Below are 72,089 nucleotides of genomic sequence, written 5' to 3' on the forward strand. Positions count from 1 at the left end.
GTTTCATAATTTGAAAAGTCCAAATGCAGATTACAGTTTGAAAAGGGTCAAAACACTTAAATACAGAAAAAAAGTTAGGCTTTAAATAATAATAATAATAATAATAATAAAAAGATTTTCTTTAGAAATCGTAATTAACGTCAACACTTACACAATGCTTTTAGCGTTTTAAAATCCCAAACTATTTTATAACTATTTTACTTAATAGCGAAAAACAGTATAGTAATATTATTTAACACAGTTAGGCCCCAAAATACTCTACACAAACATGTGAACACAAGCTTTTGATACCCAAGTTTGATTTCCGACAAAGAAATGTTTAACATAAAAAAAGTATCAACACCAGTATGTGTGTTAATATAATTCTCATCACTGCCACAAGGGGTGCTATAACAGGCAAAGGCATAAACCGCTATCGCTATCAACGATCCTCTATAGATTGTCTATGGTGAACTATTTACGATCCGTTGCAGAGAGGCTAACTATAGAAAGCTAGTTTTCAAAGCATAAGATCCCACCCTCCTTGCAAATCACTCTGCAGAGCCAAGCCTCCTGCAAACATGAATGCGCACTGGCAGACCAGACGCTAAGCAGTGACACAAAGAGAAACAGCATTGGAGGAGGACTGAATGCAACGCTGACAGATTACCTTATGTCTCATTCAGTGGTGAGATAACATTACAGTACAAAGTGCAGAGGTATGCAAATACATATGTTGACAGGCAGGTAGGACAGCCTATGGTAGCCCTCGGAAATTTTATGGTCCAACGCCTTCCACAGATGATACAAATAATATAGAAACAGATATAGATATTTAGACCACTTAACTTAGTGATTGTTCAGTAATGTGAAGAGATTTTCAACCAACATAAAACATTTTTGAACCAAACTACCTACCCTGCCTTAAACTGCCAATACGCTCATAGCTAGCTAGCTAGAAAAATAATACAACATGGTTAATGGCACAAACATTTGAAGGCAATTATATCACTGCCTTGAGTACTGAGGTTTGTTTCCACCAAAGTACAACAAGAACAAAGTAAAGAGGTTACATACAACAACTGCAATTTGTTGAACAAGCCTTTGCGTCTATGTACTTGTGTAGAGTAGTTTTCTGACCCAAGGCTGCAATTTTTACTGTTTTCTACCTAAATTGTAAAAAACAAATCAACAACAATAACAATAAAAATAATATATAAAAGCCAAAGAAAAAGGATTATGCTAAAATTTTTGTACAAAACACCTGTTTCAACAAATGTTCTATGATAATTTCTCGAAGAGCGATTGTGATGATCACAATAAGATTGTAAGGAGTACTGTCATCTCTGGCTTGAAGTACTAAAAAGCTTTTTAGAGTTTTTATAAATAGTTATGTACGTTTTTCTTCTCCCAAACAGCATACACCTAATTTCCTCTCTTTTTGAGTAGTAGAAGCCAGTTAAACAGTACGAGAGCTTGAAACAAAACATTGCAGCTTAAAATCTAGATCAGTGATCCTCAAATCTGGCTCACGAGATCCACTTTCCTGCAGAGTTTAGCTCTAACCTTAATCAAACACACCTGAGGTTGCTAATAAGTGTCTTCAGGGTCAATAGAAAAATCACAGGTAGGTTTGTTTGATTATGGTTGGAGCTATACTCTGCAGGAAAGTGGATCTCATGAGCCAGATTTAAGGATCACTGATCTAGATCCTCATATTTGGGAAAGTTCCTGAGAGTCCACACTTGTCTTACCACAATTCTGCTGCAAGCAAAGCACTTGCTTGCTCTAGGTCATGGGCGCCCAAACTTGTTCCTGAAGATCTACCTGCAAAGTTCAGATCAACACACCAGGCTGTAATTACTAAATGCTCAAGATCTTAATTAGCTGGCTCTGTTGTATTTGATCAGGGTTGGAGCTAAACTTTGCAAGATCTCCAGGAACAGGATTGGCACCTCTGCTCTTGGTGGACTCGATTAACGCAAGTTGCTTTGGATAAAAAGTCAAAAAAGCAAAAAACCTTATCTTTCAATACTTATCCAGATGTTAGAACGCCTCTGTAGTGCCTCAAGAAAGAAAACATTTGTGACGGTGACAAATCATTTCAATAAAACACTACCATAACTGGAGGATGCTTTAACAGCTGTAGCTAAAGTGCTCATTTCATTTGGAGATTCTTCCTGATCTGCGTGTACTGTGTCCTACCATCCCATCTTTTGTAGCCCAGGACCGGAGTTCGTAATTGTTACGACTTGTTTTGTGCCTGTCTACTTTTTTTAATTCTCTGTCAAACTTTCTTTGTAGCTTTAGTGCCAGTTCTCTGTCCTCCTTTTCCTGATTTATTTGCTGGACAATCAGATCATCAAACCTGTCACAGACATCTGTCCGGGATATTTTTGTCTGTAGGGTCTCTTCCAAATGTTTGGTTTTGTGGCTTCTCTTTTTGCTCCTTCTTGAGGTAGGTCTGTTAACACAGCTCCTTGTGGTAGGCTCATTTATGAAGTTCTCTGGGTCTACAGTACCCTGATTACAGTGTCCAACGTGTTTATCAAGCAACGGTTCACAAATTTCTGTGGGTTTACAGAGTGCTTCACATTTGCTTCGCCCTTTTGCGGATGAAGTATCTGCAACGGACTGAGTTATCGACCTGATGGGAGCGCTAGCTGGCTGTGTACCTTCCTCTTTGTTAACCTGATCAAATACAAGCCGTCGTTTATTACAGACTATAGGTTTATCCTTCCGATCCTTAGCACTTGATACAGAAATGCACTGATGATCTTGCAAGCCGTCCTTGGCTACATCACAGCTGCAGAGTTGGCTGTCCCATTCTTCAACCGGACTCAGTTTAAGGCTAAGATCCTCTGCGATCGGACTTGTGACTGTACCTTTTGAGTTCACCTTGATGAACTGACGATCAACTTCAATCTGCTTCCACTTCTGCAAGATGGTTGGGCTGGCCTCGTAGCTTGTGGACTTCTGCAGAGTGCGTGTCAAGTTCCTAGGGGTTGACTTCACAATCGTTGGTTCCAAAATTCTCCCATCGGGCATCCTTTTGGGTGGAGTGCACGGTGAGCAGACAATAGGCTTGAAATGGTTGAGTTCTTCCGATATGCTGTCATTGCTCTCGGGGCTAATAGACCTCTCTGGTTTGGTATGAAGCGTGAGCGAAGCGGATGAGGTGTGGATGCCCCGCCAGTGGTGTCTCTTATCTAAGGTCAGTACTGGTGCTGAGAAAGAGCGACTGTTCTCCGAGGACAGAAGGATTCCAGCATTGTAACTATGTGCGATGCTAGCCTAGAGCAGGGAAAGAGATGCAGAGTTGTATCACTAACAATAAAAATTCACTGGACAATTTGTCTATTGTCAAGCTTGCCACAACACATGCTCTTTCTTACTATAGGGGTGTCCAGTCATGCTCCTGAAGGGCCAACATCCTGCAGAGTAGGGCTCTGCAGAATGCATGCTTCTAGAGGACACATAAGTCTGAAATAATTAAAGTAAAGGGTTGCAGAGCATGTGCTGGTTTTGTAGGCAAACATTAATGCCTTGATCATAACAAAAAGTTTAACATCTGTAAAAATTGTAGCAAACTCATTTTTATATGGTAAAATGTAGGGGTGTAACGGTTCACAAAATTCACGGTTCGGTTCGATACGATACACTGATGTCACGGTTCGGTTCGGTTCGGTTCGATACGTTTTAGATACAGCAAAATGTAAAAACATCTCAACTTTTCAGAATGCCGCAAGCGCACCGCGGGTCATGTGACAAGAACCAACCAATCAGCTTCATCCTTTCCCGTAACAACGTTGAGAGCTCAGCCAAGATGAAGGAACAGCTGATCATAGTTGTATATGGATTGCAATTTTGGAAATAAATTCAGTAGCAGAGCTACTGCAAGCGATTTTTAGAGCTGCAAATCCATTTATCCTTCGCTGAAATTTCCGCGTCTCATGGAGAGAGCACGTCATTGTTGCTTAGCAAAGACAGACGCCTCAGGAGAAAGACGCGCTTAGCGTTTTCCATGCGTTTTTAGGCACGATATGTGAACGGCCCCTAAGGCGCTCGCTCACTCAGCACGCGCTGAAGGCTCGTTGCAAAATGTCGAATGCCTTTAACAGACCAGAAATATAAGATCCTAAAATAACCAACAGGTCTGGTGTTTGGGTTGGATTCCCTGTAAGCTATAGTTTCTAAATGCTGCAGGGATAGTTTGCTGCGTGCATGTTTCTCCTTTTTTTCGTCTTTTCCCAGATAGTACTGACGCATATATCCCAGATATTCCCGCTGGTTTTTTTTTTTTTTTTTTGTAATCCCGCTGGTGTACCCTGTCATGTTGCAGATGCGACATACCGTTGTTTTTTTATCCACCACTCTCTTGCCATCACCATTATAGCTTAAAGGGAATCTAAAGTGCACCCAAACACCAGACCTGTTGGTTATTGGAGGATCTTCTCATTTCTAGTCTGTTAAACGCATTGGCTATTTTGCAACGAGCCTTCAGCGCGTACTGAGTGAGCGAGCGCCTGCTGAGTAGCCTAACATAAACATATAAGATGGTGTTTTTTTCTTCTTCGGGAGTGTCAGGGGCGTTGCCTGTTACGTTGTTTGGGTTATTGGGCTACCTTGTTGAACGCATATCATTATATTTCTTTCTCTATCTTTTTTTTTTTTTTTCAAATATAATGAATTACTCCAACGAACCGTTCGGTATACATAATGCGTACCGCGTACCGAACCGAAAGCGTCGTACCGAACGGTTCAATACGAATACGCGTATCGTTACACCCCTAGTAAAATGTAATCATTCTGATTGTTTCGAGTTTTTGCACAGACCATCTCAAAGAATCTGAGTTGCTTATAACATTCGTCTAGGAACAATATTCAATCCAAGTTTTTTTGTGTAGCGCTTTTTACGATACAAATCACTGCAGAGCAACTTTACAGAAAATTAAGTTTCTACAATATTTAGTATTAGCTTATCAGTGGTGACTGTCAGTTTATGTACAAATAACAGAAATTAACACAAAAATCAATTAAAGATGTAATCAAACAGAGGATAAACAATTTATAACAATTATTATGAGCATGTGCATCATTCTATCAGATTTATAAGGTAAATAATTGATGAACCCACCCCAACACAGGAGAATACATAATCTTTTCAATTATGCAAACTGTTCATAATAAATAAAAATTATAAACCTTGCGCTGAGTTTGCATGTTTCGATGTCCACATGTTCTTGTTCAAGAAATGACAGTGGCTGTAGTATTTATATCATAAAGAAGTCTAGTTTTCTATCATTTTGTGAACTAGTCCTAGGTTTTTTGCTCAATTTTGAAAACAAAACTACTGCAGTACAATTCTTTGGACTCCCTAGGTCAATAAAAAAATAACTTTACCCTTTGCGTGGCTATAACAAGGTCCTTTAAAAAAAAAAGGGGAGGGGGGGGCCTATCCACCCGGAGATGCATTTAGGTCCCACAGTGGATAAATCTGAAAACGACACCCTTTCGTTTTCATGTGTACAGCCAATCTGTATATTTTGTGAAATGATGATGTCGTCACCCCACTTCTCGACTTGAATCAAACACTGCTATGTCACGTAACAGCAACAACAACAACAACAACAACAACAACAATGGTGGACTACACACAAGGTTTATGCACATGCTCTAGTCTATGAATTCTTCCCCATTTTTAGTGTATCTCTGTGGCAGAATTACAGCACCACAGACTGGTCTGGCATGTATACGTCATCGTTCTGAGTCAGCTTCAGTGGTTTCATGTGTATGCAGATATTTCTTGAGATTATGCCGTGTTTATGGAATTTTTCTTTACAACGAGGTAAAAAAAGATTGGATAGGGAAAGCTCTAGCTTTGTGTGGATGTGGCCCAATTTACCCATAAGCCTTTAAAGTCTAAACGGAAATTCAAAACTTCACAAAACTACGTGAGCACATGCGATATATTATTTTATTCAAATTACTAATCACTCGTCTAGACTATACAGTGTTGATTCTTCATTTTGGGAGACAGTAACTTTATTTATTGTGTACTTTCAGCTTTACAGCTTTTGCAGATCATTTCATTCACATACAGCACAATACACAGTGCATGAAAGGCAATATTGGAAATGGCATAATAGGGGCCCTTTAAAAATATGGTCTCGATCTAGTGTACCCAAAAGCCTGTAAATCCTAAAATACAACTCAAAACTTAACAAAACCAAGTCAGTTCCTGTGCATTTTATGATTCTAAACAAGTATGCAAAAAAAGTAAAGCAAATTTAACGGATATTGAATAACAATTGGCACAATAAAGTGATAAAGCTTAAATAGACACTATATTTATTTGGGAAGTTCCCTAAAATTGCAATTATAACCAAGAGATGGCAGCAGATGGCCAATAATGGGCTCATTCAACTCGCTAATACAGTACTTTTGGATTTGCATTTAGACATTATAAAAACAATATTATAACATTTAAAATCACATTTACTCAAAGTTTACCACTTTATTTATACAGACATAATCAATTTTACAATTATGCCAGATTATGATTTCAGTGAAATCTGATAAATAAGGTATTTTTCGGACTATAAGTCGCACCTAAGTATAAGTCGCATCAGTCCAAAAATACATCATGACAAGTAAAAAAACATATATAAGTCGCATTTATTTAGAACCAAGTACCAAGAGAAAACATTACCGTCTCCAACCACGAGAGGGCGCTCTGTGCTGCTCAGTGTAGGCTACAGGAGCACTCAGCAGCATAGAGCGCCCTCTCGCGGCTGGAGACGGTAATGTTTTCTCTTAGTTCACATCTCTTGGTTCATTTCTCTCGGTTCATGTCAAATTAATTTTGATAAATAAGTCGCACCTGACTGTAAGTCGCAGGACCAGGCAAACTATGAAAAAAAGTGCGACTTATAGTCCGGAAAATACGGTATGTCTTCTAAATAATTTGACTTACAACAACATACTCAGCAATTAAAGTTGAGAGCCAGTTACATTTCTCGGAACAACAGGACTGGTGTTTTATCCAACAACTCACCCTAAACAACCAATTAGTCTGAAGATTATTTCACATACTCATTCAGCCAAGAAGTGAAATCTTATACCTTGTCAGGACCGGCATGATGTGCGTGAACTCTATTTTTTCCTCTTCCATCCTCAGAATCTGTACAGCTCCTGCTCCTCTGGACAGCACTGCTATTAAGACAACTGTAATACAGCACAATGATAGAATGGATTTATATCTTTTTTTAACATCTAACAATCAGAAAACAATTTATTGAGGAAAGAATAAAAATTAAACAGTGACGTACAAAATTACTAATCTTCTAATAGCGACTAATCATCTGACATTTGGCATCAGCTAATATTAATTAGCTGATTAATTATATTAATTAGGGGTATTAATAGTTTTGCTCGTTGGCAGATACAGATCAATAAATGTATTACATTTTAAAATACATTTTTGGTCTGAATATTATTTAGGGTTGCATGATACATAGCATGCAATATTTAATGCGCAACTTGTCAGTAAAGCCGGTTCTGTAATCAGCGGTAAATCTCCATCACCTGCACGCTTTCACATAGAGCAATAGAACTACTCAGAGCCTTTGTTCACTGACAAGCTGCGCAAAAACACGATCATATTTTGCGCATGTTTTGTGCAGCTTATCAGTGAACAACGGCTCCGTGTAGTTAATGCTGCTCCATATGAAAGCGCGCAGGTGATGAGGATTAACCACTGATTACAGAACCGGCTTTACTGACAAGATGCACATTAAATATCGCATGCGATTTATCATGCAACCCTAATATTGTTACATATTTGTTTAAAAAGTGTGTGGCTGCAATCTAGACAAAAGGAATCTCTGAATAACTTCCAACAAAGTATAATATTTATTTGCTTGACACATAATTTATATACCTCTATTTGCGATTTCATAGTTTTTATGAATGTTGTCCTAAAATGTCATAATAAAGAATGAAGAGGTGTGTTTTTTGCATAAGTGCAATACCTTCTATTGAAAGCAGTTTTTCGCACAAATGCTGAAACATGTCGGGTCCTCTTTCCCACCGGCTCTTCATTCTCAGAGTCTGACACTCCACAGAACTGAAACATGGAAAGATCATACGTAATTGAGCAGGAACTAAACAGTTAATGAAATAAATATCCCAAATTATGAATGAACTGTTCATGTTTAGACCCAAGTAGGTAAAAACAATATTTAAAAAAATAAAAGTTTTAAACATACAGGATATTGACAGTGTTTTAGCATCCCACAGTCTTCTTTTCTGTGGATTTTTTTCTTTCGCTCTTCAGTTTCTTCACTGCCTCCACCCTGAAGAAATAACACAGTGATTAATATATGTACAGTATAAGGTGAACATATATATAAAAAAAAAAACAAGCTTATTAGAAACCAGAAGTGCTTTGCATTTTACCAAAATACCAAATTAAGTGCAGGCTATTCTTTACTGGCCATACAAAAGACATTTGTGGATGTTTCCACTTTGTTGGAACAATAGTTCAGTCGTTTTATTAATAGTTAACACCACAGTATCCTAGATATCCAAAAACACTGTAAAACTATGCAACTTATATGTTTGAGATATATAATGTGATAAAACCGCAATCAAGAGCATACTCAATTTAGTGTGTCATACCCCTCTGACTTACCTTCATCTTTTGTTTCTCGTACTCTTGACGCATTTCTCCAGACTTATGAATTTGTACAGGTGCACGGAAAATTTCTAAAAGATGAAAACATAAATATATTAGCAGAAAATGGCTAACTTGCTCACTAAAGTGACCAGACCATAATAAACATGAATCTCAGTTGTGTCACTGGCTCCACCCACTGGACACACACATGCCTGGACAAATACCAATGGAGTTTACAAACAACCAGGATAAGTTACTATACTACTAGAGAAATAATACTGACTGTCTTGTAAGACTTCAAAAATAGCAAGTCAGAGATGGATAAGAAACATACATAAAATAATAGTCAAATAAGCTATATATAAACACATGATATTATGAAATATAAATACATGACATAAAATATCAACAAAGTAAGCCATTCAAATTGTACTCGGTACAACAGTATTCAAGACGTGTTTTGTTGAAGTCGTAAACTGGGCGTTTATACACAGACCAAACCAAAGTAAATTATATATATATATATATATATATATATATATATATATATATATATATATATATATATATATATTGGTAAAAGGGTCGACTGAACTGAATTCACTGAAGCTGGGAAACTGTCATACTGCGATTTCTCGAAGCGTAAATGATTATTTCAAACTCATGATTATGTAATATTTGAAGTCCTCCGCACCTCCGTCCGCGGTCTCTCGGTCTCTCTGCTCCAGCCTGCGCCTGCATCTCTCCGGGTGACTGAGCCGGACCAGCTCCCAGAGCTCGGTGTTGATCAGGCTCTTCTCCCGGGACTGTTTACGGGCCCAGCTGGACACTCGCAGCCGGCACAGAGGACAGCACAGACTGATTAACTTCACCGTCCGCTGGAAGCAATGCAGGCACACCGAGTGTCCGCATGGCATCGTTACCGGCTCCAGGAGAATCTCGGAGCACACCGGACACCGGGACTCCTCCAAACTCAGTGGAGCAGCGAGAGTGCCAGGCCTGCTTTTACCTCTTTGCCCCAGTCCAGCGGATTTGGCGGACCCCACCGCCGCCATCTTCATTGGTATGTGCCTGCGTCTGGGTTTGAAAACAAGCCCCGCCCAGCCATGGCGTCACATACAGCGGTGGTAGAACGACCAGTTCTCACACAAATTTTGCAATACCTAAATACAATATTGGGGCTGAAAAATAAGAAAGCTGCAAAATGCGTTTCAATCTGTAAAAATGTTCACATCTTTGTTTAACTTTTCAATTTGTCACTAACTATGTATATGTATGTTTATGTCTGTTTATTTGCTTTACTTTTTGTACCGCTGACAGTCAAGCGGCTGACTGCAGTTTTAATTCCTAAAAGTAAAAAAAAAAAAAAAAAAAAAAGTTCTCATTTACAGAAAACACTTAATGCTCTGAAGGCATTGGAATGTATATAATTTTATTATTTTGTCCCTTTCTTTCCTAATATATATATATATATATATATATATATATATATATATATATATATATATATATATATATATACACACACACAATATTATGTAGTTTTAATTTTCCCTCTGGTAGATAATGTTAATATGATAATGTTATACCTCGTGTTCTTGTAGCATTGATTAATAAAGTACTTAAAAAAAATCTAAATTACAATAACTGCTTCCTTTATTATTATTATTAATTTATTTTATACAGTGGTCATAAATGATTAACTATTACAATATTTTGGTGGTGTTGTTTTTGTTTTTTCTTTTAATACTAAGAAAGTCAGTGGGGTTCATCAACCGTTTGGTTAAAAACATTCTTCAAAATGTTTTCTTTTGGGTTGAACAGAAGAAAGAAACTCATAACCTTGATGAGTAAATTATGACATGTTTGTAAAGTACAAAAGTATGGGTTATCTCCCCAAACCAGCAGATGGCAGTAATGCAGCACGCGCTCCGCCTTCAGTCACAGTAGAGGAAGATCTGCACTGGCAGTATGGCGGCGTCCAGTAAGAGATGACTCCATGATTTTAACAGAAGGATCAAGCTTTCTGGGCTTCTAACATCAGTTTATGTTTGTACTTGTTGTGGATCTGGTGTTAAAGCTGGTTTAAAATGTGGACATTACAGATTTTCCTTGCCAACTTTCTAGATCATTTGCACCAGGTATCAGTGAACTTTACAATTTCTATTTTATATATTGTAATTTTTTATAACATATGGATAGTTTTTTTTTCTTAAATAACACGCGATTTAATATATATATATATATATATATATATATATATATATATATATATATATAATTTTACTGTACATAATATTATTCTATAAAACATATCCCTATTTATGATCTAATAAAAAAGTAATAGGCCTAACATTTTCTTTAACTTGGAAGTTTCCTATGTGCTTTTATCATTTTTATTCATTATTTATTTTTTATTTTTTTAAAAGGTATTAGAAAAAATATTCCACAATGGCTTTCCAATGTGTTTTATATCCACTGAATGATGTTTTATGGATTAATACAAATGAAATACAGGAAGTAGTTGTGACCTTGTTTTCTGTCTCTTTAGTTGATGCTTCAAAAACCCACCTGAAAACAATGTCAGTCGGTAAGGCAGCTGTGAAAGTGGTGCGTTTAGGGAGAATATCTTACCGCAGTGCCTTGGAGGTCCAGCAGCAGCACATAAAGCAGCATATGGATTCATGCAGCACTAGCCCAAACACTTTATTACTGTGTGAACACGAGCCTGTGTACACCATCGGCATCAGACAGGCTCCTTACCCTCCTGAGGAGGAGCAGAGGCTCAAAGCTCTGGGCGCAGACTTCTTCCGTACCAACCGAGGAGGTCTAATAACGTTTCATGGTCCTGGTCAGCTGGTGTGTTATCCCATCCTCAACCTGGCCTGCTTTAAGAAGAGTGTGAGATGGTATGTGTGTGAACTGGAAAGGACGGTGATCAAGATGTGCAGTACATTTGGGATCGAAGCCTCCACGTCTCCAGATACAGGTGTCTGGGTGGGCAACCACAAAATCTGTGCAATTGGTAAGTAACCGTTTAGGTTTACTTTGTGTATTGTGTTGATTACTGGTCAAACATTTGGACACCAATGTATTTAATTTATTATTATAAATTCGCCCATTTTAGAACAAAAGCATCAAAACTAAAAAAAAAAAATCTTACTTGATCCTAAACTTGTGAATGGTGGTGATCCCATGAGCATTTCATTTTCACAGTTTATTTTCATTTAACTGGTCTCCTAGTGCAGAATATACATAATATAATTTCATTTTGGTATATAATTTATTTATTTAAAATTATAAAACCGGTTTCTACTATTTCCAGGTTTAAAAAAGTACCCTTTCACAGCAAAATAAAGGTAATAGTTGTGTTTTGCAGGTATCCATTGTGGAAGATACATCACCTCCCATGGACTGGCTCTTAACTGCAACACAGACATGAGTTGGTTTGACAACATTGTGCCATGTGGGATTGTGGGTAAAGGTGTGACGTCACTGAGCCGAGAGCTGGGGCGGGACGTCCCACCTGAGGAAGCCATACCAAAACTGCTGGAAGCCTTTACTGAACAATTCAACTGCACTTTAACATATAATTAATAAATGTATGAATGCTTTTAAGTGTTTGAATATGTGCTTGTATTGTCATAAAAATTATTTTATTTCTATTTGCTATTATTTTACCTTCCTGAAAAAAAATACTGTTTTGGTACCATGGTACAGAGCTGCTGTCAGATGGGAATGGTATGGTATGCTTGCAGTATTCATGAAAGAAAGTTGCTTCAAAGAATGGCATGGACTAGAATTGTTGTTCATGGATGACCAAACAGATTTTCTTCAGGGGTTTTGTTGAGAAATGTAGCTTGAGTGAGTGAAACATATAAACAGTGAAGAACAGGAGTTAATGTTCTTCATATGTTCAAAGGCAGAAGTGATACAATCAAAGAGGTAACCTCCAACTAACATAAAATGTGAAAACACTAATAATAAATGGGTATGTGCTAAATTAATTGAGGTCACAATACTACGATCCTGATTAGCAAACACACGAGTTAGCAAACACACGAGTCTTGAGAAAGAAAAGATAGATTTAATGAGATTACCAATTAATATGATATAATTATACAACGTAACAGTATAGTTATACTGTTTTACTGCTATTTTACTGTTCAGAGGTTTTGGTAAGTAATTTTTCTGTATACTTGTATTTTTATTATGAAATTAATACATTAATTTAGCAATAATTCATTACATTTATCAAGAGTAATATTAAAATCTCTTTTGTGTTACAGTATATTTCTATTTCAAATGAATGACTTTCCTGTAAAAATGTATATTCATTGAAGAATCCTGCAATAATAATAATTCGGTTTCACCAATAAATAAATAAACAGAGTAGCACAACTTTTTTAACAGATAATCAGAAGTGTTTCTTGAGCAGTAAATCATGTTATATTGACATCTAAATGGTCCAAAGCGACTTACAGTATTGTTCAAAATAATAGCAGTACAATGTGACTAACCAGAATAATCAAGGTTTTTCGTATATTTTTTATTGCTACGTGGCAAACAAGTTACCAGTAGGTTCAGTAGATTGTCAGAAAACAAACAAGACCCAGCATTCATGATATGCACGCTCTTAAGGCTGTGCAATTGGGCAATTAGTTGAAAGGGGTGTGTTCAAAAAAATAGCAGTGTCTACCTTTGACTGTACAAACTCAAAACTATTTTGTACAAACATTTTTTTTTTTCTGGGATTTAGCAATCCTGTGAATCACTAAACTAATATTTAGTTGTATGACCACAGTTTTTTAAAACTGCTTGACATCTGTGTGGCATGGAGTCAACCAACTTGTGGCACCTCTCAGCTGTTATTCCACTCCATGATTCTTTAACAACATTCCACAATTCATTCACATTTCTTGGTTTTGCTTCAGAAACAGCATTTTTGATATCACCCCACAAGTTCTCAATTGGATTAAGGTCTAGAGATTGGGCTGGCCACTCCATAACATTAATTTTGTTGGTTTGGAACCAAGACTTTGCCCGTTTACTAGTGTGTTTTGGGTCATTGTCTTGTTGAAACAACCATTTCAAGGGCATGTCCTCTTCAGCATAGGGCAACATGACCTCTTCTAGTATTTTAACATATGCAAACTGATCCATGATCCCTGGTATGCGATAAATAGGCCCAACACCATAGTAGGAGAAACATGCCCATATCATGATGCTTGCACCTCCATGCTTCACTGTCTTCACTGTGTACTGTGGCTTGAATTCAGAGTTTGGGGGTCGTCTCACAAACTGCCTGTGGCCCTTTGACCCAAAAAGAACAATTTTACTCTCATCAGTCCACAAAATGTTCCTCCATTTCTCTTTAGGCCAGTTGATGTGTTCTTTGGCAAATTGTAACCTCTTCTGCACATGCCTTTTTTTTAACAGAGGGACTTTGCGGGGGATTCTTGAAAATAGATTAGCTTCACACAGACGTCTTCTAACTGTCACAGTACTTACAGGTAACTCCAGACTGTCTTTGATCATCCTGGAGGTGATCATTGGCTGAGCCTTTGCCATTCTGGTTATTCTTCTATCCATTTTGATGGTTGTCTTCCGTTTTCTTCCAAGTCTCTCTGGTTTTGCTCTCCATTTTAAGGCATTGGAGATCATTTTAGCTGAACAGCCTATCATTTTTTGCACCTCTTTATAGGTTTTCCCCTCTCTAATCAACTTTTTAATCAAAGTACGCTGTTCTTCTGAACAATGTCCTGAACGACCCATTTTCCTCAGCTTTCAAATGCATGTTCAACAAGTGTTGGCTTCATCCTTAAATAGGGGCCACCTGATTCACACCTGTTTCTTCACAAAATTGATGACCTCAGTGATTGAATGCCACACTGCTATTTTTTTTAACACACCCCTTTCAACTAATTCAACTAATTGCCCAATTGCACAGCCTTAAGAGCGTGCATATCATGAATGCTGGGTCTCATTTGTTTTCTGAGAATCTACTGAACCTACTGGTAACTTGTTTGCCACGTAGCAATAAAAAATATACGAAAAACCTTGATTATTCTGGTTAATCACATTGTACTGCTATTATTTTGAACAATACTGTACAAATGAGGACAATGGAAGCAATCATAGAAGTCATATGATCATAGAATGATATAGAAGTGCTATAACAAGTCTCAGTTAGCTTAAATGCAGTACATGTAGCAAGGGCTTTTAAATAATACAATAAATACAAATAAAACATAGAATAGAAAAAAACAGAGCAAGCTAGTGTTAGTGGTCTTTATATATATATATATATATATATATATATATATATATATATATATATATATATATATAATTTGTGAAGTGTCAGCTGCCTCCCCCCTGATTATCATTGGCACCCCGTCCTAAGGCTCCCGACAGGAGTGGGTGTGTCAGAGAGGAGGGTGTGTGGATGAGCCAGGGCTGACGGCTGTGATGGGGCACACAACTGATGGAAATGGAGCCTCATTACCGCCGCTGTTTAACCCTCTATGGTACGCATTATGTTCTAACCATGAAATATTTTTTTAAATATTTATATTAAAACATTTCATTAAAATAGCTTCAATTATACAAATCCCAAAAATTTTTTTTGAAATTTTTCCTTTTTGGGGGGGGGGGGGGGGGGTGGGTTGGGGGTATTTAGGAAAACGTTGCCATATGGCAACAGTGTACCACAATGGAAAATGGCCAAAAACGTAGTTTTTTTATTAAATTATGATTATCTTTTCTGTTTAAACTGACATTTCTTTTAAATATTTATAGATTGTTATCCTTGGAACTCGTGCAAACCAAAAGTAGGTAGGTTCCTATCATTTAACCTTCAAAATGGTACTTTAAAGTATTATTATAATGCTTGCAAACGGACAAAAAAAATTGCTTTTGTACCATATATGGATATCAAATTCATCAACTTTTTATTTGTTTTACATCCACAAAGTTTCCAACAACAAAAACAAATATTTTTGAAAGGATTTTATACAAGTTAAGTAAATGTATGGTAGCTTGGAACATGCACTAATACCATGTAGAACATGAAAACGTAAAATACAGGTATTACGATAGGCGGCTTCCTGAAGTAAAGTGAAAACTGAAAGTTTAGACATTTGCCAAGTTTGGTAACCCATACTTGGAATTGGTGCTCTGCATTTAACCCATCCAAGTGCACACACACAGCAGTGAGAAGTGAACACACCGTGAACACACACCCAGAGCATTGGGCAGCTATATACTGTATATAGCGGCCGGGGAGCAAATGGGGGTCCAGTGCCTTGCTCAAGGGCACTTCAGCCATGGGTACTGAGGGTGGAAGAGAGTGCTGTTCATTCACAACCTCCCACCTACAACTCCTGCTAGCACAGAGACTCAAACTGGTGACCTTTGGGTAATTAGTCCAACAGTCTGACCATTAGGCCACAGCTGTTCCTCAGTGTGGGTTTTCCCAGTCCATCCATGTGCACCCGTCTCAATCCAACTCATGTCAAATTTCATGACATCCCATGAAACTGCAAAAAGCAGTTACTTTCAGCTGTGATGCAAAGGTGCAAGTCACATTTGCTGCACTTCATGTGGACGATCCCCCTGCAGCCAGGGTATTTGCACTCTTCCTATTGCCCTTTCCATAAAATATAGCTGTATTCATTTTCTGAAAAGAAGACATCATTTTGTTATTTATACATAAATACAACTATACTAAAATAAACACTTCAAATCATTAAATAAATGTGATAATTGTATTGATGCTACTATCTATAAAAAATCCAATTGGGGAAATACATTACTGCAATTCCACTGTGGTACAGTGTTGCCATATGGCAACCTTGATATTTTCTTAATTTACAGTAAAACTATGTTAGACAAAATTGATTTATGAATTAAAATATCTAATACCAAAGATGTTGCAAAAAAATCCCCCTTGAGAAAAGATGTTTAGAAATTAGGTTAATAGAGCAATTTCTGGAGCACTTCAACAGGTGTCTTCTGTGTAGGTTGACCATGGGAAAAGGAGTTTTGGGAGGACATTCAGTTGTCATGTGACTTAAAAACAGCACATCATTGGCAACCTTAAGGCCTACCCTTTTGATTCCCATGATGCTATATATCGTAGTTTTTTTCAGAATAACAAGGAAATGAGTATAAATGAAATGTCATATGTCAACTCCGTACCATAGAGAGTTAAAAGTCCAACGCGCCTCTCCCCGGGAGACCGGTCTCTTCCCCGTGCATGCACACTGGTGTCCTCGTGGGTCCAGGAAGCAGGGGCGCTCCAGCAGTCCTTGTTTTAAAGCCTTATTGTTACATGAGTTAAAGATAGTCCCAAAATAATGCTGCAATTCAGCAATCAAATCATAAATTATTTTATAACCTAAAAAATTACATTTATGTATATAAAATGTCGTCCAAATTCAAAATATTGGAGAGGATTTTTTCACCCGGCCCCTCCTCAGAAAAGATGACGCAGGTTTCCAGATGACAACACAAACAGGAACGAGCTCAATTAACAATGAATGAAATTAAATATGCTGTGTTTTCCGCCAACTGGCAACCCGACAATGCCGAAATACAATTGGGAAAAGTGGCGATTGGCGGGTTTCACAAACCAAAAAAAGTGAGTGGCTCAGGTGTCTCGTATGCACCTGTCTCACTCCGTTCCCTCGGCTCTTGGCCCCGTCCCTCTCGTCACAGTGGTGTTGACATGGAATAATTGTCATATCAGTTTAGCTAGAGTTTCTGCTGTGTTCCATCGGTAGGAAAGCATAAACAGGCATCTTCCATCCAAAGACTTGTGGTTGCATTTCGGGACAAAGCAAAAAAAACAGTGAATAATTAATTTCAGTCTGTTCCTCACACAAAGCTTTAGTGTGAATTCATGAGACTTGCATATATTGATTTTATGGTGCTTTTTGGAGGTTGGCAGATAGTTGGAATAGTTTAAGTTGTTGACAGTTGTTGAAATTATTATTATTATTTTTTTTTCTTCACAAAGATGCATTAAACTGTGAAGTGACAAAAAAGACATTTATAATTTTACAAAAGATTTCTGTTTCAAATAAATGATATTGCTTCTATTCTGTTCTCCAAACTTTTGATTGGTAGTGTACATTTGTATAGCAAAGAGCTTAAAGAGATAGTGACCCAAAAATGAAAATTCTGTCATTAATAACTCACTATTTTACTGATGTTCTCACTATGTTTCTGGACCATAACATGTTTCAGTTGTGTTGCTGTTTATGAAGGTTCAGAAATCTCTCAGATTTCATAAAAATATCTTAATTTATGTTCTGGAGGTAAACAGGTCTTATGGGTTTGAAGTACCATGAGAGTGAGTAATTAATGACAGAATTTAGGGGAACTAACCTTTTGAAAACTTTTGCTACAACATTTTTTGAGGGTTCTATTCCTTTAAATAAGAGGTATTTTCAAACTTCAACCAACAGATGGCAGTGCATCGATGCGTATATATTTTTGAAAAAGGACTGATAGATTTGCAGATTATATTCTGTGGCATTTGTAATGTGAAACCAAGGCCATGAACTGTATATCTAAATGCTTTGTGACAAGGTTCAGTGATTTTCATGTTTATGTATCAAGTGAGCTTCAACTGGACCCATAACATACAGTGAAACGATGACATCTTGTTTGTAAGGTAAGGTAATGGTGTCTATGTCTGGAGTATGATTTGTGTGCATGTGTGTGTGTGTGTGTTTGTATTGCATATGCAATGACATGGAAAGGAAATAATGGTTCAGTAGGCGAGAGAAAGTCATTAACTCCTCTTCCCCCTTCCTGAGCTTCGTTGTCCTGTTAACTGATTGTAGTAATTGATCATTAATCATCTAAGCAAGCCAGAACAGTTACATAATTGAAGTGGAATCAGATTGAGCAATAAATTGATTGTAACCAGGATTGTGTATAAAAAGAAACAAGCCATTGATTGACTCCACCACAACAATATGGATTGAATATGTATAGTATTTAAAAGCCAAATTGAGATTAAAAAAAATATACAAAACATAACCTTATACAGACTAAGTTCATAAGAGCTGTACTTAAATACAACCCTAATGCAGCCTGTCCTCATGTTTTTAATGATTTTCTAGAGGATTCTGACACAGCTGTCAACAGACAAAAACACTGCTATCCTTTGCAATGTGCAATGGTCACCGTATTCCCTCTGCTCACACACTCTTACTGATGGCCATAATGAGGTTATAATGATGGCTACAAGATGGTTATAATGAGGCAAGCACTGTGATTGGATCAAACAGCAGCATCTAAAGTATGCCCTTTTTCTCCTGGTGAGAAGGCTATAGGAGTTCTGCGACCCCAGCTCTTAGACCCCATCTGGATGACAGTTTTTCATTGACTTTCCATAATTAAAGAAACACTTGATATATGTTACTATTTACCATTTTTTGAAGAAGAGTTTTAAGATTAAGTACACCATATGGTGCATTTTATTTAAAGCACAACAAAATCTTTCAGAGCCCATTAATACTTTTACCAAAGCTGCTGATTGACTCAAAGTCGAAAGCATAATATTTCTACTTCATAAGGCGATCCACTGCCAGATGCTCTGAAGTTATGTGGAAACACAACGGCTGCTATTGGCAAGAAAGAAATGCATCCGTGATTAGCGTAATAATTATATAACAGTAGGGACATTCTGCCCTGAGCTGTTCATGTCCTTGTATTTAGAATTTAGTGTTTCTAAGTAAATGAACATAAATAATTATACATTAAAGAAATAATAACTATATACTTCACGAAAAAATTCACGAGGCCCACATTTTTTTTTTAAATACCAGGAAAGCGTCAAGTGCTGAGTTCTTGCCCACCTAGTATTTTATAATGTTTTAGGAATGTTTTCAGGAGCTAGTTTTATTTTAGTTCCCAGAATTTTCTGCTAAAAGGTAGGATAACATTCTCTAAAAACATTCTAAAAATGTCCATTGATAAAATTGTTAAAACATTATTCTCTAACATTCTAATAAAGCTTCCCATCACACTAGATGTGGACTGACATTGCTCAGAAGTCAGATGTTGGTTGAAAGTGAAAACCCAACCTCTGCTTGGTGTCAAACTCGTAAATAATAGTATATAGTATATAGTAATAGTATTACCAACTGCACTTATTATAAACCAGATTTATCTCTGTCATAAATGTAAAAAAGTTCTTAATGAGATTAACAGAGATGTTGATGGTTTATTAGAAATAATATTAAACTCATTCATTATTCACTCTGTTATCTGTATAGTATGTGTGTAAAATTCTAATACAATTATGAAGTAATAATTTTATGACTAATAAATATTTCAGTGAGTAAAACTGGCTGTGTCTATAGTATGCTGTTATGGACTACACAACATTTTTATATTATTTTTAAATATTTTTTTAATGATTATTATTTTAAATTATTGTCCCTGGATCAGTACGCTACTCTTGTAATAAAGTAGCTGTGGTAGCAGACACATTTTGAGTATCATTTCTGGTTGAAAAGAAGCGATCTAATCCTGTTTACATGAAATAAGCTGCTCCCGAGCAGGATTAAGCTAACGGACCTGTTACTATGACAGCAGCTCCGAGATGAGCTTCGAAGAACCAAACGATCCAAGATCATGCCAAATCGTCAACAATCAAATCCAGCTAACTGAGTTAGCGACGTACGATGAACGGGCCCCTGATGTTTATTTCTGGCTTTTCAAAAGTGCATGTGAGTTCTTCTTTACAAAAAGAAGCATTTCAGCTTTGCCACAAGTTAGTCTGTTTCGTTTCTCATCCAGCACATGTGAAGCTGAGCTGAACAAACGATCACTGTCTACACTTGTGCAGTGTGCGGACAGGTACGCTCGCGCAGCTTCAGCGAGGACAGGAAAGCGGCTCTTATTTGTGCGCCAGTACACAAACGGTTGTTCGCTTCTTGGTATCTGTATCTCAGACAGGTAGCTCTGCATTTCCAGTGCTGTACGCCTGACCATATACTTAATCACTTCAGAATTTTCTTCCAATATCTCAGCGTGCATCGCCAACAGTGAGCTTGCTCTGTGTGGTATTTTTTCTGCTGGCGCCTCTGTGCACACTTCATTCTCCTCAGCGTATCTCATCGCTTCTCTCAGTTCTCCTGTTTTGTTACCTTGGATCAAGTAGCGTAGCCAGACAATACAAGGGCTCCATTTTAACATTGCTGACTCTTTTTACAACCGCTTCTAAAAGAGTGGATTTGAGGGTTTTAATGCCATGATCCGTTTCAGCTGGGTTTTTTTGGAGATGTTTCAGTGCAACGATTGAGGGGATGACATCTGCTGCAGTCGCAGTGGAAAAGCTGATCTCCTTTGTAAGCTTCTCAAATGGTGCAAGAAGAGTCAATATGTTCTCGATTAAACCCCATTGGTACAAGCTGAGGCTTGCAGGTAATTTGTAGTTTGCAGCATATGCCCCCAAAGCATGCTTCTGTTCCATTATACTTGACAGCATATAATATGTGCTGTTCCATCGAGTTGGAACATCTTGTTGTAGCCTTTTCTTTGGCTGGCCCAGCTGTGCCTGCACATTCTGAAGTCGGGAGTATGTGATCGGCGAATGATTGAAATGGCCAACTTTTTTTCTTCCAGTCACTAAGATGTCAGTTACCTTGTGCTGTGAGAGCAACCCTTCAATTACGGCCAGTTGAAGAGTGTGGGCCATACAAGGCAGGTTAGGTAGGTGAGCACATCAGCGCTCCATATATCAGTGGTAAAACTCATGTATCTGTCCTCAGCATTAAGTAGACTATGAACATGAGCTGACAACGCATTCTAGATTTCGGGTAGAGCCACATCCGAAAAGTATTGTCTGCTGAGTAGTGTGTGTCTCAGATCCATGTGTGCCATAAGACGGTGGAAACCTTGGTCTTCTACTACAGAAAATGGCTGGTCATCTAATACAATAAATTCCATTACTTTCTTTGTAATGGCTTGCGCTTTTGGACTTTCTCGGCTGTAACTCCGTTTTTGAGGAATGACGGATTTCAAATCCCATGAAAGAATTCTTGCAAGGCGGAAAGGCCTAAACAGTCTCAACCCCTGCAAGAAATGGGAGAACCAGAGGGTGCTGTTCTACATAAACACCTCCCAAGGGCACATGTTCAGCAGATATGGCTTCCACATCAACCTTAAGATTGGCAGGGGCCACCCCCTTTGAAAAATGACTCTGCAGAAACTCCCATTTTAAACATTCAGGGAAATTAACTGAATATAGGTTGCGTTGCTTACACCAAGAGGTAAACATTTTCCACATAAGGTTATAAAGGTGCCTTGGGCCAAAATTGGACATAAAACCTCATCCTTCTTGGGCTCTACAAAATAATGGCTGTAGAAGCCTGACTCCATCTGAGTATTTCTTCTTAAGCCTCTTTATCTAGGATTGACCAAACCTTCTGATTAAAAACTGAGACCTCCCAAGGAAGCACTGTCGTGGGAAAAATCCCACTGAAAGGCAGCAGCCCTTTTTGTAATTGGATGGTGTAATTGTGTTGAATGGTACATAGTACCCACTGCGAGATCTTGGGCAGGAGTTGCCATGTGGCCCAATAATCTACCAAGGGCTTTGAATGTTCTATGTTTGAAACTTGTTGAACCTATTTGTGTGGTTTGTTCAAACTCTCAAAAGAAAGCCTGACATTGATGATGACCGAAGCAATCAGGAACTACTAGTAGGGGCCTGAGGATGAGAGGCCTTGGCCGTTGAGCTCAGGTCTATTTGTCTACATTGCCGTGAGTGAACTGGTGGACAAGACCTTGTAGCCAGATCCTTACGAGGGGGTTCCATAGGCTATGTTTCACTCTGTTGAGCCTCTCAAAAGCACTGTAGAGAAGATGAGCATGAACAAACTGCAGGTGGTTGCTGCTCGACCTCCCTAGACCTGCATGCGATGAGCTGGCGAAAAACAGCAGACTGTTGCTTTGCTGGCTGAAATGTCTAATGTAGTCTCCAATCCTTAGACATGGGGGCATCCAAAGGGAAAGTTTTGTCATTTTCTTTGATGTCAGTAAGCGTAAGCCAAAGATGGTGCTCAAATGCCACGATTTCTGACATGGATGCAAATCTGTTGCGCACTTGAGCTCCTTAACAGCCTCTGGAGTTAGGCCTTCACCCTCATCCTGCTCCTTAGGTACATCTGCTTGATAAGCTTGGAGTACAGCCATAGAATGAAGCATAACCGCTACCTGTCAAGTAGCCATGTAAGATTTCCTGAGAAAAAATCGGAGGTAGTACTAAATGGCTTTGATGACAGTAGGTGGTGTGATTTCTGAGTCATAGCTGAATTGGGTATAATCACGTTGCATTTCTCCTGTTCACTTGGAGAGAGAGAACTCAGAGTCAGATGTCACAGTAAACAACCTTTTTGTCACGATATGATTCCTATTCAAAAGAAATCAAATTACAAACTTATGCCATGTGTTCCAGCTTGTAAATGTCACCGCAAGCATCCATCTCATGAGGTGCCTCAGCAACCACAGAAATGGAAAGGCGGGGGTTAGACATGAGTACGCCTTTCCTCTGAAAGAAGATGAGCCTCTAGCACAAAACATTTAAACACAGGCTATCACAGTGTCAACAGTCAGATAGGTCATTAAATGCCGCTTGAGCATGCTGGAGGCCCAAAAATTGCATACACCTGTCTCACACCTGTGTCTCCTCCTGTGATGAATCTCTGGCACAGGTCAATGCATTTTCTGTAGCTCATTGTGTCTGCTTGAGAGGAATGAAACTGCTCTTAAAGGTAGCAAAGAACATGCAAAAAATGGTTTCCTACAGTCAAAAGTTAACTTGCTTCCTGAGGTAAAATAAATCAGATCCAAGGGGTGCCCCTCAGTTGAAATCACATTCGATTTAGATTGTTTTCTGCTTTTAGGGCTTGGCTAAAACTGCTTTAGTGGACATGCCAGCTGGAAATGTTCATATTCTTGAAATGTTTTCAGCTGCTAGTTTTATTTTAGTTCCCAGAATATTATCCTAAAAGTTAGGATAACATTCTCTAAAAACATTTAAAAAATTACATTATCCTCTTATATTCTCATATACCTCCCCATCACACAAGAGGTGGACATTGCTCAGAAGTAAAAATTTAGACTAGTCTCAAACAGGGTTGACCGCTCTGTATTGCTTAGACACAAAAACAACTGTTGTGGTGATGCAGCAGTGTTTGCAACATGCTGTTAGAAAAGGAGTGCTACTATTTTGGGCTGTTGAGCTGTCGCTGGTCTAGTTTGACAGGAGAGCTGTAGGGGTGGATAGGATGAGGCAGTGAGGGCAAATGTGAAAGTGAGCACTGCTTTGAAAATTAGCCTTACGAGGTGTCATATGTAGAGCTGACTATCATCAGCATAACAGTGAAAGCTAACACCATGTTTCCTGATGATATCTCCCAAGGATAACATGTATAGCGTGAATAGTAATGGCCCTAGTACTGAGCCTTGAGGTACTCCATACTGCACTTGTGATCGATATGATACCCCTTCATTCACTGTTACGAATTTATGGAGGTCATTTAAACCATGCTAATGCACGTCCATTAACAGCAACAAAGTGTTCTAGTCTATGCAAAAGAATGTTGTGGTCAATAGTATCGAATGCAGCACTAAGATCCAATAGCACTAATAGAGATACAACCATGATCAGATGATTAGAGCACATCATTTGTAACTCTAAAGAGAGCAGTCTCAGTACTATGATACAGTCTAAATCCTGACTGGAAATCCTCACAGATACCATATGTCTGAGAAGAACATTTCTGAGGTAAATTATTTGACATAGTAAACCATTAATTATTTTATGTTTCACAATGAATCAAACACACTGTCCTTTACAGACAATGGAACCCCTTATCTGCATTAAGGCATACTCAGGAAATTAATTGTATATGAGGAAATAATTATAAAACCTAAAGCCATTTGGAACAAGTTCACTAAGAGATGATAAGTATATGAAAGATAAACAGCCTTTCATTGATGTCTGGAATGCCATCTAAATGAAAGGTCAAATGTTTAATGTTAATGATTTCTCTTATTGCACTATATGACAAAAACTGAACCAAGGAGGTCAATAATACATGGAGAAAACTAATTGTTAGCATTTCCAGTTGTCTCATTGGCAGTTGCGCAAGGCTATCCTGAAGAATTTAATTTCAATTTAGTTATTTTTGCTCATGGGTAGCGGTCAGTTCTAGACATTTAAAAGTACCTGATTGTAAATTACATTTGACCAATCACTTTGAAGCCGCTCCACTTTGTTGACCTTGTAAATTTGAGGCACATTTTAGGTTGATTCAAAGGAAACAGATATTGCAAGCTTTTCTGGATTTCATAGTAATGCATTGGCCTGCATTCCACATGGACTCACATGGAATCTAAAATCAATAGAGAATATTTAAAGTTGTTAACATCTCTGAGATTGCAGGTAATGCGTCTTAATACTGATGATGATGATGTATTTTGTGATTTATTTGCAAGTTGCAAGCCCATTTGTAACATAACTGAGTTACTCTGCAGGTTGGTTTAACTTTTTTTTTTTTTTTTTCTCTCTCTATCCTGCCTCTTGATGGTAATTTCACTGCCTGAAACCTTTTATTTGGCAGCCAAATGAATGAATTACACCTACATTAATGCTATGGTGATAGGTGCTCAATTTCTTATTTAAATAATTTAAATAATTCCCTATATATATATATATATGTTTATGGGGTCAATGACATGATGCTCTTTTTTTATTCTTTTTTTTATCCATTAATGATTTAAAAAATTTATAAAAATGCAGTTTATCTATTTGCACAGTGAATAAACAATAGACCCATTCTACGAGGTTCATGTTTTTACTTTCTAATTTAAAATGAATTTAAATATTTTTAGGCAACATAAAATAAAACAGTTTGATACAACTTCATATTATAATGAAGAAAACGTTTTGTCTTGAAAGTAAATCTTGACATAAGCTTTTACTATTATTTATTTAATAAAAAAATAATGAAAGAAAAAAAGAATGGAAGAAGCTATAATTATAATTATTATTATTATTAATAATGTTTTTTTTTTTCTTTCTCAAACTGAAGTCATATGCAACCATAATCCAGAAACCTGCAACAGTCAGTCAGTCAATCAATCAATCAATGAACCAGACCTTGACCTTCATGACTGCGTTTCAGGTCTAATCAAATTTATATTGAAGTCTACCATTTAAGAAAAGAATGATATGAAAGATGTGATATGTGTCTCTCTCTTTACACACACACACAGACATACACGTGCGCATATAAACCATTTGAAAATAATAAAGTCACCATGAAATCAAAAAGGAATTTTTTTTTTTAAATGGAATACTGTAGTGTTTATTATATATAATTTATTTTTACAGGACAGTGTTCAGCAAGACTTTACCCATCATTCTATGTTTATCCGCAGTCTGTAGAGGCGTCCCTCCGGCCCGACACACCCACTCAAAGGAAGTGCTATTTCTCTCTGTATTTCTCCATGTACTCAGGTGAACGGAGTGCCATAAAGCAGAAGCCTTTCCTGCCATGGAGTTTTTCAGCATGTCAGGAAAAAGCACCCAACCATAGGATTGAGGGTTCTGGTCGGGCTGGATCCTGTAATTGGACTGGTGCATACCGGCCCATCACTGATGGTCAGGGTCGAACGGCCTGTCAATCAAAGTGGTCGGCCTGCTGCTTTAGTATTCAAGTGGAGTGCTTGTGGGTGAATGGAAAGGAGAAAAGAAGGCATGACTTGGACTGCAGTGGAAAAATGGAAGACACCTCAGCATGCAGTGTTATGCAATGCACTGCAATGTTCCCTAACCTGCAAAACAATTTCAGCCTTCATAAACATCACTACAATCATCCATATTGATTAGAGGTGCCATACTCATAAGTGTCACATGGAGAGAGACTCGTATGAAACCCCTCAGCCTGTCAAATTAAAGCGAGTTATGACTCTCCAGCAAGGGTGCAAAAGTGCACCAGAATGAACGGTTTTCTGCAGAGAGCTTCTTGACCCTGTTTTATGCCTGTGAGTCAGGAAGGTCTTATTCTCTCTTCAGGGCAATGGAGTACCAATCCGGTTTTAGACAGGCATTCATGGGATGTGAGAATGTTTAGGCTGGTGCTTTTGCTCCTTGAGATTTCAGGGTGTACAGGAGCTCCGGAAGAATAATTTCTACCATTAAGAGTTTCCTGTCAGAGCGATTCTCATGCATGGTTGCAAAACCAGATTTTTGACTATCAACATGTCTGGTCCACTTTGCAACAGAATGATATGATAAGTGACCACAAACTAATTGATTTAATTAATTTATTTGAATTAATAATTGTTTCATTTTAAATAATTAATTATCACATCTTCCTGCACTGAAAAAAGTAATAAGTAAATTTACTTAAATTTGCACAAGCATTTTTCAAGTAAATTTAACACATTTGGAAATTAAGGAAATTAAGGCGTGTCTTAGGTAATGATTGACAGTATGGTGGGAGAGGACGCAGGCGTTTGTTTGTTCGCCGCTTCTCCACCTCTGCCCTTGTATTTATTTGTTTTATTTGCTTTATTTTAAAAAAACTTGTTTTATTAGTTTTAAAATCGCAGTTTTAAAATTATTTTGCGAGTATATCACTTAGCTTAGCGAAGCTACAACTGCTAAGATTGTTACGGTGCTTGGATGACTGGTCAACATTTGGATGGATTTATGTCTGATTTGGCTGTGGATTGTATCACCTTGTCTGCTGACCAAACTGTGACAACGAGCATCGGCTGAATGATCACTGTTAATGTTGGGCAAATTCTAATGGCGTCCAGCATTATCGTCAAATATTCCATCTCGCAGCTGCTGAGTTACAACCAGTGGTTACCTCCACCCTGCATTCCTGTCATAAAACAGCTCGGACTTCTCCGTCGACCCCGGTATGTCCATAGAAGTTCCCGCAATAAGTTTGTTTACCGCCAGCATAATGCTGCTTCAATTCCTTCCATCTGGTCAACGACTGCACGTGTCGCACCTGTGGGACGTCATCAGAGCTCTGGCGTTATTGGACATTGTAGCAACCACCCGCCTCTTTTTCCTCTGAGAGCCGCTAGTGCTGGGCGAAATAGAAATCATGGAGTGGATTACAGTGTATTGCGGAGCTTACAGAGACTTGGACCAAAAGATCTGTCTTCCGCCACTATGGAATTATTTAATACACAATCTCTTACAAATAAATCTCTTCTAATCTACGATCATATATTGGATAAAAAAGCTGGATTTTATGTGCCTGGTCGAAACTTGGCACAAACCAGGGGATTATTCAGTGCTTAATGAAGCCTGCCCCCAGGGCTACTGCTACCTGGAAAAAGCCCGCAGGTCTGGTCGAGGGGGTGGTTTGGCCGTCATCCATCGGGCTGAATTGAAACTTTCTCCCCTGCCACTGCCTGACTTTATTTCCATGGAATGCTTAGCCTTTAAATGCAAACCTCCTCATTCAATGACAGTGTTGCTCATATACCGTCCCCCCAAATCACACTCTTTATTTCTTACGGAAATACAAGACTTACTTACATCACTTTGTTCAGTGTCATCCAACATTGTTATTATTGGTGATGTAAATATTCATGTGGATAACCCCTCTTGCCAGCTGTCAAGAGAGTTTTTGAGTCTGCTTGATTGTCTGGGTCTCCAGCAGCATGTGAAGGCCCCAACACACACTAGGGGGCACACTTTAGATCTCGTTATTACTGACTCTGTCCCTATTAAGAGTTTAGATGTTTATGATCTGGGTGTGTCTGATCACAAGGTGGTCTCTATGGCTTTCACATTTCAATTGCCTACCACAAGACTCAAGTGTCAAATGTCCTTCCGGAACTGGAAACACATTGACCAAAACTCTATGACTGCAGACCTCAAACAAATTTCTTGTCCAGCCATCTCAACTGTAGACGAACTGGTGGACCACTATAATGCATCTTTGAGCAGTGTTTTTGACCTCCACGCTCCTATTAAGACACGTGAAGTTACTTTTGTATGCTCTGCTCCCTGGTATACACAAGAACTACGTAGAATGAAAATGGCAGGCCGTGCCTTGGAGCGTCATTACAGGAAATCGGGACTCACTGTCCATAAGCTTGCATTTCGTGACCATCAAAGGACCTATTTTAAGTCCCTGAAAGACGCACGTTGTCAATTTTATTCAAATCAAATCAATAAAAATACAGGTAATTCTAAGCAGTTGTTTGCCACAATTAGCCATTTTTTGAAACCACAAAAGCCTTCTTCCACTGAAGTGACTAAGGAGCGCTGTAATAATTTTATTGACTTTTTTTAGATCAAAAATCAGCAACATCCGCTCCTTAATGCCTGGATCATATCCCCCACCTTCACCTGCCTTAAATCCTTTAATTGGGAGTTTGCCATCTCTCCCATATTTTACTGAGTTCTCAAGCAGCCAGATTGATGAAATTCTCCGAGGAATGAAATCAACATCCTGCACATTGGACCCTATTCCGACAGTTCTGCTTAAGTCATATTTTCCTATTGTCAGTCCAATCATTACAAAGGTAGTTAATCTTTCATTACAAACTGGTCATGTTCCACCCTCTCTTAAAGCAGCTGTTATCCGCCCGGTCTTGAAGAAGCCCTCATTAGACCCAGAGGAGCTTGCAAGCTACAGACCTATCTCAAACCTGACTTTTTTGTCAAAGGTCCTGGAAAAAACAGTTGCTTCCCAACTTCAGAACCATCTTAGACGTAATAATCTGTTTGAGAAGTTCCAGTCAGGCTTTCGCTCAGCCCACAGCACGGAAACAGCACTGCTCAGGGTGACAAATGACCTACTGATGACAGCTGATGCAGGATCGCCATCACTGCTTATTCTGTTGGATTTGTCTGCGGCCTTCGACACAGTGGACCATACTATTCTCCTGGATCGACTCCATCATACAGTTGGACTCTCGGGGACTGCACTGCAGTGGTTCCAGTCCTACCTGTCTGGCAGAACTGAATGTGTTATGTTGGGAGGATGTAAGTCCAGGCTGTCCACCGTTACATGTGGTGTTCCGCAGGGGTCAGTTCTTGGTCCCATCCTTTTTACCATCTATATGTTACCTCTCGGGCACGTCATCAGCAGACATGGGCTGTCCTTCCATTGCTATGCTGATGACACGCAGCTTTATATCAAAACTGTCCCTAACCCCTCAGAAGCCATCTCTCACCTCACCGCATGCCTTGAGGAGATAAAGGCATGGATGAATGGAATTTTTTTACAGTTAAATAGTAGTAAAACTGAGGGACTCCTTGTTGGTACCCCCCATCAGATTCGTTCTTTTCCTATATCTCAGTTCCTCTTTGATGGCAAGATTATTACTCTCTCCTCCTCAGTCACAAATTTGGGGGTTCAGCTTGATGCACAGTTGACCTACAGCGGCCACATAAAACATCTGTGTAAGACATCATTACAGTTAAATAGTAGTAAAACTGAGGGACTCCTTGTTGGTACCCCCCATCAGATTCGTTCTTTTCCTATATCTCAGTTCCTCTTTGATGGCAAGATTATTACTCTCTCCTCCTCAGTCACAAATTTGGGGGTTCAGCTTGATGCACAGTTGACCTACAGCGGCCACATAAAACATCTGTGTAAGACATCATTTTATCAGCTACGAAAAATTTCCAAACTCCGCCCCCTGTTAACTCTTCCAGATGCAGAGAAACTTGTCCATGCCTTTATCTCCTCAAGGCTGGACTACTGTAATGGACTTTTTGTTGGGATTCCTGCTAAGGACATACAAAAGTTGCAGTACATCCAAAACAGCGCGGCTAGAATCCTAATGAAAGTAAAGAAATTTGAACATATCACCCCCATTCTGAAATCACTCCATTGGCTCCCTGTTTCTACCCGGATTGAATACGAAATCATTTTGTTAACTCACAAATGTATTTTCGGCCAGGCACCATCATATCTCAAAGATTTGATCAATTTGCAACTTTCAAATCGTACCCTCAGATCATCAGGAAGCATGCTCCTTCAAGTTCCTTTCACCAAGCTTTGTACTATGGGGGGTCGAGCTTTTTGCTCTGCAGCCCCACAGCTTTGGAACCATCTTCCTGTCCAGTTGCGAGTCACACAGAGACTGGACACTTTTAAAGCAAACCTAAAGATTTTTTTATTTAGGAAAGCATATAATTGCTGAGCTGTCATGTTTTAGTAATCTGTGATGTTTTGATCTTGTTATTTTATTGTAGCACTTTGAGATTCCCCCAATGAAAAGTGCATTATAAATAAAATCTATTATTATTATTATTATTATTATTATTAAATCTACTTAACTAAGTTAAGTAAAAAAAATAAAAATAATAATAAGTACATTTTATTGAGTAAAATTTAATTAAATAATATTAAATCAATGCATTTAACAGACACTTTTATCCAAGGCAACTTACAGTGCATTCAGGCTAACAATTTACCCCCCAAACTTGTGCTTGCTAATGCAATATTCTGCCACTGAGCTACAGGAACACTTCAAGATCTTGTGAAAAATAAGTGCCAATTTCACTTACTTACTTTTTTATTTTGGAAAGTTTTTACACTAACAAAAAACCCGAAACAGATATTCTAGAAATTTCTAAATGTAAAATAATTTTTTTCAAAACAGTTTTATCAAATGAGGGTAAATAAGTCTCTCACTTCTGTCACTTTAAAACCGGTTTACAGCAAAGACAGCACGAAGGACTGGATGCACATGATAAATATACTGCAATTAAGAAAACAGACAAAAGAAATAGCACTGTAAAACCCGACAAGTAAACTTTACTCAAACCGTTTGAGTAAATAGATTGCCTTGATTTAAACCCTGTAAGTTTAAAAACTTTGCATTTAAGTAATTAAGTGATTAACTAAGTGCTGATTGAGAATTAGAGATGAACAGCTGCTGTTAACAAACAGAATCACTGAAGAAAAGAGAAACACACGAACTACTACAACTGACTTCAGACACAGACTTAGATGAAATCAACTGAAATAAAATACATGAAATCTCTCAAGATCTGATTAAACAACCCCACAAACAGCATCACCAGCTCCACTTATTAATAACCAGACTGACTTTATTTCTGTCAGACGTCTACAGAAGATCTTATTGAGAATGAACTAAGGTTTAGATGTTGATTTATTGTTTCATTTGAAGTAACCATGTTAGAGATCAGTGTTTGCTTTAGTTGGGCTATTGACCCTTGATTTCTGTCTTAGTCTTTTTTCTGGCTGTTATAACCGTGAGTTTCTAAAACACATTTGTTGTAACTCAAAAGCCCAGAAGAAATGCCATCAGGTGTTAACCTGTACCTAGGTGTAGATTGTTATACTTTATATCGGTGATGGGAATCATCAATTATTGAACTGTACGGAGTCTAATCTGAGATGAAATAGGCATTGTGTAATTTGATTGATTATAGTGAAAGTGATTCTAAGAGGAAGTGGTTCTGTGATAATCAGTTAATCTGAATGACTTTTCAAAAAGTGCGGTCTTCTACGGTGTCAAACAGTCACACAAAGACATCAATAATCAGAATATGAACCTCAACAATGGTGACCATAAAAAAAATGCTGCAGAGCATACTGGGAGCCATGGATGCGTTTTGTACTACAATAGTACCCAGAATGCATTGCGGCATGTTTTTTTCATCACCATTGTAGAGGTTAATATTCTGATTATTGATGTCTGTGTTTGACCAATTACTGGCATAGAAGAAAAATGTATGTGTACAAAAATGTTTAGAAAGTCATTTTTATATTAACTGATTATCACAGAATCACTGGCTCTTAATGTCACTTTTACTAGAATCACTTCTATTAATTACACAATACCTACTTCATCAGACTCCATACAGATAAATAATTGATGATTATCATCACCAATATAAAGTATAGCAACCTACACCTTGGTACAAGTTAACACCTGACGGCATTTCTTCTGGGCTCTTGAGTTACAACAAACATGTTTTAGAAACACACAGTTATAACAGCCAGAGAAAAGACTAAGACAGAAGTCAGGGGTCAAGAGCCCAACTAAAGCAAACACTGATCTCTAACATGGTTACTTCAAATGAAACAATAAATCAACATCTAAACCTTAGTTCATTCTCAATAAGATCTTCTGTAGACGTCTGACAGAAATAAAGTCAGTCTGGTTATTAATAAGTGGAGCTGGTGATGCTGTTTGTGGGGTTGTTTAATCAGATCTTGAGAGATTTCATGTATTTTATTTCAGTTGATTTCATCTAAGGCTGTGTCTGAAGTCAGTTGTAGTAGTTCTTCTTTTTCTCTTTTCTTCAGTGATTCTGTTTGTTAACAGCAGCTGTTCATCACTAATTCTCAATCAGCACTTAGTTAATCACTTAATTACTTAAATGCAAAGTTCTAAAACTTACAGGGTTTAAATCAAGGCAATCTATTTATTCACAACGGTTTGAGTAAAGTTTACTTATCGTGTTTTACAGTGCTATTTCTTATGTCTGTTTTCTTAATTGCAGAATATTTATCATGTGCATCCAGTCCTTCGTGCTGTCTTTGCTGTAAACTGGTTTAAAGGGACAGAAGTGAGAGACTTATTTACCCTCATTTGATAAAACTGTTTTGAAAAAAAATATTTTACATTTAGAAATTTCTAGAATATCTGTTTCGGGTTTTTTGTTTGTGTAAAAACTTTTCCAAAATAAAAAAGTAAGTAAGTGAAATTTTCACTTATTTTTCACAAGATCTAGAAGTGTTCCTGTAGCTCAGTGGTAGAACATTGCATTAGCAAGCACAAGTTTGGGGGGTTCGATTCCCCGGGAACACATGATAGGTGTAAATTGTTAGCCTGAATGCACTGTAAGTTGCTTTGGATAAAAGTGTCTGCTAAATGCATTGATTTAATATTATTTAATTAAATTTTACTCAATAAAATGTACTTATTATTATTTTATTTTTTTTACTTAACTTAGTTAAGTAGATTTACCTAATTTCCAAATGTGTTAAATTTACTTGAAAAATGCTTGTGCAAAAACTTGCCAAATAAAAATTAAGTTAATTTACTTATTACTTTTTTTCAGTGTGCAGGTCACTCAAAACTGTAATACAATTTTTTTTTTGCCTTTATTTTTTTTAAAAAAATTTATTGCTGTGGGACATATAGAATTGCTTTACATTTAATTTACATTTAATCATTTGGCAGATGATTTTATCCAAATTCACATACAAATGAGGAATACAACAAGTTGTATTCATGTATAATAAAGAGGTGAATAAACAAACAAACAAACAAAAACATTATAATAAAAATACTAAACAAAGTAATAATACATTTTATTTTATTTATAAGTATTTTTTAAAAGCTATCTCACAATGTCCTTCAAATCCTAGTACAATTTTTTTATTTATTTATTTAATATTTTTATTCCACTTTGATATTTTCTAATTTCAGTAATTTTATCAGAAGATGGAATGAGTGAGACTAAACCATCTACAGTAGTATCACAAAACGTCACATCACAATCAAATCCACTTTAAGTCAAATCATTAAGGTCAATATTGATATAAATGAAATGAAATATCAATCAAATATCAATATTATGTATAACCTATTATGTATAGACCTTGCCATTTTGAGAAAGCTTTAGGCTTCTTGGTGAGGCACATCAGACAGTCAGAATGGATTGTGGGCTGTGAGACAACCTTCTCCCTTCAGTTGTAAAGAGGCTGAAAAGAGCCGTGAATTAAAGAGGTGACCCCTATTCTTTTTATACCCTCTTTTTTTAATCTATCTTGGATGCTCAGTCCCACCTTTATGTGATTGCATTTAGCAGGATCTATTATTAGTATACAGTTTAGCTCCTGAGGCACTTAGCTTTAGCACTTGTTCGGCTATCAAACAGTGTCAAGATCTGATTAAATGGGCAAAAGTGGAGAAAGGGGGTTGAAAATAAACACACTGAGACTAAATGGACTTGAAATGGCTGGCTATCTTTGTTTAAAGAGCGTGACACAGTGACACACAACACCATCCTCCCTCCTTCAGCCAGCAGTTTTTCATTTCTCCTCTCCCAGACCAAACATACTTGACTGGGGTTTTGTGTCAAAGCTCCTTTCCATGCATTCTTTTTATATGATCCAAGCAAATAGATTTGACCTCCTCTTTGTCCCCTATTTATACCAGTAAAGGCCATTTAAGGCTGACTTTAAAGCTTTTGAGATGGCATGTTCCACCTCCCCTGTGGGCATTTCCATTTATTGTGCAAACCACTTTCTTATTATATTTAAATTCAACACTAAACAGCATTTAAACCCTTTTTTTCACTGTTCTGACACATCAATGAGCAAAACAGGAATTTCTAAGAGATTACTAAGAGATTTACAACCCTATATATAGTAATACACTGACATTACAATGCATGTAAATGTGCACTGTATATACAGTCTTGTTCAAAATAATAGCAGTACAATGTGACTAACCAGAATAATCAAGGTTTTTCGTATATTTTTTTATTGCTACGTGGCAAACAAGTTACCAGTAGGTTCAGTAGATTCTCAGAAAACAAATGAGACCCAGCATTCATGATATGCACGCTCTTAAGGCTGTGCAATTGGGCAATTAGTTGAATTAGTTGAAAGGGGTGTGTTCAAAAAAATAGCAGTGTGGCATTCAATCACTGAGGTCATCAATTTTGTGAAGAAACAGTTGTGAATCAAGTGGCCCCTATTTAAGGATGAAGCCAACACTTGTTGAACATGCATTTGAAAGCTGAGGAAAATGGGTCGTTCAAGACATTGTTCAGAAGAACAGCGTACTTTGATTAAAAAGTTGATTAGAGAGGGGAAAACCTATAAAGAGGTGCAAAAAATGAAAGGCTGTTCAGCTAAAATGATCTCCAATGCCTTAAAATGGAGAGCAAAACCAGAGAGACGTGGAAGAAAACGGAAGACAACCATCAAAATGGATAGAAGAATAACCAGAATGGCAAAGGCTCAGCCAATGATCACCTCCAGGATGATCAAAGACAGTCTGGAGTTACCTGTAAGTACTGTGACAGTTAGAAGACGTCTGTGTGAAGCTAATCTATTTTCAAGAATCCCCCGCAAAGTCCCTCTGTTAAAAAAAAGGCATGTGCAGAAGAGGTTACAATTTGCCAAAGAACACATCAACTGGCCTAAAGAGAAATGGAGGAACATTTTGTGGACTGATGAGAGTAAAATTGTTCTTTTTGGGTTCCAAGGGCCACAGGCAGTTTGTGAGACGACCCCCAAACTCTGAATTCAAGCCACAGTACACAGTGAAGACAGTGAAGCATGGAGGTGCAAGCATCATGATATGGGCATGTTTCTCCTACAATGGTGTTGGGCCTATTTATCGCATACCAGGGATCATGGATCAGTTTGCATATGTTAAAATATTTGAAGAGGTCATGTTGCCCTATGCTGAAGAGGACATGCCCTTGAAATGGTTGTTTCAACAAGACAATGACCCAAAACACACTAGTAAACGGGCAAAGTCTTGGTTCCAAACCAACAAAATTAATGTTATGGAGTGGCCAGCCCAATCTCCAGACCTTAATCCAATTGAGAACTTGTGGGGTGATATCAAAAATGCTGTTTCTGAAGCAAAACCAAGAAATGTGAATGAATTGTGGAATGTTGTTAAAGAATCATGGAGTGGAATAACAGCTGAGAGGTGCCACAAGTTGGTTGACTCCATGCCACACAGATGTCAAGCAGTTTTAAAAAACTGTGGTCATACAACTAAATATTAGTTTAGTGATTCACAGGATTGCTAAATCCCAGAAAAAAAAATGTTTGTACAAAATAGTTTTGAGTTTGTACAGTCAAAGGTAGACACTGCTATTTTTTTGAACACACCCCTTTCAACTAATTGCCCAATTGCACAGCCTTAAGAGCGTGCATATCATGAATGCTGGGTCTTGTTTGTTTTCTGACAATCTACTGAACCTACTGGTAACTTGTTTGCCACGTAGCAATAAAAAATATACTAAAAACCTTGATTATTCTGGTTAGTCACATTGTACTGCTATTATTTTGAACAAGACTGTATGTATTTATAAAGTGTGAATCTATTTTCAGACTATTTACTTGTATCCAAGCAGCCCAGCATTTTCTTCACCTATTATTTTAGTTGTTATGGATACCGGTACAAAAAAGTGAGCTGTGGACTGATATAAAGCTCACGGCTGAGCTGAGACACACTGCCTCATGTTGGTAGCGCTGAAGTGATGCATTTTCCTCATCAGTCTAATTAAGCTAAGTGGCAGTCCTTTGAATACGGCTGTCTAGTGACATTGTTATTAAGTTCTTTGTTTTCTGGTGGGGATTGATAGAGTGGATTCCTGTAAAGGGATGTGTAGAAGCCAGTCAAGAGAGTAACAGGGAGACATATCTGTGACATGGTGACCCTCTATATGCTGTGTGCTAAAAAATAAATAAAATAATAATAATAATAATTCACCCAGACTGTATCTGCTCTCTATTGAGTTATTAAGGAAAGAAATAACATTTTAGATTTTCCTCATGTGAATAAAATAAAAGGGTTAACATGATATTTCCATGTTTCATTGGATATAATACCATATTTAATTTATCAAAGGCTGCAGTCGAGCCAGTACTGTATAACTCGTTGGAAGTAATGGTGCTTTATATAACATTATCCAGAGAAACAAATATTAAAGCTGCGGTAGGGAACTTTTGACGCTCTAGCGGTTAATAAACAGAACTGCTTGCGTCTTGCGGAAGAACATCGTTTATGTCTATGAAGAATCACAAAGGTACTGGGTTACTCCACCGCGGTATCCCCGAAGCAATCTAAAATAGTCCCAATATAAACACTTATTATAGGTGCACCCTAGTGATTCAGGACAAGCCAAAAACACGGTTTGGAAAATGGATTCATGATGTACTCGCTTATTATATACATTTTTCTACATTTTGAACACAAACAAAGTTACGGACCGCAGCACTGATTGGTTGTTTTTTACCGGGAGTGATGGAGTTTCTGCAAATGGCAATAGGACACTGGGAGGAGCCAGAGGAGCTTGATTTTTTTCACAGATTATCTGTCTCATATTCTACTGTCAGGACATAATGACAGGTTTAATAAATATGTAAAAAAAAATTTTTTTACAAAAGTTCCCTACAGCACCTTTAATGATAAATCCCCTGTGATTGTGCTGTTTGTACTGGCTACTGTATACAGGTGTAACAATGGCAGACGGGAAACGAGAGATCCAATTGCAGTGCATTTAATGGGGTAATACAAAATCAAAATCCAAAACAGGCTCGAGGTCAATAACAAGAAAAAAAGTCCAAAAAACAAGAAACATTAAAAAAACACAAGGGAACACGAGAAAGCCGGGTGACGGAAAACAAGGACTCCATGAAACAGATAGAGACAGGCTGGTTTATATGGACAGGTGCAAACGATGAAAGTGGAGACAGCTGAGTGCAATTAACAGGTGTGCAATTAACAGTGATGAATGGGACAAAGTGTCACGGTTGGTAAACCGTGACCTCGGGTTTTGCACTATGTGTGTGGAGTATGTGTGTTTTGCATCAGCACTGATTGTTTCATGTTGGTGTCTCTGCTAATAGTTCATCAGCACCAGCTTCCACTCATTACCCTTCCCTATATATTACACTGTCTAGCGTCTTGTGTTTGTTAGAGCGTTGGATTGTCCTGTCTTCCCGGAACCCCGTCCACTACACCTCATTACTGGATTACACCACTTACCTACACGGCTCTTCCCACGCAGTTCCTGTGTCACACTCTCCTGCTGCCAACTCACCATCACACCCAGGATCATCTGTGAGCTCTGCCTCTTGCTGGACTTTGCATTCCCGTCAAGACTACCAGCATCACCTGTCTTCGTGTGCATTGTTTGTTTTCTATTATAAAATCAATTAACTTGCACTTGCTTCCTCCAAATCATTTGACAAATCGTTACAGAACGCTCTGACCTATATGGAAGCAGCAAGCACCACTTCTCTCATGACTTCATGAGTGGAATACCGCCTTTAACTCCCCTAGAGGGCACTTTGAATATTTGGTGATGCCATTCGGGATCTCCAACTTGCCAGGGGTTTTCCAAGCACTCATGAATGACGTGTTGAGAGACATGGTAGATCAGTTTATATATGTTTACCTGGATGACATACTGATTTTTTCTTCATCTCTCCAGGAACATGTGCAACACGTCAGACGAGAGCTCTGACGATTACTTGAGAATGGTCTTTTTGTCAAGGCGGAGAAATGCGTATTCCATGCATAGTCGGTTCCCTTCCTAGGATATATCGTCTCGTCTGAGGGAATACGTATGGATCCCGACAAGGTTAAGGCTGTGATAGATTGGCCAAGTCCAGATTCCCGTAAGGCCCTACATCGGTTTCTGTGGTTAGCCAGTTTTTATCGACGTTTCATTTGTAATTTCAGCCAACTAGTCTCACCTCTGACCGCCTTGACCTCCCCAAATACTCTGTTAAGGTGGTCTAATACAGCAGAAACTGTATTTTCCAACCTCAAGAGCCGCTTCATTTCGGCTCCCATCTTAATAGCCACTGATCCCACACGTCAGTTCATGGTGGAGGTCGACGAATAAGAGGTGGGAGTAGGTGCAGTTCTTTCCCAACGTGCTGCCTCAAACGACAAGATGCATCCCTGCAAATTTTTTCACATCGTTTATCTCCTGCTGAAAATAATTATGACATTGGTAACAGAGAATTGTTGGCCGTCAAATTAGCATTAGAGGAGTGCCGTCACTGGTTGAAGAGGTCAGGGGTACCTTTCATCGTTTGGACCGATCATAAGAACTTAGAATACATTAGAACTGCTAAAAGACTCAACTCCAGGCAGGCTCGGTGGGCACTTTTTTCTGTAGTTTTGATTTTGATTTGTTGTTTGATTTTGGGTTCCAAAAACGTCAAACCCGATTCTTTGTCATGTCTTTTTGATCCTTATGAACGCCCAGTGACTCCCGAGAGTATAACTTTGGTTACATTCGTAACCTGAGACAGTTCCCTTTCGAGGGAACTTCAAACTGCGTCCTATAGGGGTCGTTTTGGGGAACAGTAAAACCCACGCCGCCCTGCTGAGGGGACTGCAGGCCAGAATCATGGCGAGCACTATGTTTTCCATGGGAGTTTTCCCTGGGATGTTTAGACGGCTGTCTGTGACAGTACCCCTTACGGCCAAAAAGCCTAAGCTTCATACCTAACTTAATTATTAGGGCCTCAGCCCAGGTTAGAGCTGAAGGCTTGGAATCAGGAAATATTCCTTTAAAGGGATACGGCTTAGAACCTAGCATTTCTACCAAGTCTTGCCTGTCACACAGGGGCTTACCGCTAGCTTACGCATAAGCTTGCTGAAAGAGCTGTCTCGACAGTTTTCTAGTAGCAAAACCCTGTTTAGATAGGTGTCCGAGGATACATAGGTGGAGTGGCACCCAAGATGAACGGAGCTTTTACCAAATCAAGAAAGGACACGAAGCAACCGCGTGAAGCCCTCATCATATAGGATTTTAGAAAGAACGCAGAATACTAGCGTGTAAACTTACCACAGTGTGGATTTCAGAAAGTGTGCAAAGACTTCACGTGCACACTTACCATACCATGGATTTTCAAATACTGTTCTAAGGAGGGGCTCTCGTGGCACTCTGATAGAGCAGCTCATAGATGGAATAGTGTATCTAAAAACAGTATGATTGAGAATCATCAACTCGATCTAAACAAAATGGAAACAATACTGGAGTGCTCTGGGGAAAAAACAGAGAACTCAGTATCATATGAGAGGAGAACTCCAAACTCAGAGTAGCGTGCATATAGGCGACCCTTTTTTGGAAAAAGGGGAGCGCTGCTAAATTACCACGAGAATCACCCAAATATCCCCTCATGTTGAGGGAAGGGATGCTTGAGGTGTATAAACAAATACACATTGGCTGAATGGAGCCCAAGGAACCAAGGTCTATTCATCTCAAGAAAGGGAACAAAGCAGAGCGCGTAACCCTTATCATACAGGATTTCAGAAAGTCTTGCGTGCAAACTTACCACTTGTGGATTTTAGAAAGGGCGCAAAGTGTTCATGTGCACACTGACCACCATGTGGTTTTGAGAAAGTACACAAAGCTTAGCGTGTGTACTTAAAGGTTCCTAAGCGTCGCAGAGGTGCTGAATCGCACGGGAGAGGCAAGCTCAATTTTACAAACCTGGGGGCGAGGGGAGCATCACCTGAGGCAGCATATACAATAAGACTTCTATAACTGCCACCTCCACTTCCCGCTAGATGCGACAGCACCACTAAGCGGCCAGGAGACCCCTCGGGGTGACCTGGCTGGACATCCATGAAATTCCCTGCAGTGCTGTGCCAGGCCTGATGATCAAGGAGGCTCCCTCGGAAAACCTGTGATCTCAGCTGCCTAATACTGGAACATGAAGGTGGATGGCTGGTGCTCGCGAGTGTTTAGTAAACACTGTAACTGAGCACTGCAAAGGAAACTCACAGAATCTATTAGTAGACAAGTAACCACCAGCAATTTAATACACATAAGTATATACAGAGAGGGTTATATTTACTCACCCACCCTCCTGCACTAGAGCCCCGCTCAAGGAGTGCCTCCTTTTAGTCTGGACCATCAGTCAGGTGGTTGCTATGAACATTCACCTTTATTTATATAGCGCTTTAAACAAAATACATTGCGTCAAAGCAAATGAACAACACTCATTAGGAAAACAGTGTATCAATAATGCAAAATGATAGTTAAAGGCAGTTCATCATTGAATTCCGTGATGTCATCTCTGTTCAGTTTAAATAGTGCATTTATTTGCAATCAAGTCAACGATATCGCTGTAGATGAAGTGACCCCAACTAAGCAAGCCATAGGCGACAGCGGCAAGAAAACGAAACTCCATCGATGACAGAATGGAGTAAAAAACCTTGAGATGAAACCAGGCTCAGTTGGGGAGCCAGTTCTCCTCTGACCAGACGAAACCAGTAGTTCAATTCCAGGCTTCAGCAAAGTCAGATTGTGCAGAAGAATCATATGTTTCCTGCGGTCTTGTCCTAGTGGTCATCTGGTGGTCTTTACAGGGGATCTGTATCTGGGGCTCTAGTTGTCCTGGTCTCCGCTGTCTTTCAGGGATGTAGGGGTCCTTTCTAGGTGCTGATCCACCATCTTGTCTGGATATGTACTGGATCCGGGTGACTGCAGTGACCCTCTGATCTGGATACAGACTGGATCTGGTGGCTACAGTGACCTCAGAAGAAGAGAGAAACAGACTAATATTAGCGTTGATGCCATTTTTCTAAAGATGTAGCAAGTACATCGGGTGTTATGGGAAGTGTTCCCGGGTTCCGGTTTACCTAATTAATGCAGCCTAAAAATCTTTTAACGGATTTGGATATTAAAAGCATATTAGTATGTAATAAGTAGGCCAGATTAAAGAGATGGGTCTTTAATCTAGATTTAAACTGCAAGAGTGTGTCTGCCTCCCGAACAATGTTAGGTAGGTTATTCCAGAATTTAGGTGCCAAATAGGAAAAGGATCTGCCGCCCACAGTTTCAAATTGCCTGAGTTTTGAGAACGTAGCGGACCTAGAGGATTATAATGTAAAAGGAGCTCATTCTGACATCGCCATTTATCGTCCCACAGGTCAACTGGGAAACTTCTTGGAGGAGTTGGATGTGCTGCTATCAAACTTTCCTGAAGATGGTACTTCTCTGGTACTGCTTGGTGACTTCAACATCCACCTAGATTAACCCCAGGCTGCTGACTTCAAAACTCTGCTCACCTCATTTGATCTCAAGCTAGTGTCTACTACAGCGACTCACAAATCAGGCAACCAACTGGACCTCATCTACACGCGCTGTTGCTCTGTGAACACCTCTTCAGTTGCTCCACTGCACACCTCTGACCACTTCCTCATTACTGCTAACCTAGCACTTACTCCTGAAGTGCCTCACACTCCAACGCAGGTCACCTTTCGACGGAACCTACGCTCACACTCTCCATCTCGCCTATCTGCTGTGGTTTCATCCTCACTTCCTCCACTCTCTCAGTTTTCTGCTTTGGACACGAACAGTGCTACGGACAATCTTTGCTCCACTTTAACATCTTGCTTGGATGACTTTTGCCCACTGTTGTCTAGACCAGCACGCACTGCCCCATCTGCCCCCTGGCTGTCCGAGGTTCTCTGTGAACATCGATCTAAACTCAGTGCTGCAGAGAGGAAATAAAAAAACTCTACTGACCTCTGTGTGTATCGAACTCTCTTCTCTTCCTTCTCTGCACGGCTAAAACATCCTACTACCACAACAAAATTAACAGCTGCTGTGATGCTCGGACACTCTTCAAGACTTTCTCTTATCTTCTTGATCCGCCGCCTCGACTTTGCAATTTTCTTCACAAATAAGACAAGATCCATCAGTGACCAATTTTCCACAATGCAGACTGAGGACAACTTCACAAAGACCAACGCACACTCTTTATCCTCCTTCTCCCCACTCTCAGAGATGGACGTTTCCAAAATTCATCCTACTACTTGATCCGATCCCAACTCACCTCCTTCAAGCGATCTCTTCTTCAGTCATACATTCGCTTACTCACATTATCAACTCCTCTCTTCACTCTGGAACATTTCGCTTAGCATTCAAGCAGGCTCGGGTAAGCCCACTGCTCAAGAAACCATCTCTAAATCCAGCGCTTCTTGAAAACTACAGACCGGTATCCCTTCTTCCATTCATTGCAAAGACACTTGAGTGAGCTGTGTTCAACCAGCTTTCTATGTTCCTTGGACAGAACAACCTCCTGGACAGCAACCAATCTGGCTTCAAAAGTGGCCACTCAACTGAGACTGCTCTGCTCTCGGTTACTGAAGCCCTGCGACTAGCAAGAGCAGCTTCAAAATTCTCGGTACTCATCTTACTGGACCTGTCTGCTGCTTTTGACACTGTTAATCACCAGATTCTCCTGTCCACCCTCAGAAAGATGGGCATCTCTGGATCTGCTCTCCTGTGGGTTAAGTCCTACCTCTCTGACAGATCCTTCAGTGTGTCTTGGAGGGGTGATGTTTCAAAGTCACACCACCTTGCTACTGGGGTTCCTCAAGGCTCAGTACTTGGACCACTTCCCTTCTCCATCTACATGACATCTTTAGGATCTGTCATTCAGAAGCATGACTTTTCTTATCACTGCAACGCTGATGACACCCAACTCTACTTCTCATTCCAGCCAGATGACCCGATGGTAGCTGCTCGCATTTCAGCCTGTCTGAGTGACATTTCTAGCTGGATGAATGACTATCACCTTCAGCTTAACCTTACGAAGACAGAACTCCTGGTGATTCCAGCTAACCCATTGCTTCATCACAACTTCTCTATACAGCTGGGCTCGTCAACCATAACTCCTTCAAAGGCAGCCAGAAACCTAGGAGTTGTGATGGATCATCAGTTAAGCTTCACAGACCACACTGCTACAATGACCTGGTCCTACAGGTTTGCCTTATACAACATTAGGAAGATTAGACCCTTCCTGTCAGAGCAAGCAACCCAACTTCTTGTCCTAGCTCTTGTTCTGTCCAGACTGGACTATTGTAATGCTCTCCTGGCGGGCCTTCCTGCATGTACTGTCAAGCCTCTGCAAATGATCCAGAATGCAGCAGCGAGGGTTGTCTTCAATAAGCCAAAAAAAGCTCAAGTTACTCCTCTCCTCGTCAGGTTACACTGGCTACCAGTAGCCGCTCGCATCAAATTCAAGGTACTGATGCTTGCCTACAAGAAGACCACTGGCACGGCACCAACTTACCTAAACTCACTGGTTAAATCTTATGTGCCCTCCAGAAGTTTGCGCTCTGCAAGTGAACGAAGCCTTGTGTTGCCTTCCCAAAGAAGTTCAAAATCACTCTCACGGACCTTTTCCTGGACTGTGCCCAGCTGGTGGAATGACCTCCCAATCTCAATTCGTACAGCTGAGTCTTTACTCATTTTCAAGAAACATCTAAAGTCTCATCTTTTTCGCCTGCACTTAACCAACTAACACCAGCACTTTTCCTTTTCTTGTCTTTTTATTTAATAAAAAAAAACTGGCTTTGCGTTCTATACTAGACTAACTTAGACTTGTCATGGTATACTGTTGTTGTTCTCTTGTTGACCTGACTGCTTCTATTGTTCTCATTTGTAAGTCGCTTTGGATAAAAGCGTCTGCTAAATTATTAAATGTAAATGTAAATGTAAATGTACAAGATGTGCAAATAACAATAGCAGGAGAAACCAAAACCCACCGTGCTTGATAAAATATACTTACCACTGTTCTTTGATGAACTTGAGGAGAGGAGAAAAGAAAACAGAGATAGGTTCGAATGAAAACGCTAATGACAAGCTAACAAGTGCTAATGCTTTGCAGGTGTGCTGCACTCACGGATATAAAATAAAAGTGAACGATCAAAATTAATCTGATAAGATTGATCGATTATATCAGAAATATGGTGTGAATTAAGTTATATTTTATCACTTTAAAAAATAAAAGAGAGTGATAGTAAGATAAAGATTCTAGAGAAAAAAAAAACAGCAACATGCAGGCCAACAGGAATAGAGAAAACACTGTCCAACAGCGACACCCGCAGTCAGGGAGGTCATAGAACCATAAAAACATTATAGGTCCAGCATAGGAGACTGTTATGCGAGAGGTTTCCACGTAACCTTGATCAGGTGGAGAGCTGGTGGTTACAGGGGAATTAGGAAGGGGAGGATAAAAGTAGAAGTAAAAAATCCCCAAAGGGAACGATTAGATACCTCGGTATCACTCCGATTCAGACGAGAACGCTGCCTCGTCTAAATCACACCCCTTAGGTTCTGCTTACCTCCTCTTGACCCATGATTCCTCTAACCCCTGCCTGCAGGTGGGGGAGGAGCGCAAGTGGGGACACTATTCTTCTGTGGCCATCTTTGATCCTCAGGTCGAGACAGGCCAGGACCCCTATGTTGTGTGGGCTCAGACCTGGACCTTTGTGGAACGAAGGATCTGAAAGCAGCAGAGCGCGTCTTTGTCTCCCTGAACTTCTCAAATCGCCGTCTCAACGGAAATACCGAAAAGTTCAGAAGGCGAAACCTGAGCATCGAGAAGAAAGCCTTTTCTTTCCTCCCGATGTCTGCCAGGTTCATCCACAGATGTCTATCCGCTGCCACCATGGCCGCCATAGTCCCGCCCATGGCAGAGGCGGCCTGCTTGGTAGCACAGAGAGAGATCCGTGGTGCGGTGCAGCTCAGCTACCTGATCAGAAAAAGGCCCCTGCCTTTATCTAGGTCTCTTAGCAGATCAGTCTGATATGCTTGAAGCATCAGCATTGTGTGTAATAAAGCCACAGTCTGACCTGCTACTGCATAAGCCTTGCCATTTAAGCTAGATGATTTTCTGAAGGGGCTTAGATGGCAAGGAGGGAGATTAAGAAAGGATGTTTCCCCTGCAGAAAGAAAAAAAATGTCAAGCGTGAAAGGAAAAGTCTCTTTAAACCATTTAGACAGATCCACTTGTATTCTCACAAGCTCATTCTCTTCTGTGCCTCAGCAAGGACATGTCCTGAACCACGGGAAGCAGATGGCTGCCTTTTTTTCACTTTTCTTTCAGAAGAGAGACGAATGAGAAAAAATGCTCACAATGCACGCAGATTGCCTCCTCAAAGACATCACATGCGTTCTCTTCACCCAAACAAATGATGCAAAGATGGCGTGTGTCATCGGGTGTCAAATAATGCTGTCACGGATGCACACATTGTCTAAAGGCTTGCTAGTTGTCGCCATGATAAACAGAGAAAGGTCGCTCTTACCTGTTCTTTCAGATGCACGCTTCAAACAAAACAGTCAGTGAAGATGAAGAAGATAATGACGTGCTCTCCCGGTGCTTATTTATAGTCATGCTGGTAGTGACATCGGAGGCTGTCGCCGGCCAACAAGTTGGTGTTTTTTCAATGTATGCTTCAGACACGGGTCATGACGAGGTGTTCCCCAAAGCGACACAGTTTGAAGTTCCCTCGAAAGGGAACCATGGATTTATCATAGTAAAACTACTTAATTTTCTTTTTCAAGATTTCTGAATGCTTGAGATTCTAAAATAAATTAGAGTCATAATACAGTTATAGCAATAGGTAAATGACGACAGCTACACTTGTAATTTGTAAATAACACACTTTATTCATTTATTTATTTTTTATTTTATTAAAATTATGTTTTCACCCATTTAGTAGGAGGGTATTTTTCATATTTGAGAAAGGGGGGCACAACAATACAATCGTGCTTAGAGCACCCATCTAGCCAGTAGCGGCCCTAGTTATAGCTCATATTGCCTATAGCCTAACCACAAAGTCTATACTTCATCATAATAGTAACCTCAAAAGTCACCATAAACATAAACTATTTTAAATGTCAAAAATAACTAAACAACAAACTTTAATATGTCTTCCCCTTTCCCAAAAATACATTACACAGGACTTAATTGTAACATTTATTTTCCTCTCCATCCCTAAAGCATGCTGGGATCTAGAAATCCACTGCCCAGTTTCAGTCAATGTAATGTAAATGATTAAAGTATGACATAACTTAAATTCAATTGTTTAAGTTAACATTTTACAAATGTAATTTCATTTTAAATAATACATTTTTTTTTAGCTTTTTTTAGGTAAACTGAGCAAACTAAAATAATTTTTTTGAGTGCAGAAGTCATAGATCCTCTTCTGACTATTATTAATTCATCATTGCATTAGGATATGTCCCCAAAACCTAAAAAATGGCTGTTATTAAGCCTCTCATCAAAAAAACACAACTTGACCCCAAAGAAGTAGTTAATTACAGACCGATCTTTTCAAGATACTAGAAAAGATAGTATCCTCAAAATAATATTCCTTTTTAAAGAAAAAATGTTATCTGTGAGGAGTTCCAGTTTAGACTCTATCATAGTACTGAGACTGCTCTCCTTAGAGTTACAAATGACCTGCTTTTATCATCTGATCAAGGTTGTATCTCTCTATTAGTGCTATTGGATCTTAGTGCTGCATTCAACACCATTGACCATAAAACTTTGTTGACACTAATGCACAGCAAAATCCCCAGTGTTAATTTAACACTCTAAGTGTGGACTCATATAAACTCTGAAGCAGAGTTGAAGTTAATGAGATAATTAAGAAGTTCATTGAGTTATAATTGACCATTATTGAAGACACTTGATGTTAACGAGCAGAATCACCAAACGAGAAAATCACAATTTGTGTGTCACCATTGTAGTGGTCAGTGTTTGCTTTAGTTGGGATCTTGACCCTTCAGTTATTTACTTTAGATTTTGTGGGCTGGGATAAATGAATTATAACATACAGACCAGAGCTAAGGCAACCGTGTGTTATTGTTTGTGGTTTGAGCTAAACAATCCAGTGTTGTTTTTTTTAAAGTTAGTTCTACATAAAAAAAAAAAATCATTAGTTTAGACACATAGACACCAAAAATCAGCGTGAGCATCACAACAATGGTGACCATCAAAAAAGCATGTTGTAGCCAATAAAAACTCATCCATGGCTCCCATCATGCATTGCGGCATGAATAAATTATGATCTGAACTGTCTATCATTTTATTCTAACTATATTTCATTTCTGCTGTTTTTATGTGAATTTTTAGTATCTAGTTTTGTGATGTTCAGTGTAGATCGATCTGAAAATGCTGTTTGTCAATGTTGTTGAGATTCATACATTGATTCTTGTTATATTTATGTGCCTAAAATCAAAAATTTTAATAAAAAAAAAAAAAAAAAAAATCAGAATCGCTTGCAAAAGAGGACTACAAAACAGACAGTATAGAGAATACAAACTCTTTCATTGTGGGATCAAAGCTGTTACAATCAATAATGGAAGTTTTACTTGGAGAAAAGAGTTTAAATGAGTTCAGTAATTCAGGTCAAAGAACAATTACATTAAAACATAATCATCACCACCTGATGACTTTTGCATTTTTTGAGTACATTTTAAAAGTAAAAAGTCATAAGCCAAGATCCCAACTAAAGCAAACACTGACCACTATAACGGTTTAAAAACAGCAAAAATAAAATATAGTTAGAATAAAAAGTTAAAAAGACAGTTCAGCTCATAATTTATTCATGCCGCAATGCATGATGGGAGCCATGGATGAGTTTTTATTGGCTACAACATGCTTTTTTTGATGGTCACCGTTGTTGTGATGCTCACGCTGATTCTTGATGTCTGTGTTTCTAAACTAAATATTTTTTTCTTTATGTAGAAATAACTTTTAAAAACATGTCATATTGTGCCAATAATGATGGATTGTTATCTTTTTTTCCCCACTTAATTTATGTATACATTAATGAAACCTGAACTCACGCATTCAGATCACTACATGACAATTAGCTCAAACCATAATCAATAACACACGATTGCCTTTGCTTTGGTCTGTATGTTTTAATTCTGCTACCACAACAACACAAAGTCTAAAGTAAACATCTGAAGGTTCAAGATCCCAACTAAGGCAAACACTGACCACTATAATGGTGACACACAAATTGTGATTTTCTCGTTTGGTGAGTCTGCTTGTTTACATCAGGTGTGTTCAATAATGGTCAATCATGACCCAATTAATTTCTTAATTATCGCATTAACTTCAACTCTGCTTCAGTGTTTTACTTTTAACACTGCTTCAGAGTTTATATGAGTCCACAGACTCCACACTCAGAGTGTTAAATTAACACTGGAGATTTTGCTGGGCATCAGGAAGCACGGTATTAGCTTTCACTGTTACGCTGATGATACTCAGCTCTATATTTCTTCACAGCCCGGCAAAACATACCAATTTGAAAAACTAGCGGAATGTTTAGTCAATTTAAAAAAAACTGGATGATGAGTAATTATTGTTAAATTCTAAAACAAAACGAAGGTGATAATTATAGGATCTTGAAACTCTGTATTTAATAACCTAGAACACTGTCTAAGACTTGATGGCTGTTATGTCAGTTCTTCATCATCAGTTAGGAACCTAGGTGTCTTTCCTTAGAAATCCACGTTTCTAACAATTGTAAAACTGCATTTTTCCATCTAAAAAATATATCTTAATCACAACGTATGCTATCTCATTGTCAAATGCAGAATAGGTAATCCATGCGTTTAAGACCTCAAGGTTAGATTATTGTAATGCTTTATTGGGTGGTTGTTCTGCATGCTTAATAAACAAACTGTAGCTGGTCCAAAATGCAGCAGCTAGAGTTCTTACTAGAATCAGGAATTATGACCATATTAGCCCATTTCTGTCAACACTGCTCTAGCTATCTATTAAACATTGTATACATTTTAAAATCTTGCTTATTGCTTATTACTATTAAAGCCCTGATTGGTTTAGCACCTCAGCATTTGAGCTCTTTACATTATAGTTACATCAAAGTCCTCCACGTCCACTGCAATCTCAAAACTCTGGCAATTTGTTATTCTAATACCTAGAAATCTAAATCAACTGCGGGCGGCAGATCCTTTTTCTATTTAGTGCCTAAACTTTAGAATAACCTACCTAACATTATTCGGGAAGCAGACACAATCTTGCAGTTTAAATCTAAATTAAAGACCCATCTCTTTAACCTGGTTTACATAATACACAAACACACTAATATGCTTCTAAAATCCAAATCCGTTAAAGGATTTTTAGGCTGCATTAATTAGGTTAACCGGAACCAGGAACACTTCTCATAACACCTGATGTACATGCTACACCGTGAGAAGAATGGCATCTACGCTAATATTAGTCTTTTTCTCTCTTGTTCCGAGGTCACCGTAGCCACCAGATCCAGTCTGTATCCAGATCAGATTGTCACTGCGGTCACCCGGATTACGTATCCAGACCAGATGGAGGATCAGGACCTAGAGAGGACCTCTACAGCCCTGAAAGACAGCGGAGACCAGGACAACTAGATGAGCCCCAGATAAAGATCCCCTGTAAAGACCTTGTCTCAGATGACCACCGGGACAAGATCACAGGAACCAGTTGAGTCCTCTGCACAATCTGACTTTGCTGCAGCCTGGAATTGAACTGCTTGTTTTCTCTGGCTCGAGAACTGACCCCCCCAGCTGAGGCTGGTTTCTCCCAAGGATTTTTTTTCCATTCTGTCAAAGTTTTGGTTCCTTGCCGCTGTTGCCTCTGGCTTAGTTGGGGACACTTGAAGTAATTGCAAATGACTGCAACGATACTATTTAAACTGAACTGAGCTGGATGATGACATCACTGAATCACTGAAATGATGAACCGCCTTTAACTGTCATTTTGCATTATTGACACACTGTTTTTCTAATTAATATCATTCATTTGCTTTGACACAAACGGTTTTGTTTAAAGCGCTATACAACTAAAGGTGACTTTACCTGAATTGACTTAAATTATAAAATTTGAAATCAAATATTGTGTAAAACATTAGTGCACAAAAAGTAGAGGAGCAATGATCAATTTTCCATTCTTGAGCTCAGGTGCGAGGTGCCTCCATAGCATTATGATTGGCTTATTAACTGTCAATGGGAAATCATATTGCACATGTTACATAAAACAGTATGATTTTACACAATATTTAATTAAACAATACATTTAAATTGAGTTTGATTAATTTGAAATAACAAGCGGTTGAAATGGGTACTGCAATCCAAATTCAAAATATTGGTTAAAGTTGTTTCTCCTGTCCCCTCCTTCTTAAACTCGACTCTCACGCGGGTTGCCAGATTGAGGACATGCAACAAGAAAGAGCGAAAGTGACAATGGAAGGCGACACTGAAAGCTGATTAGTTGATTTATCTGTGCTTTAATATGTCTGATCACTGAGCATCACTGAGCACTGACCGAGTTTGTTTGCTGATTTCCATGGCTGCAATATGCTGTGTTTTCCACCAACTGGAAGCTGAAATACTCTTCAATAACTTGCCAAAGGGCGGAATAACACAGACCAAAACAAAAACATTCTGACATGAAACACACATTTATGCGCAAGTAAAATATCTGGTTGTAGTATTGTTTTTCATTGTTTCTTGAATATCTGTTAGCTCTGTGTTTTTAGAATGCTGTGTCATGCGTCAGACTCTACAAAGGATGTGAGATGTGAACACAACAGTCAGACGTGTATTTCTAGTGTGGGTTTACATAGACAAACAATGGAAAAGTAGAGCAGTGGAATGAAAAACATTCTGTGTGAACGGCCCCTTACTGTCTGACCATTAGACCCTCTACGGTTATTATACCTCACTACACTAACATAAGGAAAGTTTCTTATTCTTATACATTGCCTTCAGGCTAGTGCTTACCAGGCTTTGATGCATTATTTGTTTTCATCATGTTGACTCTTGTGGCTGCATTTAATCCATTTCATTTTCATGGCTGGTTAAGACTGTCTGAGCCTTTCTCAGATAATAGCCAACAACTCATCCCCACTTCTATTTGTGCCCTAATCCTCACCTCTGCTTGTCATTTACGGATAAAGCAAATGTGATTTACTATTTCAGGTTGAAACGTGGAGTCAACACACAGGAGTGATAAAGATGCAACACCTCCACCTAATATAAGACATCTCCCACAATTTCAAGGCAATGTTCTTTTGATTGAGGCATATCACATGTGGACAGATAAGATGCAAAGTGCTAACCCTAATCAAACACACCTGAGGAAGCTAATCTGTGCCTTCAGGATCATTAGAAAATCATATGTAGCTTTGTTTGATTAGGGTTGGAGCTAAACTCTGCAGGAAAGTGGATCTCGCGAGCAATATTTGAGGATCACTGCTTTAGACCAATTCTCACTCTTAAAGACTTCAGACACAGCCTTAGATGAAATCAACTGAAATAAAATACATGAAATCTCTCAAGATCTGATTAAACAACCCCACAAACAGCATCACCAGCTCCACTTATTAATAACCAGACTGACTTTATTTCTGTCAGACGTCTACAGAAGATCTTATTGAGAATGAACTAAGGTTTAGATGTTGATTTATTGTTTCATTTGAAGTAACCATGTTAGAGATCAGTTTTTGCTTTAGTTGGGCTCTTGACCCCTGACTTCTGTCTTAGTCTTTTCTCTGGCTGTTATAACCGTGTGTTTCTAAAACATGTTTGTTGTAACTCAAGAGCTCAGAAAAATTGTTGTTTAATCAGATCTTGAGAGATTTCATGTATTTTATTTCAGTTGATTTCATCTAAGGCTGTGTCTGAAGTCAGTTGTAGTAGTTCTTGTGTTTCTCTTTTCTTCAGTGATTCTGTTTGTTAACAGCAGCTGTTCATCACTAATTCTCAATCAGCACTTAGTTAATCAATTAATTACTTAAATGCAAAGTTTTAAAACTTACATGGTTTAAATCAAGACAATCTGTTTACTCAAACGGTTTGAGTAAAGTTTACTTATCGGGTTTCACAGTGCTATTTCTTTTGTCTGTTTTCTTAATTGCAGAATATTTATCATGTGCATCCAGTCCTTCGTGCTGTCTTTGCTGTAAACTGGTTTAAAGAGACAGAAGTGACAGACTTATTTACCCTCATTTGATAAAACTGTTTTGAAAAAGCTATTTTGCATTTAGAAATTTCTAGAATCTCTGTTTCGGGTTTTTTATTAATGTAAAAACTTTTCCAAAATAAAAAAGTAAGTAAGTGAAATTTGCACTTATTTTTCACAAGATCTTGAAGTGTTCCTGTAGCTCAGTGGTAGAACATTGCATTAGCAAGCACAAGGTTGGGGGTTCGATTCCCCGGGAGCACATGATAGGTGTAAATTGTTAGCCTGAATGCACTGTAAGACGCTTGGGATAAAAGTGTCTGCTAAATGCATTAACTGAATATTGTTTAATTAAAATTTACTCAATAAAATGTACTTATTCATTTTTTTTTTTTTTTTTTTTTTTTTTTACTTAACTTAGTTAAGTAGATTTACTTAATTTCCAAATGTGTTAAATTTACTTGAAAAATGCTTGTGCAAAAACTTGCCAAATAAAAATTAAGTACATTTACTTATTACTTTTTTCAGTGTAGGAGTCATGGGTGTAATCCTTTGAACAGAATTAATATGTGTACTTTTTTTAGTACTGTCCTTCAGAAGCTACAGAAGATACTGACATGTTTCCCAGAAGACAAAATAAGCTCAATTTACCCAGATCTAAATTTATTAATGTGTGTACATACAGGTGCATTACACTAAATTAGAATGTTGTGGTTCATTCTACTTAATTTATTTCAGTAATTCAACTCAAATTGTGAATTTGACTGAGGCTTGGGTCAAGGCATCATGAGCCACCACACACAGACATGTCAGGGAATTTGGCTACAGTTGTTGTTGCATTCCTCTTGTTAAACCAATGCTGAACCACAGACAATGTCCGAGGCATTTTATCTGGGCTAAGGAGAAAAACTGGACTGTTGCCCAGTTGTCCAAAGTCCTCTTTGCAGATGAGAGCAAGTTTTATATTTCATTTGGAAACCAAGGTCCTAGAGTCTGGCGGAAGGGTGAAGAAGCGCATAGCCCAAGTTGTTTGAAGTCCAGTGTTAAGTTCCCACAGTCTGTGATGATTTGGGGGGCAATGTCATCTGCTGGTGTTAGTCCATTGTGTTTTTTCAAAACCAAAGTTACTGCACCCATTTAACAATACATTTTGGAGAAGAGAATCTATGAGATATTGTCAAGAGTAAAATTAGAAACAAGAGATCAAAAAATGCAGATGAGCTGGATGCCACTGTCAAAGAAACCTGGGCTTCCATACCACCTCAACAGTGCCACAAACTGATCACCTCCATGGTTTTCAAATGAAATATAAAACTTGCTCTCATCTGCAAAGAGGTCTTTGGACCACTGGGCAATTGTCCAGTTCTTCTCCTTACGACATAATACGGAATACGACAACTGTAGCCAAATTCCCTGACATGTCTGTGTCTGGTGGCTCAGATGCCTTGACTCAAGCCTCAGTCAATTCCTAGTGAAGTTCACTCAAATTCTTGTATCGATTTTGCTTGAAAATCCTCATAAGGCTGTGGTTCTCACAGTTGGTTGTGCATCTTTTCCTCTGTTACAATGCTTGGATACAGCACTCTGTGAACAGCCAGCTTCTTTGGCGATGGCTTACCCTCCTTGTGAAGGGGTTAAATGATTGTCTTCTGGACAACTGTCAGATCTGCAGTCTTCCCCATGATTGAGTAGCCTAGTGAATCAAACTGAGAGACCCTTTTGAGGGATCAGGAAACCTTTGAAGGTGTTTTGTGTTGATAAGCTGATTGGCATGTCACCATATTCTAATTGGTTAAGATAGTGAATTGGTGAGTCAAAATCATCACATTTAAAAGAACCAAAGACTTTAACTGCTTCAGTTTGTGTGCATTTCATTTATTAAATACACAAGTTCACAATTTGAGTTGAATTGCTGAAATAAATTAACTAGAATGAACCACAACATTCTAATTTAGTGTGATGCAGATTCTTTCTTTATGTAGAACTAACTATCAAAAACGTCGTATAATGCCAAAAGATTCTGCTTGTTAACATCAGGTGTCTTCAATAATGCTTAATCATAACTCAATTAACTTCTTAATTATCTCATTAACTTCAACTCTGCTTCAGTGTTACTTTTAACACTGCTTCAGAGTTGATATGAGTCCACACTCAGAGTGTTAAATTAACACTGGAGATTTTGCTGTGTTGAGATTGGTGGGTTTTTTGTTAAATGTGAGCCACAATCATCAACATTTTTGAACCAAAGACTTAAACTACTTCAATTTGAGTGCATTGAATTTATTTAATACACAAGTTTCACAATTTGAGTTGAATTACTCAAATAAGTGAACTTTTCCACAACATTCTAATTTATCGAGATGCACCTGTATATGTATATTATGTGAAAAATTGTTATGTTATTGTTATGTTAAAATATTTATAATTACACAAAATTTACATGGCATGTGGTATTTAGTTCTACTAAATAAATTCAAATTCATCAGTAAATGCAATCATTTTCCTTACATGTGTTTGAGCGGCAGGCTGATGAAGAACAAGAGGTTGTGTGGAACTGGCAGATCCTGATGAATTATTAAGAGAACTATGCTGGCTGAGGTCTGCCTGAAAAATAGCTGCCCTTTAGTGGACTTGACAGCCGGGATCACTAAACATTCAAGTCCTTCCACCAGGATGTTCCATCAAACCAAGGAGCTACTGTGAGCCCCAAAGTCAGGCCAGATGCCAAGCACGACATGATACCCGAAAAAAAAAAAAAAAAAAATGTCAGGAGACCACGCAGACACACTCTGGGGAGAATGAATGAGCCATATCTTACAAAGTAATGCTGTAGTTTAGGTACATAACTCAGATGATGCTGTCCCAGCTAACAGAATTTTTTTACAAGAACGTTCTTCAAATATTCATTGTTGTTTCTCAAATGTTCATTCAACTTAATTTTGATTTAAAATTCAACATTCTAGTAACACTAATTTGTTACATTCCAAGAACATAAAAATATCCAGTTTTCTTAATGTTAGTAGAATGTTATTTAAAGGTTAGTGTGATGTTCCTGAAACATTCAATTCATTTAAACACTGTTACACATGCTTTATCTCTAACTATTAACGTTGATATAAGACACAAATGACTGTGTTGATGAGGACACTCACAAAGATGGCATTTTGACACATAACTATGTGTATTTGAACATTTAAAGCAAAAAGCACAAAAATTTACATTTTTGTTGAAGAATTTATAGAGACTAGCATTTCTATCGTAAAAAGGTGACCAAAAATTTAAGATTGAGTGGATATTTGAATTAAATATTTGGTCAATATTAAACAAGGATTTGATCATCCTGTAAGTGCTACAACAGCAATCATCAGGCCTTTGGCGCCCTTTGTAGGCATTTGTAATAATAGCCTATATCAGTGGTTTTTAACCTGTGGGCCGCGGCCCCCTAGCAGTACCGCCAATTACTATTAAAATAAATAATCATTTTGTTAATATATGTTAAAATGTCTAAGTCATAACATGCTGAAAATAATTTTATATATATAATTAAATAACAAAAAATAAATATTAAACTGTAACTATGCTTCCACTATTCAAGCTCGCTGATTGGTTTAAGAATAAATCACCAATTTATATTTTTGCTGCATATGCTACAGAACAACAAATTCAAACATACATGAATGGATGTCAACATGTTCCCTCCTGACTGTCTACCCACTGCCGAGCTCTGCCTGGATCTGTTGTCCCGTTTTGTTGAGCGGTGCCAGTCCAAGTTATTTTCTGTTCATTACCAGTTCATTCTAGGGCTGTGCAATTTATAGAAATCATCATAGAAATCACAATTTGAGCGTGCACAATCTCTAAATAGCTTTATAACACGATTTTCCATGGCCCTGACCTCCCGCAATATACTATCAGATCAAATCAGAATGCAACACCCCTAGCGCCAGAACAGAGCAGACTGGGCATATGCCTAACTCCAGGTTCACACACACTGTGATGCGTCTTTTTTCCGAGCCCATGTTAACGGATCAGAGCGTTTACACTGCACGCGGTAAAAGGCTAGAAATAAAAACGTGCGAAAATAATTATTATCTAACACATGATCATAGAGAGAGTTGTGAGTACACAGGACGCATTTTGAGTGAGAGGAGACACGTTTTAAGTGGGAAATCGCAAAATTGATCAAAGAAAATGTGATGGTTTTTTTTGTCCATATTGCACATCTCTAGTTCATTCAATAAATACAGTTAACATCTAGCTTCTGAGTAGAGCTTAGATCGGGCCCAACAAATCAAGCCCGACCCTACCCGAGCACGTTGTGTCCGAGCCCGGCCCGGCCCGACATGTTTACTGTAATTATGAGCCCGAGCCCGATTTAAACCCGACCATTTTTAATATGTGGGCCGTTATAACCAGGGGCAGCACCAGATATATATATAAATAAAATATATATATATAAAAATATATAAAATATAATATATAAATATATAAATAAAATAATATAAAATATATATATATAAAATATATATATAAAAACCTTGAGTTGATACTTCAACTTCTACAAAAGTCTTTTTAAACCCTAGTATCTATACTTCTACTTGAGTAATGAATGCCAATACTTTTGACACCGCTGGGTCTAAGTGCTCTTGGAATGCATCAAAAATAATTTAATTTGCCTTACGGGTTGGGAACAACTTGAGGGTGAGTAATTAATGGCAGAATTTTAATTTTTGGGTGAACTATCCCTATTAAGTTCACATTTTAGAGAGACATTTTAGAGAATGGTGTTCCATTCTGGTAAAGCACCAATACTCTCAGTTAGAAAATGTCCTGCATCATCCTTTGAATCTCCTCTGAACACAATGAAGGCATGCACTGAATATAAAGCACAGTGTAAGAAATGGGTAGAGTGCTTGAAAACTCTTTGCGACTCAAGGCCGAGGAAAACTCCAAGGTTACAGTTATTAGCTGCTGAGAGCATTCTCACTGCCAAAGCATTATAAACGATAACTGCTCAGTGAGATATGCGCTGTCAGAAAAAATTGTATCTTTGACAGTAGAAGAAAGAAGAGCTTTCAGAGTGAAACTACAGTCATTTTGGGTTGGATGTCACTCACTGTGTGTGGAATTGCTTATCCAGCAATTTATTTGTAGCTGAAATATACCTTCTTATTTCTCCCAGATTTACCATTTAGTGATGGAAAGAAAGTGAAAGTCGAAAAAAGGTTGTGACATTTGCCAAGTTTGGTAACCCATACTCATAATTGGTGTCTTGCATTTAACACACAGCAGAGGGTAGGGAACACACACACAGCATAAACACACACCCAGAACACTGGGCAGCTATTTGCTCCTGTGCCCATGGAGTAATTGGGGGTTCAGTGCCTTGCTCAAGGGCACTTAAGCCATGGGTATTGAGGGTGGAAGAGCACTGTTCATTTACTCCCCCCACCTACAAGTCCTGCCGGCACTGAGACTCTAACCTGCGACCTTCGGGTTATAAGTCCAGATTCTCGAACCATTATGCCACAGCAGCCCACAAAAGCAACGTTAGCCACCCTGGATTTGATATCATATACTCAAAGTATAAATGTAAAAGAAAAGAAGTGGAGAGGGATAAATCTTAAAGTACATATTGCAGGTAAAAAAAATCTTATTGCAATGTTTTGCAAGATGTGAGGGCATAGATTTAGAAGAAAAAGTGGCGGTTTCCTTGACAGTCTCAGAAAACGTTTTTTTTTTTTTTTTTTTTTTTTTACATTGCGTCATATTGTGTCACGAGAGGGAGACGTGTGCTGTGCTCTGCTTTGAGCAGGCGTGAGTCAGTGTGTTTTTGGTAGTTATTTTATTTCAATTCATCATTGTCATGGTAAATGATTGTGTTTGCGGAGGTTACACTAACTCCAGCATGTAAGGACATCGAGTCCACAGGTTTCCTAATAAGAAAAGGACAGTATCTTCTGGGCCTGGGTTAGAGATAGTATGACTCATCCTGGTTTTGAGTCTCAGGACGGCAATACCATGACAGAGGTGCCCTTGAGCAAGGCACCAAACCCCAAATTGCTGCCCGGGGTGCCACAGCATAAAATGGCTGCCTACTGCTCCAGGTGTGTGTTCACTGCTGTGTGCACTTTGGATGGGTTAAATGCAGAGCAAGGGTTCTGAGTATGGGTCACCATACTTGGCTGTTTGTCATGTCACTTTCAAGACTTCTCAAGTTGCTACCTACTAAATCAGTGAACATATTTATTTAGACACAACTAGATGTGTATAGGCTGTTGTAAAGCACTGCAGCTAGCTGGTAAACATTAGCAATAACGTTATGTAAGGGGGAAAAAATATTATCATATGAGAAGGCATAGCTGGTACTGTAGGTTAACCTCAGTTTGCAATCATTATAACCATGTAGTCTAGTTACAGCTTAGTGACATTGTTTCTGCATTTAATTTTTTTTTTTTATTTGTCATGTGTGTTTATAAGGCTTTGGGAGACATTGCAAGTAATGATTGAGTGTAAAGATGATCGGAAGCAGTGAAGGTCAGCTGTTATTAACCACCTCTACCGGACTGCAGACTGGAGATGCAGATGTGATGGACGCCATGTGGAAAAGGAGGATCAGAAGTTAATGTGATCTAAACTTGTGCTTGCTTCTCCCAGCGTATACATCAGGCCTCACGGAGTCTCTGAGAGAGGAATACTGCAGGTTACCTTGATATTTATCGGATGCAAAATTCATAAATTTTTATGCAGTAATACAATTTGTTATTGTGATTATTTTTTATTGATTGTCATCAAAATGGGGCCATACAAAACCTTTATAAAGTCCTTCCTCTGGAAACTAATAATGCCACACAACACATGCAGGTAAGGTTTTCCTGATGTGTCTGCTCAGAATGGCATAGGCCAAGCAGACAACTTGCCTGTATGCTGTGAAAATGTCTTACACAAATGGCATCAAAAAGTGTGACTTACAGGTAGTTGTGATACTGGGTTCAGACAGCAAGCCTCAAGAGTCAGATGCAGTAAAGCAAGTGTGGGGGTCACATTCTCCACTAAGACCCAGTATGCAGTATTTTCTCAGCTGTGACCATGGCCTCACATTTCCCAAACATAATGAAACAAAAACTTGTTTATCTCTCTCTCTCCTGCGGTGATGAGAAACTGCAATATCACGTAACATGAGAGTTGGATATTAACGAGTGTGACACACCTGATCAGCGCTTTTTGTTTCTGTTACTGGAAAGTATCAATACTCATAGGCAAACAATACTAGCTTTGCTATTGCCTGATTACATTTTGTTAGGTAACGTGTTTATTTGTAAGCTGACACTGGTCTCTCACCAAGACACCTGCCTTGTTCTCCTCACACAAATCAGTTTGTCTCATCTGACCATTGTTCTGTCTAATCCTGTATAATACAAAAAATAACTGCAGTGCATTGAAGTACAACTGCAGTATAAAGTAGTATAACTGCAGGACAATAAATTGCACCTCTAGATTTGCAGGATAAAGAAGTACAGATACAATATAACTGCAGTTCAGTGATATGCTGAAACGCATGTGAAGATTTCAGATGCAAAAACTTCTGAGTCTGTCTGATTAAATTTATATATATATTTATTATTATTATTATTATTATTATGTAATTTAACTTAATAATTTAACTTTAATGCCAATGAGGTTCTTTTCATTTGCGGCTATTGAGAATTAACAAAGGTTTAGATGTTGACATCTTATTGAAAATGTTTAGTTTGAGGTCACCATCATATAGATTAGTGTTTGGTTTAGTTGGGCTCTTGACCCTTGAGTTTTGTGGATTTACCTTCTTTTAAGAAACATTTCTCTGTTGACAAAGCAATTCAACATGCATGTTTTAGAGACAGACAAATTACTGCATTAAAGTGGTTTCAATAATTCAATATAAAAATAAACAACTTGTAACATTTCAGATGCTTAATGTTAATGCTTGGGAGTGTATAATAAATACTATCATCATTGACTTTTTGTTTAAAACGTATTTTGAGTCATTAATACACTCACAGACATCAAAATTCGGCATATGAATCACAACAATGGTAACATACTTCATGCCAGCACAAAACACATTCATGGCTCCCAGAATGCATTGCTGAAATTTTATTTGTTTTGTCAAGAGCCCAAATAAAGCAAAAGCTGATCTTCATGATGGTGACTTTAAATTAAACATTTCAAGTCAACATCTAAACCTCTGTTAATTTTTTAATAAGAACTTATGTAGACGTCTAAGAATTAAAGTCAATCTGGGCAGTAATAACTGAAGCTGGTGATGCTGTTTGTGGAGTTGTTTAATAAGATCTTGAGAGATTTAAAGTATAGTATCTTCAGTTCATCTAAGGCTATGGCTGAAGAAAGTTGTAGTTTGTGTTCTTATCTTTCTTTCAGTGCTTGTTCACAACAGGTGTTTGAATGATAGAATGTTTCAGGAACATCACACTAACCTTTAAATAACATTCTACTAACATTAAGCAGTCCCTCCAGAAAAACGCTGATTATTTTTGTGATTGTTGCGGGCAAAAATCCTTGATTTTGCGGCAGGTTTTCTTAAAAAATGCGATGGAATATGCTGGATATTTTTGCAATCTTATGCGATGAAATTGCGGGAACTTGCAAAAACTGCGGTTTGATGAAAAAGAGAGAAAAAGGGTGACCCCCCCCAACACCCTGTTCTCACTAGGCTACTACCTTACTGTAAAGAGTCATTTCTTATGACTTCCTATGATAAGCAAGCATACTAAATCACAGAATATTTAAATTCTCATTCTGTTTTATTTCAGACCTTAATTAACACATGGCTCAAACTTACAAAACATTGAGTCAAACAAGTTCTCTAGCTTTACAAAAGGAATATTCAACAACTTCTGTAAAAATGAATACAAATAAAATATACACACAAATATACAATTTCTGTTTTACAGGAATTGCAAAGTGCAATCTCTTACTGCAACGTAAATTATTTTACATACTACTAATATACTTACAACTGTAAGGTTTTGGTACTATTCTGTAACAAAAAAGTACAATCTTACAACTGTAGAGGTGCATCAACTACAACAGTCCACTGTGAAAATGAAAGCTAACTGTGTAGCCTTTAACACTGGCCTATCATTCGCCATCCTCATCCTCATCCCTCTCTCAAAATAATTTGCCCCCACTGTCATGTAACACACCAGGTAACTGCTTCGCGCGGTCTTTTGCGCTTATTTTTGTTGGCAGATGAGAATGATTTGCGTCCTTCACCCTGGTTTCACCGCGGGCTTCACAGATGATGTTCACGTCGCGCAATTACGTCACTTCACAAGGTTCCCATTGGAAAATAATGGCGATTTACTTGTGTGAAGTAAACACAACATTTTTCAACTTTCTGCTAAGATATATGTGACTTTTTTTGCAACAAAAATTATTATTATTATGAAATCATGCTACCTCCGCATATTTTGCTTCCTGAAATCGGCAATTTATGCGGCTAAAGTGCGTCGTATTTGAAAAAATGCGACCCCCGCATAAATATGCGACACTTGGCTGATTATGCATTAAATCACGGGATTTCTGGAGGGACTGATTAAGGAAACTGAATATTTTTGTTCTTGGAATGTTTTAAATCAATGTTCCTAGAATGTTGAATTCTAAATCAAAATTAAGTTGAAAGAACAAACACTGAGTATTTTGAGAACGTTCCTTTAAATTCTGTTAGCTTGGTTTGTTTCTAGGAGAGCATCAACCCATTAAAAAGTTTTCAGCATACAGTGTACCCCTCTTTGCAACAGAGGAAGCTTTAGGAGAGAGAAGAAGAGAGACTGTGAAAAGGCACTTGACAGATGTTGGTGATACTTTATTTCTGGAAATGCTTTAAACGTCACTCACATTCCAGTTAGCTACAAATGCAAACCTGATTTTAGATTGTATTTAATTGAGATTAATAACTCCAGCTACTTGCAGGCCTACAGTCCTGTATATTTCACAGTAAATTGTGATGCAGCCTGAATCATAATCACACCATGTTCATTTGTTAGCCAGAAGGGAACTGATCCCTAAACTAAACATACTTTCTCCCAAGGTTTTTCTTTTTTCTTTCTGTCACCTGATGGTGTTTGTGTTCCTTGCCACTGTTGACTTTTGGCTTGCTTATTTGTGATCACATAATATTCAGTAATATTATTGATCTGACTCCATGAAACTATTGGATGAGGACTGAACTAAGCCAGATGATGACACGACTGTTTTGCTTAAGTCAACACTGATTTCAACTGAACAATGACACTTTTTACTGTTTAGAGCTGCTTCACAGCAAAAGTTAACTCTATTTGCATCATTATTTTTCTTTTTATCACTGTAAAATAAAAATAAAAAATGTACCTGACAATTTTTAGAACTGGATGTACTCAATAATAATAATTCAGGAAGGTTTTTTATTTTTTCACAGCACTGTTCCCCAGCATGTCATGATTCTGCCCTCGTGTCCTTGATTTTTCCTAGTCTTGAGGCAGGATCATGACAGACCCATGTTTTGTGTACAAGCGCATGGCCTTGTCTTTGGGCCATGTGCTTGTGTTGTCTCGTTCCCTTGCCCCGCCCCCCCTTGTTAACCTAGTCGTGTCTTGATTGTCTCATCTGTAACACCTGTCGTGTCTTGATTAGTACCCCTATTTAGATCTCCTAGTGTGCTCTGTCTTGCGTCGGTTCATTGTCATTGTGATTGTACCTCAACTGAGTTCTACAATTGTGATTGTGTGTGTGAGATTGTGCTGTACCCGCTGAAGTCCTTGTATTACCGTGAGTGTTTATAGTTAGTATTTAGAGTCCTTGTTTATCTTGTCAGTCCAGTCCTGTTTTAGTTATTTAGTCTTTACCTTGCTCCGTGTTTTCCCCCTCGTGGGTTTTGTTTTCCCCTTTTTGTAATAAACCCTTTGTTTGAGAATCCCTGTCTGCACCTGAGTTCCTCCCTTACCAGATCCTGACACAGCATTTATGTTCAGTAGTGTGACATTAATGTGTGGAAATGATTTAATTTTTATTTTTTAATGTGTGATTGCTATTTTCAGGAAAATGCTGAACTAAACTGAAACTTTAAACAAAAAAAATACCAAAAATATAATTCAGAAGAAAATGGCTGTGGTGAAACAAGTACTTAAATAATGGGAAGCTGGTAATGGTAATCTACTTTATTTATTTTATATTTTATAAACTATTATCTACATAGTTTAAAATACATAATAACTGTTATAACTGTCATAATAACATAAGAACCCCCCCCCACACACACACACACACATTAGGACTAAAAGAAGATTTACAATATTAGTATCAATTCAGTATAAAAAGACAGAGAGAGAGCTGATGGAGTGGAAAGGTAATCTAGTTATCTAGTTATATCGGCAAATATTGTCTATGAGTGTATAGATAATTACCATCAGTTCAATCACCATTCTAAATTAATGTGTGGTTAACTGTAGCACACACGTACAGTCAGAACGCTAAATCTAATGATCTGTAACCAAACTCATGAAAAATTTACTTAGTTCAACCCTTCCAGTCAAATTGTCAAGGATAGTTCACTCAAAAAGTACAGTTTTAACTTTTTAACCTAGCTTTAACTGGTGTGTATTATAAAATTTTTGTTGGCTTCAACGAAGGCAATACGGTTTATGTCGGTTGGTTCTTTGCCTCATGCATTAAAATCATGTAATGCACATCTAGCTATGGATTAGCCCTTATGTGTGAAGAGGGTTATAGGTTACACAAAATATTAAAGGGTTAGTTAACCCAAAAATTTAAATTAGGCTGTGTTTTACTCATCCTCGAGGCATCCTAATAGTATATGACTTTCTTCTTTTGGACGAATCCAGTTGAAGTTATATTAAAAATAGGGCTTGTAATTTAACGCGTTAATTAGATTAATTAATTGTGGAGAAAAATAACATGTTAAAGTTATTAACGTATTTAGCGCACTTGCCCCACCCCAGACCTATGTGGATTATCTGCCATTTCATACAGTCGATTGATGACTAATATGAGACAGGGCAACAACTTACTGTGTGATGGAGCCTAGAGAATATCCCTGAAATTCAAGATATGGGGCAAAATGGCCCTGTTTGAATTTTTGTCTCATATTTTCACCACATAGTTAAGAAATATCACACGAGAAGTAGGCTTAGTGCAATATCACACGAGTGCAAATGTGATGCTCACCTTATAAGACACTTCACTGAGAAGTTAATATTGTGTTATTTTAGACACAATGTTGTCTATCAGAACTGTTCATTCGTGAGCAACCCACATCAGCATTTCATTTCTTAATCCACGTCTTAAATGAATTTGGTGTACCATTTGGCGCATTGAACCATTGGCCATGGTCATGTTGGATTTGAAGTGGGGCTGCACAGACCAATCGTTAGAGCTGTAGTCAAGTCCGGCTTTGTCGAGTCCAAGTCAAGTCCAAGTCCAGGACTAGTCGAGACCGAGTCAAGACCGAGTCCAAAGAGGTTCGAGTCCAAGTCAAGTCCAAGTCCAAAAGTTTCGAGTCCAAGTCCAAGACCGAGTCCAAATGAAAGAAAAAAGGGTCCTCTTCAAGACCACATACTTAACTACTGATAATGTTTGTGATGCGAGAGAAAGCATATCTCCTATTCTAAGAAAATCATTTTACATTATTATTTGTAATGATCAAAAAGCATGTGCAAAGTAACAACTCTGTAGGACAGGGGTCTCCAAACTACATCCTGGATGGCCAATGTCCTGAAAAGTTTAGCTCCAACTGGCCTTAAAACACCTGGAAGATTAGTGTGTCTAGTAAGAGCTTGATTAGGTTCAAGTGTGTATAATTAGGGTTAAAGCTAACAGGGGCGTTAAATAAGATCCTGGGCCCTATGCATAGGCAGTCCTGATGGGCCCCCATGGCCCCCACCCATGAAAATATCCAGGAAAAAATATATATATTTTAGATTCATACTTTTCAAGGGCCCTCTCTTCCTTTGGGGCCTTGCTAATGAGTACTGGTTTTACCCCCAATCCGACCCTGGGAGCTAAACTTGGATAAACAAACAAAGTTTGGAACTTTAAGGTCAAATAATTTTTATGTACTTTATTTTTTGTTGACATTATATCTGTGGTCAAAAATGTATATGACTATGCCTAATTGGCACAGTTCACAGACACACGCAAAGCTCGGGATATGACAAATGCGCGCAGCAAGGCTGGAATGGATACGTTGGCTCTACTGGGCATGCGCACATAAATACAGCGAAATTTTTGTCATACTGTGCTTGTGCTTGCATAGACTAGTCGAGCTCTGTCGGAAACAATCGACTACTCCAGCATGCATTAACCATAATGCATACAAAGTGTTTGCAAGTACGACGTGAATTTTAGAATTACAATATTGCGTGGAGCTGTTACTATATGACCTTATCTATGTTGCATGTAAAAATAAAATATGTAATGTAATAATTAGGGTTGTGCCTGAAGCCGAATACCTTATTCGGAATGGCACGGATAATGGCTTAAAAAACGAATAACGCTCAAGGAATAATTCTGCCTAAATACTCGGCTGAAGCTGACAGAGTCTGGTGTTTGCTAGATAACAGGTGAGCCAGGGAATCAGCGCCAGAAGTGAATGAATGTAAACTTTGAGTGAAAAGATCGCAAATCAAACACCGCATTGTTGTCGCCTCTCTGTGCATCTCTCAGAAATCAGAGCGTTGCAAGAGTAATTGTACCTATAATAATACATCATAGCTACACGTTATATTATTTGTATATATTTAAAAGGCAAATATTGAAAGCTTAGGCTACCATGATACGAATGAATGGAATAAGCACAGCGCGCTCACTAATCAAACAGCCGCGCTGCGCGTCTCAGTCTCTCAAAAACCAAATCAGTTCTCTCTCAAGAGTAGGCTAATAATCAGCTTCGATACGGATACATTGTCTACTTGTCCTACATGTTTGCATATTTACCTTTTGCTGGTTTGCGTGGAACACAAACATCTGTTTAGTGAAGTTCATTAACATTAAAACTCGCTTAAAGTGTTCTGCGTAATGAGAATGTGTGCATTGAATGGATTCAGTCGTGTTCAAATGATCACTAAACGTTTGTCATGACATCTCTCTGCTTGCATGATAAATATTATTTTAGAAATTAATAATTATTTCAGTTTAACACGACATACTTGTTCAGTGATAACTACGAAAAAATATATAAAAAGTCATAACAGTCTTATCAAGTAACTGTACGATGTTGTATCCGAATGCAGATAGGAAAAATTTTGTGATTGTTACAGATACAAATACTGGCTGTTACATGAAAATGTAAATATGTAATGTCATATATAAAGTTTTTAAAATTTACATATGTAATTGTTGCATAAGGCTATACATTAATACGTGTTTATTGATTAAAAAAAGGCTATCTAGGTGTAGACGTAAATAAAACACAATCTAACAGGTAGAAAATTACATTAGAAACATCTAAACTTTTCAGGTCGCAGTAAGTGATTTTACGTGCTGGAATTCCATTTATTCTTTGCTGAAACTTCTGCGTCATCATGGAGAGCGGGTCATGGTTGCCCAGCAACAGCAGACGCCACTGGAGCGCAAGTGCAGGCTACAGAGTGCTTTGGAAATAAGGAGCGCGGCGCGCCTAGCGTTTTCCACACGTTTTCAGTCGCGACATCATGCAAATGTGGTTTTGTTTTGAAGGATACATTTTTTATTTAATTTTTTTGCTGGACTCGGTCGAGACCAACTAGAAGACTTGGCGAGTCCAATGGCCAAGTCCGAGTGCAAATTCAACGAGTCCGAGACAAGTCCGAGACGACAGAAAAATGTCTCGAGTCCGGACTCGAGTACTACAGCCCTACCAATCGGTGTATGACATCAAAGTACCACGAGAGTGATTCAAAAGCACAAGTAGCCGCATAGTTTCTAAAGCTCTTGTGGTTCTTTGATGTCACACTGGTCGGTCTAATGGTGATGATTAAGGTTGGGAACCAAGAACAATTAATTTAGGGTCTTAAGTGTCTTAGCCCTCAAGGGACTATTTGGCCAACCAGATTATTTCCTGCTTGAAAAGCAAAATGTTATTGATAGTGTAAAAATTTCAAATTTGAAGCACATGCTGATTGAAGGACTATCATTACTTACTACCTTCCAGTAACACTACATTTAGTGAAGGTAAAATAGCAATAAACATAATAATAGCTCATTTAAATGAAATCAGAACCAGAATTAAAAAAAAAAAAAAATACCCAGCCCTACTTATGAAAATCTGTATACTGTAATATATGATGAATTTTGACATTGCCAACCTTTCTATAAAGTTGACAGTAAGTAATAAACAGTATTGAGCATTGAGTAGTTGCCTTACCACTATTGTTTAATAGTTGAACGAATCAAATGAATGAAAAAATGACTTGATGCCTTAATCATTAAGACATTTACCACCACCTACTGGCAATTTTAGTTTATTATTTAGAATATAATTTCATTAAATAAATAATTTCATAGTAATAATAAAAAATTAAGAAAATTAATTATTAAAGTTATAGTTCAACCAAACAAAAATTAATTGTGTCATCATTTACTCACATGGTCCAAAAGAGTAGACTATATGTAATCAATTTTATCAAACAAAATATTTATTGCTGAACCTACTTTTTATAATGCCTGTTTGATGCTTTACACAACAATGACCTTATATTTTCAGAGTAATTTCTCCAAATTTGATGTTCGATTAGTTCGATTAATTAATCACCACATCATGTCATTAATTAGATTAAAAATGTAAATTGCTTACCAGCCCTAGTAACACTGAATCAGAGTTTAAGTTAATGAGATTTTAATCAAGAATTTAATTTAGTTATGATTGACCATTATTGAAGACACCTGATGTTAACAAGCAGAATCACCAACCGAGAAAAATCACAATTTATGTGTCACCATCATAGTGGTCAGTGTTTGCTTTAGTTGGGATCTTGGCTTGTGACTTTTTAAATTTAAATTTTGTGTGTCAAGCCAAGAGCAAAATTAATTGTGTGTTGATGATTATATTTTAATGCAATCGTTGTTTGACCTTAATCACTGAGCTCAGTTACAGTCTCTTCTCTAAGATTATTGATTGTAACAGCTTTGATTCCACACTGAAAAAGTTTGTATTTTCTATACTTCTTGTAGGCATCTCTTGCAAGCGATTCTGAATATTTTTTTATATTAAAGAGTTTTAATGTAGGGCACACACAGATTACAAGAATCAGCGTATGAATCTCAACGACGGTGACAAACAGCATATTCAGATAAACATATCTACTCTGAACATCACAAAACTAGATACAAAAAAAATCACATAAAAACAGCAAAAATAAAATATAGTTAGAATAAAAAGTTAAAAAGACAGTTCAGCTCATAATTTATTCATGCCACAATGCATGATGGGAGCCATGGATGAGTTTTTATTGGCTACAACATGCTTTTTTGATGGTCACCATGGTTGTGATCCTCACGCTCATTCTTGATGTCTGTGTGTCTAAGCTATAGAACTTTTTCATTATGTAGAACTAACTTTAAAAACAATGTCATATTATGGCAAAAATGCTGGATCACTTTTTTTCACCTAATTATTGCACACAGTAAAGAAATCTGCATTCAGATCACTCTGCGTGATCGCTTTAGCTCAGGTCTGTCTGTATGTTATAACTCTGTTACCACAGCCTCACAAAACCCAAAGTTAATAACTGAAGGGTCAAGATCCCAACTAAAGCATACACTGACCACTATAATGGGGACACACAAATTGTGATTTTTCTCAGTTGGTGATTCGGCTTGTTAACATCAGGGGCATGTTCACCGGTGTGCAACGGGGTTTGAGATGAGTTTTCTCTTGTTTGGTGGTTGTGTCAGAACTGCAGTCCAATCAGCAGCAACATGTATATAAAGCATGCGGTATTAAAGTGAACTCGCACAATGGCTTCAAGGAAAATAATGTACAAATGTACTCGTTGCAGCTCAGTATACACAACAACTGAGGATATTAGAAGACATGTTTGTCGTAAGTTTTATTGTAAATATATAGGATATCAACATAATAATATAGTTGTTTATATTTTTAGCTTCATTGCAAGTGTATGACATTTGGTATAGAAATAAACAATGGTAATTAAGTGCTTTTCCTAAAAATGAGAAAGAAAATACAGGGTATTAAAACCATATGAACTACAAATAAAGTCAGTATTTGGGGCTAAATAGATGTGTTTTAGTCTGAATTAGGTAAGAAACACAAAGAACACAAAGAATGGCTTTCTCAGCTGCCATATTTGCAACTCTTGTGTCATCAGAACAGTGTGTTCAACGCATCACCGTTTCTGTTTAAAAAAACGTTGTGCAACGTTTTGTCTGGGCTGAACACAGCCCAGGTTTCTTCAATAATGGTCAATCATTACTCAATTAACTTCTTAATTATCTCACTAACTTTAACTCTGCTTCAGTGTTACTTTTAACACTGCTTCAGTGTTTAAATGTGTCCACACTCAGAGTGTTAAATTAACACTGGGGATTTTGCTGTGTAATTATACTCACAAGAAACAGAGCTTCTTTTTACATTTGCTTTATGCATACACCATGTGCCATGGAAGACTTATTTAGCCAGTCTGACAGTTATATGATTAACCGCTGACAGACGTTTTAATATGAATCTGAAATTTCAGAGTGAAAATTTGTAATCTCTATGTCAGACTTAACAAAGGAACAATCCAGCAAAGGCACAATTGAAATATCCATTATTTATTCTTCCTTTGAATTAAGGTCTCCAAGGTGTTGCCAAAGAAAAGTCGACTCAAACCCTGCAAACGTCAAGAAGACTTATCAAGAGGCTGCAGACTTGGAGGCAGACTTTTGTTCAATAATTAGAGAAGCCTTTACATTTTCATTCAAAGTCCTGAGGCCAGGCTGAGTGGCACACAAGACCATGCAGTGACGTCTGCAAACGCTGCCACTTGCATACATAGAGCTGCAAAGTGACCCCAGGAGCTCTTTCCACTGAATAAATCTTGTTCTTTTTTCTTTTTTTTTTTGCAACCTGGTAAGCAATTAGCCCATTTAAGGTTACCTCAAGGAGTTCCTCTGATGCCCAAGACTTCATCTAAAGCAATTTTCTTCTTTTTATATATATAATGAAATAGTGCTCATTGTAATTAACTGGGATGATGCCCCAGACAACTGTGTGTGCCCGCAGCGAGGTTAGGCTGGGTATGTGATGGAATGAATGACAAATTGATGAAAAATAAGCAGGATTAATGACCTTAACTAAACTCTGTAATAGAGCACTAGCTGAGAGTTGACGGATGATATCCTAAGCCTTGTTCTTGTGTTGCTTGCTGAGTGCTGTAGAAAAATTGCTCAAAGACTAAGCACTTCACGAAACACATTAATAGAGGCTGCTCTAACACAAATATAACTTTGAGATTGTTAATGTGGATGTTGATTATCATTATCTATCTATCTATCTATCTATCTGCATAAAAAATCTCCCAGATAGCACATATACACTGCTGAGAAGTCTGTTCGATGCATGTTTTCAGTTGGAAGATTTATTTTAGAATGTTTGCTCAACTGTAATGCATCCATGAGGTGTTTGCTCAAACATATAGAAAATGTATTTTAAATGTTTGTGATTTAAAACTTTTACATTTTAAATCACAAACATTTAAAATACATTTATCAGATGTTTGTACACAGCAGATGTTTTGATGCATTGTTTTCTCACCACCAGCATACAAATCCCTGGCCAAATAACTTATGCTTATTTATTTATTTATTTGACTAACACAAAGGTTGTGTGGTATTTTAATTGC

General features: G+C 38.1%; 2 protein-coding genes across 2 annotated transcripts; one reads left to right on the forward strand and one right to left on the reverse strand.

The window, feature by feature from the left end:
- Positions 1 to 926: 926 nt before the first annotated feature.
- On the reverse strand, positions 927 to 9,853 carry LOC113096468 (E3 ubiquitin-protein ligase RNF169-like). Its single transcript, XM_026261872.1, has 6 exons — positions 9,354 to 9,853; positions 8,675 to 8,748; positions 8,250 to 8,336; positions 8,013 to 8,107; positions 7,104 to 7,206; positions 927 to 3,273 (listed from the first exon to the last, which is right to left on the reverse strand). Exons 1-6 carry the CDS (start codon positions 9,718 to 9,720, stop codon positions 2,143 to 2,145), a joined length of 1,857 nt encoding a protein of 618 aa, XP_026117657.1. The 5' UTR covers positions 9,721 to 9,853; the 3' UTR covers positions 927 to 2,142.
- Positions 9,854 to 10,593: 740 nt separating this feature from the next.
- On the forward strand, positions 10,594 to 12,288 carry lipt2 (lipoyl(octanoyl) transferase 2). Its single transcript, XM_026261877.1, has 3 exons — positions 10,594 to 10,800; positions 11,211 to 11,684; positions 12,039 to 12,288. The coding sequence occupies exons 2-3, from the start codon at positions 11,240 to 11,242 to the stop codon at positions 12,254 to 12,256; spliced, it is 663 nt and encodes a 220-aa protein (XP_026117662.1). The 5' UTR covers positions 10,594 to 10,800; positions 11,211 to 11,239; the 3' UTR covers positions 12,257 to 12,288.
- The last annotated feature ends 59,801 nt before the right edge of the window (positions 12,289 to 72,089 follow it).

Source organism: Carassius auratus, unplaced genomic scaffold (genome assembly GCF_003368295.1).
Source record: "Carassius auratus strain Wakin unplaced genomic scaffold, ASM336829v1 scaf_tig00215941, whole genome shotgun sequence".
Lineage (NCBI taxonomy): Eukaryota > Metazoa > Chordata > Actinopteri > Cypriniformes > Cyprinidae > Carassius > Carassius auratus.

What these genes read in the sequence shown, in the direction of transcription:
- LOC113096468 (XM_026261872.1), bottom strand. Translation starts at nt 9,720, where the DNA reads ATGAAGATGGCGGCGGTGGGGTCCGCCAAATCCGCTGGACTGGGGCAA. An exon ending in ACGAGAAACAAAAGATGAAG is followed by an intron (nt 8,337 to 8,674) that starts GTAAGTCAGAGG and finishes TTATTTCTTCAG; the next exon opens with GGTGGAGGCAGTGAAGAAAC. An exon ending in TAAAACACTGTCAATATCCT is followed by an intron (nt 8,108 to 8,249) that starts GTATGTTTAAAA and finishes TCCATGTTTCAG; the next exon opens with TTCTGTGGAGTGTCAGACTC.
- lipt2 (XM_026261877.1), top strand. Translation starts at nt 11,240, where the DNA reads ATGTCAGTCGGTAAGGCAGCTGTGAAAGTGGTGCGTTTAGGGAGAATA. An exon ending in CCACAAAATCTGTGCAATTG is followed by an intron (nt 11,685 to 12,038) that starts GTAAGTAACCGT and finishes TGTGTTTTGCAG; the next exon opens with GTATCCATTGTGGAAGATAC.